The sequence below is a fragment of the Catharus ustulatus genome, chromosome 5 (genome assembly GCF_009819885.2).
Source record: "Catharus ustulatus isolate bCatUst1 chromosome 5, bCatUst1.pri.v2, whole genome shotgun sequence".
NCBI classification, from domain to species: Eukaryota; Metazoa; Chordata; class Aves; order Passeriformes; family Turdidae; genus Catharus; species Catharus ustulatus.
In genome coordinates, this window is record NC_046225.1 from 57,001,675 (window position 1) to 57,059,900 (window position 58,226).

The 58,226-nt window shown below is 37.7% G+C and overlaps 1 protein-coding gene across 2 annotated transcripts; it reads right to left on the minus strand.

The window, feature by feature from the left end:
• Positions 1-5,531: 5,531 nt before the first annotated feature.
• On the minus strand, positions 5,532-56,911 carry TBC1D19 (TBC1 domain family member 19). Of its 2 annotated transcripts, none has more exons than XM_033060360.2 (21): positions 56,756-56,911; positions 45,946-46,018; positions 45,133-45,178; positions 43,317-43,392; positions 37,641-37,715; positions 36,593-36,656; positions 35,602-35,648; positions 33,964-34,074; positions 33,061-33,133; positions 32,232-32,270; positions 28,887-28,999; positions 23,553-23,627; positions 23,107-23,169; positions 15,553-15,637; positions 13,252-13,296; positions 12,053-12,085; positions 9,559-9,668; positions 8,298-8,389; positions 7,439-7,554; positions 6,901-6,971; positions 5,532-5,914 (listed from the first exon to the last, which is right to left on the minus strand). In XM_033060360.2, exons 1-21 carry the CDS (start codon positions 56,852-56,854, stop codon positions 5,840-5,842), a joined length of 1,581 nt encoding a protein of 526 aa, XP_032916251.1. In that variant the 5' UTR covers positions 56,855-56,911; the 3' UTR covers positions 5,532-5,839. The 2 variants fall into 2 exon arrangements, with proteins under 2 accessions (XP_032916251.1, XP_032916252.1); XM_033060361.2 differs by lacking the exon at positions 56,756-56,911 and adding an exon at positions 56,453-56,536.
• Between the last annotated feature and the right edge of the window lie 1,315 nt (positions 56,912-58,226).

Genomic DNA, 58,226 nt, shown 5'->3' on the forward strand with positions numbered 1-58,226 from the left:
ACAAACTCAAAAAAATTTACCAAAAAAGCAGTATTTCTCCCTTTGTATTAGTTTTAAGGCTGATCCCTGGTTAGTATTTAGCACAGTCAATGAAAGTACCATTGTTCATGTGTTGCAGGGTTACAAAATATGGTGATGAACCCAAGAGAAACATCTTGTCCTAACCACAGACTCATTCTGTCCCCATGAAAAGCTGCTGACTTGTGCTGCACTGTCCACAGAAAAGACAAGTATCCAAGATGCTTCTCCAAAATAGAATTGGCCAGTAATGCCATAATTTGGTAGGTATTGCCTAAGTAAAAAAATACTAAGCTGAGACATTTTAACACTGTTTTAAAGCAGAGCACAACAGTCACACTGTTAGACCAAAATCATCTTCACTGCATTAGTTAGTTAGTTTTGTTAAGGTACGAAAAAGCCAAGCAGAAACCATACAGGAAAAAAAAAAATCAGTGATTTCAAATAGCAGCACACAATCTCTAGGTTGTAGGGATTTCAGTTTATTCCGTGGTTATTTGCTGCAATAAGTGGTTCAGGTCACAGATGTGCAGCCCCATACTACATATGTGACCTTGTGCTAGAAACCTGAAGCCACCAGAAGGGTACTTTTTGCCATCTGTACTGATTCCTAAACCTCTAAATAAGCAAATCCTGAATGCCAAGTGCTGGAGTTGTCCTTCAGCACTTCATCTGAAAGGACCCACAAGAATGATACCCAGTATCATTCCTGTGGCTACTGGAGGGGGAATTATTCGGAGGGGTTGCTTCTCCTGCCAGTGCTGCCCAGTCCAACAGGAAGGCTGGCCAATGGCCCTCTGCCTGCCATTGCCAGGGGCCCTCACCTCAGCCCTGGCCCTGGCCCTGCTGCTCTCCCTGCCCAGCAGCTGAGCTTCCTGGGGCTGGAGGAAACCTGCTGGAGCTGGGCAACACAAATACATGCTTCAGCTAACTGCCCTCTCTGTGGGGGCTGTGGGGATGGAAGCCACTGCACATGGCAAGGTGCCAGGAATGGACAGGAACAGCCTGGAGGAAAAGAGGGAAAAGGAAGCGCCCAGCAGCTCCCACCGCCCCAGCTGCATCCGTCCCCTCCCTCCCCACTTCCTCACATAAAATACTGGACAGAATATTTTACTGATTTGTTAAAATATGATGAAAGGCTCTTCCCCTTCCTCACTGAAGATACAGCACTTCAGTTTTGCAATGTATTTCAATATCTTTTATAAAATGCTTATTTTATTGTTAATTAACAGCTCACTGTATTGCTTTCCCTAAACGGATCTTTATATAGCAATTCGGTTTCAAGAAACCCCTTCAGTCTTGTTGGAAGCATTTTATAAAATTCATTAGAAGCTAGTAAAATAGGTACAAGCTTCAGCTATTTTGTTTTGTTTTCTGGCAACAGGTAGAAATGCATCTTAAACTGGAGACTCCTTGCATCCTTTTCCCTTTACTGGGATATCTAACTGCTTTACAGTCTTTATACTCTCATCATTTCTCATAATAAAATTTGTTACTATGACAAAAAAAATCCACTAAAAATTATAAACTGTTTTAGTTATTCAGTTGTTCCATGACCCAGACATCAAGATCTGAGCTTCAACATATTTTTGGAAGTACTGAAGGAAGATAACTTGGGTACATTTTTAGACAAGCCTATTTACTTTTGCATTTTTACAACAGTCTATTTGACATTACAAGAAGCCCTTGACAGACCATAGCCAGAATCCTAAGGTAAGCAGCAAAAAATTTGATCATTATCTGTAAATATGAAGACAACTGGTTCTTGTACTGAAATGTCTGTTTATATTGATTTCAGATAGGGAGGAACAGACCAAAACAATTTGACTAAATTGAGCTATTGGACATTAAGCTGAGCCTGTTTAAACCAATGTAACTATCAAGTTAGATATGATTCTACAATAACATCTGGCCATTACTTAAAACAGCAAAAATGAAAAAGGAGTTTTAGGAATTTGGAAGTCTACAGACTACAGATATCAAGAAGCTTGATCTCTAAAGTTAAAGAATTAAATAATTGATATGACCTATGTATACAAAAGAAATATCTAGCTGCAAGATAGAAACCAGTCATTTGAATATTAAAAAAAATAAAATAGTATTATTTTAAGCAAAGGAGATTAAAAATACAAGTATCAGCTAGCATCTGAAACAGAGTATTTTGCTGGAACTAAATGTGTAACTGAGGGGAACACGAAAACCACACCACTTCAGTATAAGCAACATTTTAAAATAGATTTTTAAAAATATATAAAAATCTAACAGTATAGTTGAAGCTTAAGGTGAGGATCTAGTTCATTTTTTAATCTCATTTTAAAGCATTTATGCTCAGTATTCTTGTATAAAGAAGGTGTATGGGGACCCTCATGAGCTCCAGAGCACAAGGTCCCCTGTCCACTCATCAGGAGAGACACTGGTGCAGGTCAGGAACAGTTTAAGTGCTCCAGTGGGGATACAAGGGAGATAAGAGATAAAAACAGACCATATTCTGTTAGTCACAGACCTGCTTGTTCAAACAAGAATCCATCAGTCTCTATCTCTGCCTACTTATAGCATTTCCAAATTTATTGAAAATTAAAAAGAAGAGAAGATACTGTTCAAAAATCCTAATCTGGAAAAGGTTATGGTACTGTTCAGATTCTGCACCATGTACTAGCACAAAGCAAAGGGAATTAGAGGGTCAGCAGGCCTGTAGGGAATCTCCCTTGCTATTTAGTAAATACAGTAATTTCACGAATACAAGCCGCACCAATTTGACTAAGATTTTGCTCCTAAACCGGAAATGCGGCTAATAATCAGGAGCGGCTAATACAACCTCAGAAGTGCCTGCCAGAGTGCTGAGCCGAGCAGCTGCAAAGTCGGCATTTTGCGATTGTTACAAATCGCTACTCTGTTGCACCGCGGGTGGAGCCTGGCTCCCTGTAGGCAGCACGGGGGGCGGGGAGAGAGGCGGGAGAGCTCTCTTTCCTCCTCTGCCACAGCCCAGGGGAGAGACGGGGGGGGGCCCGGCGCCGCCATTGCCGCGGCCCGGGGAGGAGAGGGGGGACCCGGGCCGCCCCTACCGCGGCCCGGGGAGGGGTGGGGGGGACCCGGGCCGCCCCTACCGCGGCCCGGGGAGGAGAGGGGGGACCCGGGCCGCCCCTACCGCGGCCCGGGGAGGTGGGGGGAAGCCCGCGCCGCCATTGCTGCGGCTCGGGGAGCCGACGGGAGCCCCGCGCTGCCATTGCTGCGGCTCGGGGAGGGGGGGGAAGCCCGCGCTGCCATTGCTGTGGCCCGGGGAGCCGACGGGAGCCCCGCGCAGCCATTGCTGCGGCCCGGGGAGGGGGGGGAAGCCCGCGCTGCCATTGCTGTGGCCCGGAGAGCCGATGGGAGCCCCGCGCAGCCATTGCTGCGGCCCGGGGAGCCGACGGGAGCCCCACGCAGCCATTGCCGCGGCTCGGGGAGCCGACGGGGTGCTTTGTCCCCGCCCGCCGCCGCCGCGGCAGGAGCGGGGAAACTCCGTCCCTGCCCGCCGCCGGCGCCACGGGCACGGGAAAGCTCCGTCCCCGCCCGCCGCCGCTGCCGTAGGAGCGGGGGAAGCTCCGTCCCTGCCTGCCACCGCGGGGCAGCGCCGACCCGGGGTGACCGAGCCCAGGGGCAGCGGCGGCGGGCCCCGAGCGGCAGCACCGGGCTGGGCCACCTGGCCTCGTCAGCGGCCCCTAGCGGGCCGAGCCTGCACAGCCTTAACTCAGCCAGTAAACCCCGCCCTCCCGCGGTTCTGTTACTAATTGCACGCGGGTCCTCGCTGCGAACGACAAAGCGGCTTATATTCGTGTGCGGCTTATCTATGGACAAAAACCGAAATATTTGCCAACACCCAGAGATGCGGCTTATAGTCAGTGCGGCTTGTATTCGTGAATTTACTGTACTTTTAATTCTTTAAAACACCATGGTAACCTTGTAATGACCTTATTGAGTCACAATCCTTGTGACTGCTTTGTAACATTATAATTTCTAGCCTGCTATCCAATTTATAGATTTTCAAAACGGCAAAATGCTGCATTTTTAGAGGCAGATGTATATGTGTTGTTATGAAGACGAAATAAGATCTTGTGGTTTATACACAAACTGAGTATCCAGAAATGCAAACAGAAATTCAACACAGGAGAGACTGCTCCCCTCCTTTAGGAATTTACTCTGTAATCTTTAGCAAATCACTTAATCTTTCTATGCCTTCATTTCTCATATATAAAATAGGGTAATACTTGCTGTAAAGGATAAAAGCTGTCACATGTCTTTTTAAAAACTAAATGTAACAGAAAACCTCTAGTTAAACAGTTAAAACAACTTCTTGCAAATATTAAGGAAAACATCAATTTTCTCTGTTATCCAGAGGAAAAACTTCCCCAAATATTCTCACACATCATATTTGCTAGGCAGTTTGTTTCTTTACATAGGAAGTGATACCAGAGTCCCCAACTTTGCCTTCTTTTAAATTAGCCTTATAAATTTACTAGTTCACTAAGTTTCTACTACATTATCCTGACAGAGACAGTAAGATTCACAGACATACAGCTCATAACCCTACCTTAGACTACATCTTAGATCATCTGTCAAATTTTGAGCAAAGTACAAAGGATTCACATTTCACTGATTTACATTCAGTATGGCAAATGACAACTGCATGTACATTAGCATGTACATGTTCATAAACCAGGCAAAGACAAAAGTCCTATAGCAAATGCAGTGACTATATAACCCATTATCATTTTCTGACTGAGAGCCTTTTTCAGGTGCTAAGATACAATCAATCAAATCAGATTATTGATTCCAACTTTGGTTTTAAACAAATCAAACAAATTTGTGAGGAAGACCTCACAGAAAAGTGTGACAGCTAACAGATGATACCAGCCTGACTGTAGTGACAATCCATCACACATTGACATGAGCAGGGCTCTTGCACTGAAGCCCAAGCTGTTGAATCACAGAGGCTGGAAAACTGTCAAAGGCGTAGCACTGCTCTCCCAGAGAGGGTGTGGGGCACAGCAAAAAGACTCTTGGCATCTTTCTCAGGGTAATATTTTGTCTCATGCAAAGACCAGCTCCAACAAGTTCTGAAGGAAGCTAAGCTCAGGCCTCCTCTGCAGGGAAACATATTTTATGCCTTTGATGGGACTCTGGGGAGGAGCTCAGCAGACGCTGGAGATAGCTCTGTACCTAGCCAAAGATGAATGGCAAATGCATGACTTCACCTCTGTGTGTGAAAAGAATAAACAGGAGCAATTAACATGAGAAAGAACATGCAGAAAATTTCTGTGAAAAGAATAAATAAGATAGGGATAGCAAAACTGATGTTTGATGCCATCCTTCCCTAAGAAAGCAAGAAAAAGTCTTGCAAGTAAAAGTACCTTTATTTTCTTACTTGACAGTATTGGAGATGATATCCTCTAAGCTGTGAGCCTGAAAACGTAATTTCATATTAGAAGAATAAGAGCTTTTACAAAGCTGACAGTAACATCACAAAACTCAGGTCATGAATTACATTTACTTTATTTAATTTAATATTACATGCATTTTACACAGTGATTCATATTATGTACTTGCACAAGTAGTCATCCTCAATGTACAAGTAGTAACCATTGCTTTTACAGTGAAATTCATTATCATGCACTTCACACAATCATGTGCAAAGTTATTTTTTCCAGTTAGAAAATATTCAGGTAATTATTTCTAAATTGATTTTATACATGGAGTTTAATTTTGGTTTTATGCAGACATTGCATAGTTGATGCTTAGCTTCTCCAGAAAGACTGGAATGTGGTACCAGTATTGCTGAAGCAGATCAAGTGACTGTAGCAAACAAGAAGATTTGGAGAAGAGGCATAACTTTCAGGGTTGAAAGGTCAGCAAGTACAGCCTAGGATGAAAACCAAAAATGCTTGTTAAACATGACATTTGAATCAAATTTCCTTAAATAAAGTTAAGAAGTCAGGGGAATATGCAAATACAGACTACAATACTGCCAATAATTAGATTTGGACATGGCTAGAAACAAATTATACTGGTTTATGTTAGTACTGTATTGCATAATTTTACATTCTGACATTTAAAAGAAAAAACATGTTTACCCAATGTATAGTACCCAAGTAACTTTATTTTAGCCTTTAGCCTTACTTCAAATATACACACCATCATGGGTGAATAAGGAGTCTAGCATTTCAACTTGCTTCTAAAAATAATTGGGAATTAAGAATCCTTATCCTGTGGCTTGGCTAGTACTTGTGAAGTAAGTCCAATGTAATGCCTTAAATAATAAATGTCTTCTCATGAAAGTATGTTTTAAGAAAAGCCAAAGAAATTGATCACAAACTCTCAAAGTCTGGAAAAAATCCATCACTGTATTTTTGAAAAAAATAAAAAATTAACAAGTTGCTAGATATAAACAATAATAATCTTAATGCTAGTAACTTAATTTTCTTCATTTCCTACGGCAGTACACACAGTGAAATTTCAGGTTCACGTTGGCAAAGTAATCTTGTAAAATTTTTGTAATTTGTAAAACAGAAGCATCTAAGCATTCTACCCTGAGGAAAAGAGTACAAACCTCTGCAATATTTCAAAAACAATATATCCCAGTAACACAGATTACGTATTAAAAAAAGTAACAGTACAAAATAATTTTATAACACTGCATTTTTATAGCAAATATGCTTCATTTCCATTTACTCCAGAAAAGCAGCATTATGTACTGCACGTTCACAATTTCCTTATTTTTTATCTAAGGTAAGAATTTAGACAGAAAGATTTGCACTATGCATCATGTGCCATGTGAAGTTCAAGTTACTCTTACTGGCAAAGCATCAGAAACTATTTCAATCTCCTCTAAGTGAAACTTATCCTTACTTCAGCTGCAGCCAGTGATGTCACCTCCATCAGATTGACTGCTCGGAAAGCAAACACAGCAGCTGCCAGCACTGAAAGAAAATGTCCGATATTTAAGTTTCTGACCTGATAAGTAGTGGTGAGAATTAATATTGATATAAAATACCAATTTTCACTTAGTTTATTTTGAAAATCGGGGGGACTTCAATTGCTTTAAGTATGATAGAGGTAGTTGCCATAATCTTGAATCTTGTATTTTGTGAAAGATGATGGATTCATTTACCACTACCACTGAAGAACATCCTATGTTCTGTTCAGAGAGTACTTTGCATTTTTTGAGTATTGCCATAAAAAAAAAACCTCACATATTTTTAACTAAAAATGCAGTACTCATGCAATTCCAGTTTTCTAGATGATATATGCTTTGACATGTATGTAACCTCCTGTCTGCATTCAAAGAACAACTATTTTCTTCTCATCACAAAACATATTGAGGCTAACAAGTATTTGCCTTACATTCACACAGACTTCACACATTTTGTAAATATAATTCTATTACCAGCAAGAATTTCTAGAGAATTGTATCCCAGGATTCTGTCCCACAGAAGTAAGAGCTGGTCTGTAGCTAAATAACCAGAAAATGCTCGTACCATCCATTTAAATGAAATTCGTAGCCTGCAAACAAGTGACAAACAACGGTTACTGTATTTTTGCCTCCCATAATGATCAGATTGTCTACAAATTGAAAATATTTCATTATTTTTCTGCATTTCTCTTCCTGGAAGAATAAGCATTTTCTCTTGCTGCAGTAAAAATCAATATTTTAATTTGCAACAGCCATCATAAAACTATTTAGCATTTCATTTGATAAAGTACTAATGTCATTCTTATTATCATTCTGATCAAACAATCACATTAGAGTGATCCTCATCTATTATCACCCTCAATGTTTCATCCTTTCTGCTATTATGCTATTAAGATGGATACCAATTAAGACAAAAAGGTTTTCAGGTTCTGTTGTGCATGGTGCCATGAGTTCACTATTGAAGGACTCTTGCTCTCTTGCCTCTTTCCAGTACCTTCTGCTGCAACTAACATCTCTGTGTCTTCTGTCCCCTAGGAAATACATCACTTCGTTCCATCGGTCCAACATGAATTACTGAAATTTAGCTGAATAATGCAGGATAGAGCATTTCTCTCAGAGCAATTCTACTTTCATAGAGCATACAGAAGAAATGCACAAAGCAGAGATACGCAGGTTAGACAAAGCACTCAATCTGACTCTGAAGGAAAAACGGCACACTGATGGTCATACTTTCGTGTAATTTCCCATAGGTCTTAAATTAAAATACTAAAGAACAGCATTTTCAGAACAATGAATGTGCAACATTTGCATCAAGTCAGAAAGAAGTACTTACGGTTGAGCTCCAATTTCTCGGAGGTGATAAAAGAGCTGGGGCAGATGGGTTTGTAGAAGAGTCTCAAAAAGCAAACACAATGATACAATGCCCTGAAGAAAGAAGATCATATTGTGAATACTAACACTCATCCTGTCAAATCTGAGAAAACACTATCAGCATGTAAGTGTGCATGAATTTTTAATTCAAGCAATAAAACACTATTAATGATATAATATCCAACTCAAGTGAGAAAGGCACAAGCAATTCTAATACCTTCAGTCACTAAAGTCTTGCACCTGCAATTCCTTGTATGTATTAGCAACATAATATGTTCTGATAGTCCCTTTCGAGTCTGAGTCTGAGTGTCTGTATGTCAGGGTTGAAGAACTTAATGGGTTATTATAGTATAGCCTACTTGAAATATTTCCACTTTGATGAAACAGACCTCAGTTGCACTAAAAAATAAAGGATGTGAGAAAAAGTATCTCTCTGATAGTAAGACCAAACAAGGATAACTATAAAAATAGTTAAACATAAACGCATTTTAAAAATTGTTTCAAAAATTACCATGGAAATGAACAGATTCTTGTGTGACCTCTTTCTCTGCTATTAAAGATGGAAAGCACAATACATAACCTTGAAATGGCATACCAAGGAAAGGATTTTCTCTTAACCAGGAAATTTTCAAAAAGCAAAATAACTCTTCAGCACTTTTTGAAGGAGACAAGCCAAATAGAAGACAAGCTTTTTACAACTCTTGTACATTCAAGACAGCTGATCCTGGTCACAAACAGACAATTTAAACTCATCTGGTAGTACTAAAAAGCATGTGATGTCATACCAAGATACTTCAGTTAAAGAAACAGACATGAACTTGGTATCATTGAAACAATATCTTTATACATATATTTTAGTTCCTTTACCCTAGACAATATTTCAGAGTTCATTTACATATCTTTAATGAAAGTGAATTTGTGTGACTCTTTGAACTGAGAAATCTGTTAGATTAAAAAACTCGACTCTTATAAAGGACCCCATACCCTCATAAAATGAGAACTTACTATTTTAATAAGGTACATGATAGCAAAGACTAACAATGACAGAAAACAACAATATCCAGACTGGAATTATCTAATAATTTTCCCAAGCTTGCCTGAAATATTTTATTATATTTAAAAGAATACATTTCAATCACATAGAAAACCATGCTACTGTATATATTATTATTCTGTTGCAAATAGGATATCAAGCGAGTGGATTTAATTCCTAATGAACTTACAGAGGGATGAGAAGAGATGGAATGGAGTCTGAAGAAAAAACGCACATACATCTCACGGAATATCTGATACAATTTGGAAGGTTCATGGTACAGAAAACAAAGTGGAGCAACTGAAAGGATAAAAGAATTATAATTGACTCAACACTGTAAACTGCTAAAAGAGCTCAATGATTAAGCGCATGAAGTATGAGGAAAAGCCATGTAATTTATAGTACCATAAATTACAAAAACAGTACTAAACCAATTATTGAGAAAGAACTATTCAATCACAGTCTATAATTTAACATAAAAAGTCTAAAAAGGGAGTATGATACACTCAAAATATTATTCCTATGTATTTCAAGAAGCTAAACCAATTAGAACCTGCTTACTACAGAGTTTGCTTCTGAACCGAAAGAAATATGCTGTAAGGAGAGCAGTCCTGGAGCGTAGGGCAATGCAAACAGCACAAGTTTTCAATTCAACTGTCTGCAACTGTCAGTGTGCCATGGGGGGAATGACCAGCTCCAAACTGATGCCCTATTTGTAAGATTGCTTGAAGACAGCTATTGTGAAAATGAAAACATTAAAAGAACAGCTTTTGATTGCTACAATAACATAACTAAGTATGAGAAACTCATAGAGTCCTGTTTATTTCTTACAAGATCTGTAAAGCATAGACAATTGGTACTTTACTGTTTAGAAGTCTTCTAGTACACTTGATTCAAAATAATAATTGATTACATTTGTAAAACAGTAGCTCTGAAACTTTGCTTGTTTCGTGAAATCTAGCATATGGATAAATCTGTTACATGCATGTGTTGCTCAAACATAACCATCAGTCCTTGAGACTGAAAGTCCATCCACTCAATGCATTCTCCCAGACAGCTGTCATACCTTTTTGTGAACAGCCTTTTGATCTGTCCAGTCATCATGCTGACAGCTTCATTTTACACGTGCATTCATTTTAGCTGACAGCTTGCATTTTAACACACTCATAGTTTCTATCTCTACATTCACCTTCCCCTCCATTTTATTTACACTAAGCTAGTGATATGGATATATTTATCTGCATATGTATGTATATATACACACATAGATGTATGTACATTTTTTATATATATACAGATGAATTATATGCATGTGTGAATTTATTTTCATAACTAAATATCAGAGAAGGCAGCTTAATAACAAAAATGGTATCTGTGTATGAGAGTTGGGTGCTAAGGTAGGGTGAGGTGTTCACAGAAACATGTATTTCTGTAGGAGTAAGGTAACATCCTTTGCTTTTCTAGGTTCACATTTTTAGTGCTTGAAGATGGAGGTGGAAAACTTGTCAGTGTGCACATGTACATAAAGGCCAGGAGTGTAACAGAACAACCTCTTGACAGTTGGCACCCTGACAGTGTATGCATGCAAACAGGAAAAGGGGTATAGGATTTTCATAAGGAACCAGACACTTCCTCATATAGCAGCACAGCATGGAATACAGAGGATGATCTGCTTGGTACCCATAGCCTTGAGCTACATTACCATGTTTCTGCTGCCTTGCTTTTCACCCTTGCTCCTTCTCAGAGCCAGCATACTCTGAACCTGTGCAAAGTGTTAGGACAGGAGGGAGGGAGGAAAACTCACACCCGAGTTTGGGAGACATTATTCTCAAGGGCAGAGTCAAATCCAAACATTTTGACAAGTAGTTCACACAAAACAAGTGAACGCCTCTGAGTCCCTAAGGAAGAGTTTGTAACTTAAGTGCTCATTACTCTAAAGACTTTAGATTCCCTACTCAGGTTCAAATTTGCATTTCATATTTCAATTCCATGATTTTAATGATTGTGTGTGATAATTAAATTTTATTATTAGCAAAACATAGCATTTTAATTATAATCCTACAATCTGCTTGCCCTGTGATGCTACAAACACCCTTGATAAGCCAAAAGAAAAAAAATGAAAAGCCAAAACATCTAATCTCATATCTGCAATAGCTGCAATATGTCTGTAACCCAAAGAGATTTTTCTGCTTTCTTCCTAAAAATCTTGTTGATATTTGTGCTTTCCTCTAGCTAGTAAATTAGCAATCATTATATTATGTAATGCTCTTTTAACACCTCTTGTAGGCAAATGTAGAGAGCAACAGGCCTTTCACATTATTCATGTTTTTAAGAACTTTTTTTATGGGTAACTTGGTATACCCAGAAGTGAAACACAAGGACAGAGCACATTGTTGGTAAACTTTATCCCTCTAGTCATATACATTAAGATGCATAGCTTAGCTCAGCTATTAGTTCTCAAAGAAGGAATTCTCACATGATAGTAAGCTGTAATATAAGTAAATAAAATAGTCTGAAATTCAAAAAATTCTATTCAACAAAAATTCTATTCTTGTGTATCTTCACACACAAGAAAACAAACGCACATACACAAGTTTAAAAGCTGCAGGAAAGTACACACAGCTTCAAACTACAATATGAGGAAAAGCAGTCCTGAGGTTTTAGCTTATGAGAGTCACACTTACCATACATAGAAAAGCCATGAAAAGGAATTACACCTGCAAAACAAAAATATTTCCTTTTTTTTTGTTCTCTAATAATTATGCATGCAAAAAATATTATCCCCCCCACTCAAACTGTATTCTGCCTACATCAGGAATAAAGTATTTTCTTGTTATTGCACCTGCATAGATCTCCATATGTAAGTACAGTATCACCTATGTCAGTACAATCAGTTACATGCTTAAACACAAGCTACAGTTCCTAGAAAGCCAAGTAAAGCTCAGTTTCCATGAAGTTGTTACACAGAAGGTTTGCTGATATCAGAACCTAATTTCAGATTAATGACAACCCATAAATGTCATGCAGTGACAAGAATGGAGTAGGAAATAAAGGAGGCCAAGACCTCTAGTAATTCATGTAGTACTCAGACAGAACATTCACAGTACTTGGCAGTTGTAGCATGACAGCTCACTCCTCCTTCTCAGCTGATCTTAGTTCCCATTCACTAGATTTTATGTAAGAGTGGTAAGAGCTGGCAGCCCTGGCAAAAGATCATACTAACAGAAAAAAAGTGAAACAAAAGTATGTACTGCAACTGACTCCACTGAAATACAGAAGACATAAAAGACAAGGCCAGAGACACAGACTTGTGATTGGTGATGTAAGGCCCTGAAACCAAGAAGAAAGAGCTTGAACTGGAAACACAAACGGAGGGGAAGGACTCCCTTGAATCCTTGAAAGGATTTCAATAAGGGATTGAAGTGGTCAAGGTAGGAGCTGAAAAAAACAATTTTAATAACTGTAGTTATAACAACAGCCATGATATTAAAATTACATAGATCTGTTGAGTCAACACACATTCTGAAAGGAGACTTTAGGGTGTGGTTTGTTAAGTACTTAAAAACTGGGAGGTCAGCCAGTTTCAGCACTTATCATTCAAATCCTCCAAGTGCTGATACAAGAGTGAATACAAGCTGCTGCACCACAAGTTGTTTTCCTTCTCTTTCCCACACATATAGACAAACTCTGTTTGTGATCACTAATGCCAGGCTGAATGTGGGTTTGGAGGAGTAGCTTCCATCCAGCTTACTCCTTTAAATTAAAGAATTTCATAGAGTAACAGCAAAACATAACTGGTAATAGAAAAAGAAAATATCATGTACTTGAGGAAAAAAAAATCTTTCCAAACTACCACTAGAGGAGGCAATAGTATAATTCATACCATTTGGAGGATAGAAAACAGCATATTCTTCCATTCCAAGTTTTCCTGTGAACCATCAAAACACAAAGAAAATTAAGCTGTAAAAATGCATACAGATTTAAATAATTGAAATAAAAAAGCAGATTTTAAGTTACAATTACAAAAATCATAACTAATTACATTATTGACCATCTGACATTGTCTAAAATGTGGCAAGCAATACAATGGCACAGGTACAATGTCAGATATAAAACTGAAATGCAGCACAAATAAAGAAGGATGACAAACAACAAAAAAGAGGAGGAAAATTTCCGCAATGCTGTTCCATTGAGATTCTATTTGGGTATGTCCTAGGAGCTCTAAAGGTGTTTGCTGCAGACCTTGAAGACAGTGAAGCTCTAGGAGGGAATAAGGGCAGATTGACCTAGGGACAGGAAAGGCTTTTAAACAGATACAACCACAGATAAAAAATATTCAAGGCTTCATTTAGGTCTGCAACAGAGGAAGATGGATATTCTGATATAACAAACAAATATTTGAGCAATCTGCTGGACACAAAAGACTTAATTTAAGTCAAGAAAATCACTGATCTTATAACTTTTTATTTTCCCTGCAAAACGAACACATTATACTATTAAACCATATTTTAACTATAGAAACTAATAATCTGAAATCCATTAATAAAATTTAACCATTTATTTAGAAACATAAAGGTGTTATTAAATATAATTACAACTAATTAAAACTTGCAATTATTTTTGTTCTAAAATGAGAACATTCAACTAAAAATTTAATTAATTACATAAGAATTTATAGAATATCCTGTGTACTCTATTTACTCTTCACAATAGAATTTAGCACACGGAATTTTTGTGGGAATCTGAACCTAGCTATTTTCCTATAGCATGAACAAACTAAAATAAAATAAAAATTAACCGGCAAAAATCCTGCCTACTACCCCATGAAAACAAAATCTAGTATTTTCCAATTATACAAATGAATGGTTTCATTAAACTAAAAATTATTTTCTCCTTTTCCTTCCAATAGTTTGCTTGTTGTGCAGCCAGAAATTATAATCTGGGAGGATGAGTATTTATAGCATAAAGCACATCTCTTGGAAAATCAGCTAAAAATAGGACATACAAGCCTTTTGGATTTACACTGCACAAATTTAGGTATCAGCAACATCATTCTCCATATTTGTCTAGGAATATGCAGGATGTTCTCCATAGCTGTGTTTCTGGACTGCCATTGCTCTGTGTCTGAAATGAGACCTGGGATCACACTGCTGTTCTGCTCTCAGGTGAGTCCTTTGCTTATTTCAAGCAGTAGGTAAAGAAAAACCCATAATTCAGTGGAAGACAGTAAAAAAAACCAACAAAAAAGGAATTTAAAAATTAGAAAACAAACTTATAGCAACATCAGGAGCAGCAAGACAACTGTCAGCAGAGGTCCTGCGCAAAAAAGTACTGAGGGATCATATTTGGCTAAATACACAGGCACCAGGACCAAGGAAATAAAAGGGAATGTAGAAGATGATGGTACATGGGAAAAAAAAGGCGACTGGATTACTGAATGACTCAAGAAAGAAGGCAACATTAGGAATCTCTAGGTAAAATCAAGGCAGGTGAGGTTCTAAGATGCATGGAAACATCCAGAAGAATGGCATGAGAAGCTGGCAGAGAAGGCAAGTGGACTGAATCAAGAAATCTAAAGATTGTTAAGAAAAATAAAGAAACCTCAAGTCAAAGACCATCCAAAAACAAGCTAATACTCTGGAAGATGCCATGCTTAAAAAAAAAAATAAAGAATCAGTGCTCAGTATTCTTGGTAAAGCTCTACTCTCCCATCCTTTTGAACAGAGCCCACAATTCTTTAGCAACATGTTCTGCTCCTATCTACAAATATTTGCAAAACTCACTACTTTGCAAAGAAAACATTCTATAACAACTTCCAGTTGCTAAATTTATTGGAGTTGCAGAAGACAATATTTCCTATTTAAATGTCAAATGTCGAGCTGTGATGAAGACAGACATTGTCATGATTTTACCACTTTGTCATAGTTGTGTTTCATTTCTTCTGGTAAAACATTGCAGAATTATACACAGAAAACTGAAGTAAAAGAACAACATTACAATTTGTGATCAGCTTGTAAACTGTCATGATAGAATCTGTGCAGAAGTCAGTCAGATACACTTTTATTAACACTCTTTAAAGTGTAGTCTACTAGGTGTAATGAACACAAAGCAAATTCACATACTGTATTAGTGCATCAGTCAACAAAAATCTACATTATCTTTTTTTAAAAACAACTCTTTTTACCTCGTATGTATGATTTGGGTGGGGTGGCACTACTGTAAGTAAAGTGCTCCAATACAGATGTATCTCGGGAAAAACACAGTAACACCTGCAGAAGAGAAAGTCAGCTGACTAACTGGATCAAAGCAATGTCAAACAAATTTAAGGACCTGTCTAAATTAGCACCTTAGTTTATTTTCCTGTTCAAATTTCCAGACTCACTTTGAACGTGCTATAATTTTACATTCACCTTTATTTGTAATCAATTTTATATGCACATTCTTCAACCCTCCTCCTTCCCTCTTGGCAGGTGTTTATCCCCTTCTGTCACAACATTAGTGACTCTATGTACCTGGCTGCTTTTACATTTTTAGACTGTTTTTCTACTCAGTTACTATGACCTAGGGATGTCCTAGTAAGTGAATAAGCAAATGAAACATTTACACTCTGTGTATGCAGTTCTGGAAGAACTTATATTTCCTTTCATTACTGGGATCTTTACAAAATGTTTGCATGCAATTCAACTCTGTCAAAAAACAGATTATAATGTTCACCTCGTATCCTAAAGATCAGAAATGTACATTGTATACTCTAAAGTATATTTGGGGTTTAATGCTCACATAAATTAAACAAACTGTATTAACAGCAACTGAGTATAAAATTACACAATGAAAGTATTCGTAGAAAAAAAAAAAGAATCTCATCCTATCTGGAGTTGTAAAAAATATAGTGATTATTATTGTGCTTTAAATCTTAATGCTTTCACGCACTGAAAGGCTGCACTAATGAAGAATGTACACAAGAGGGCAGACATAAGGCTGATTTCAAGTCTCAGCTGACTTTTGCACACCTGAATCCCTCTCTGTTGGGGTGTAAGCCCAGATGGAAACTAAGCATCACTCAGATGCTCACTCAACCCCTTCCCTCTCCACCCTGATGGAATGGAGAGGAGAATCGAAGTAAAACTTGTAGGCTGAGATAAGAACAGTTTAGTAAGTGAATAATGGCAAATGATAATAATAATGATAATAAAATACTAATGCCAGACCCTTCCCAAACCCAGATGGGCCACCCGATTCCAGGTAACTCCTCCCAGTTTATATACTGGCCATGACATTCTGTGCTGTGGAATACCCTTTTGATCAGTCCTGACTATGCTCTCTCCCTGTTTCTTTTGTGCACCTCCTCACTGGCAGAGCATGAGACAATGAGAAAGTCCTTAACTTAGGATAAACACAACTTAACAATACACCAAAATATCAGTGTGTTTTCAACACCACTCTCATTCCCAATCCAAAACACAGCACTGTAACAGCTACTGAGAAGAAATTAACTCTACCCTACCTGAACCCAGGACATGCTGCTCTTGAAGATTTAAGAATTTATTTTAACCATAGGCAAGGTGTAAAAGGAGGAAATGTTTCACTATTAATTCATTGTGAATAAAAATGAATGGATTTTTTTTTCCCACTCATTGGTGCAAACATCTTCCACATATAAGCATTTGCCAAAAGGAGACATGCAAAATGACACATCTGAATATTATTGCTTTAAATTTTTTTTTTATGGAAAGCAAGTAATATTTTGAAGCTTTTTTTTTTTGAATTTCAGAACTATTCCTCAAATACAAACATCTTTCAAAAACGAATAATACTTTATTTTAAACAGTCTAAGCTAAATATTATTTTTGTGCAATGCACAACCATGTTCATAGCTGCCAAAATAACACTGACAATAACAATACACAGGCAAATGTAATTCTATGTGTATGTTAACTGAGGTGAACGAAAGAGAAACTAATCTGAACAGGACATAAACTATGTTCTCTCTTAGAGGAAAGAATGTGACCTTTATTTGAGGCCCTCTTTTTTTAGGAATACAGTGTCCAGTACTGGTATCTGGAAGTCTTTAAATGAAGACTCTGCATCTTTATAAACTATAGACTCTAGTTCAAACCTAAGTTATGACTACACTCAAAAAACTCCGGGCAAGGTTCTTTGCATGTATTCATTCTGCAGGACGTAAGACCAAAGTGATCAAATTGAACTTCTGGCCCTAAATAAAGAATTTACAAATTTACTAATCCATGTGTTATTATCCTCACTAATAAAATGATAGTGCTAAAGAAACAATGGCAGAAACCCCTTTTCAACACCCAGAAATATTAACCAAATTATTGGATACTTACAATCCAACTGAAAAGAAAACCACTGAATTCAAATCACTGAGGGAAAGAAAAAACCCAAAGCCAAAGCTTTTATCAAAAAGCAATTACTTTATTAAAAGTACCTGTATTTTATTTCAATAGTTACGAAGAAGTAATAAAAATAAGTAAACTTTGGGTAAAAGAAAGCAAAGATATTAAAGGAAATAAATGACATAATTTCACAGCATTTTTCCTAAAACCAATTGTATGCTACTAAAGAGATTCCAATAATGTAACAAAATATCCTCTGCTCAATGACCTGGAAAACTTAAGAGGCAGTAACTAGTCATGTAAAAATGCCATAAACCCAGTGCAAACCCAGAAATAATGTATCAGGTTTAAACTAACATTTTCATTATCTATCTTATTTAGCCAATATTTAATTCCATTTATCATACTAAATCAATAAATAATGTCCCATATCACAGTGACTCATACCACAAAATCTTTGCAGAGGCTATAGAACAAAATAATTTGGCAGTAAAGCATTTGCAAATTAGGTTGGAAGAGGAAATTATCAGGGAAAATGGATAACCTTTTTCTAGAGCAGAGTCTGAAGAATACCATAAAATAGCAATCACAACTAAAGCAACAAATAATTAGAAGGTTGAGATATACTCTGCTTCAAAGCCTTGCAGTAAAACTAGCCACATAATTTCTCAAAGATTTTTGGTGAGTCTCCTTCAAACTATTAAAGACAGTTTAGTCTTTTTTATTATTTTCATTCTGTAGCTATAAATATCTTAAAAAAGGGAAAACATTCAACTGGGTTATATATTGAGAATGATGAACAAAATCTATTTCTGATGGTCTTAAAAGATTATATCATATATTAGTTCATACTTCTTCATAGTCTATAACCCTGTGCCTACTGTGTCAGTTAATGACTAATTAATGCCATGGTAGTCTACATAACGAATTGAAAATAAATAGGAATCAGATTTTCACATCCCAAGATGAAGATCATCTTTCACTATTAAATCAAGGAAAATGCTTGTAAAATATTTTAGTAAACAAATATTTTAGTGAACAAATATCACTATTTGAGTTGACATTATTCAGACAATTTGCAAATTTCAGAGAATCACAGAATCACTAGGTTGGAAGAGACCTTCAAGATCATCAAGTCCAAACCATACCCTAACATCTCAACTAAACCACAGCACCAAGTGCCACATCCAATCTCTTTTTAAACACATCCAGGGATGGTGACTCCACTACCTCCCCAGGCAGACAATTCCAATACTTTATCACTCTTTCCATAAAAAACTTTTTCCTGATATCCAACCTGTATTTTCCTTGGTGCAGCTTAAGACTGCGTCCTCTGGTTCTGTCAGCTGCTGCCTGGAGAAATAGACCAACCCCCACCTGCCTACAAACACCTTTCAGGGAGTTGCAGAGTGATAAGGTCACCCCTGAGTCTCCTTTTCTCCAGGCTAAACAACCCCAGCTCCCTCAGCCATTCCTCACGGTGTTTGTGTTCCAAGCACCTCACCAGCCTTGTTCCCTCCTCTGGAGGTGCTCCAGGTCCTCAACATCCTTTCTAAACTGCTGTTGACCAGCACTGCCAAGTCCCTTTCTGCCTGGGCACTGTCCAGCCACCCAATCCCCAGCATATAACATTGCAGGGGGTTACTGTGGCCAAAATGCACGACTTAGCACTTGGATTTATTAAACTTCATCCTATTGGACTCTGCCCATCCATCCAACCTTTCCAGGTCTCTCTACAGCACTCTTCTGCCTTTTTTTCAGATTGATACATGCTCCCAGCTTAGTGTCATCTGCAAAATTACTAATGAAAAACTCAATACCCTCATCCATGTCATCAATAAAAATATTGAACAGGACTGGCCCCAGCACAGACCCCTGAGGAACACCACTGGTGACTGATCCCCAGCTGGATACAGCACTGCTCACCACCACTCTCTGGGCCTGGCCATCCAGGCAATTCTTAACCTAGCAAAGAATGTTCCTGTCCAAGCCACAGGCTGCCAGTTTTTCAGGAGTGTGCTGTGGGAGGTAGTGTCAAAGGCCTTGCTGAAATCCAGGTACACAACATCCACAGCCTTTCCTGCATGCACCAGGTGGGTCATTTGGTCATAAAAGGAGATCAGGTTGGTCAGACATGGCCTGCCCCTCCTAAACCCGTGCTGGCTGGGTCTGATACCCCGGTCATCCTGTAAGGGCTGTGTGATGACATCAGTATAAACTGTTCCATTACCTAACCAGGTACTGAGGTCAGGCTAACTGGCCTATAATTACCAGGATCCTCCTTCCCACCCTTTTTATGAATGGATGTCACACTTCCAGTCATCTGGAACCTCACCAGCATCCCAGGACTGCTGGTAAATGATGGAGAGAGGTTTCACAAGCTCATCTGCCAGCTCACTCATCACCCTGGGGTAGATCTCATCTGGGTGCACAGATTTATGAACATCCAAGCAGCTCAGCAGTTCTCTGACTGCCTCCTCTCGGATAATAGGGAGACCATTCTGCACCTTGACACCATCTGCTGACCCAGGAGGACAGTTGTCCTGAGGACAAGCTGTCTTCCCACTAAAGACTGAGGCAGAGAAGGAGTTAAGCACTTCTGCCTTCTCTTCATCTGCAGTTATTAAGTTCCCTCCCAGATTCAGCAGAGAACAAAGTTTGGTCTTACCCTTCCTTTTGCCATTAATACATTTGAAAAAACCATTTTTATTATCCTTTATAAAAGTTGCCAAATTAAGTTCAAACTGAGCTTTGGCCTCTCTAATTTTTCCTCTTACATGCCCTAGCAAGCCCCTTAAATACTTCCTGAGAGACCTGACCCTCCTTCCAAAGATGATGATACATCCTCTTTTTATTCTTAAGTTCCTTCAAACCCTCATTGCCCATCCAGGCTGGACATTTGCCTCATTGATTAATCTCTGGCACACAAGAACAGTTTGTTCCCATGCCCTCAAGATCTCTGTTTTGAAGCATGCCCATCTTTCCTGCACTCCTTTGTTTTTAAGGACTGCTTCCCAAGGAACTCTCTGAGTAAGTCTCCTAAACAGGCCAAAGTCTGACCTCCAGGAGTCCAATGTAAGAATCTTACTGATGTTCCTCCTGATTTCACCAAATCAAATTCATGGTCACTGTGCCCCAAGTGGCCTCCAATCACATCTCCCACCAGCACATCTCTATTTGCAGACAAGAGATCTAACATAGTCCCTCCCCTGGTGAGCTCACTGTGACAAAAAGTCGTCCTCCACATTCCTGGACTGTCTCTTTTCTGCTGTATTGAGTTCCCAGCAGATATCTGGTAGGTTAAAGTCACCTACAAGAACAAGGATTGGTGATCCTGAAACATTCACCAGCTTATTCACAGAATAAGTTGTCTACCACTTCTTCCTGTTTAAGTGGATGACAACTCCCAGTAGGGTGTCAGCTTTGTTGGCCTTGCCCTTAATTCTTACCAATAATCATTCAACTTCATCGTCATTAGTTTCAAAATCCACGGCATCAAAAGCCTCCCTAATATAAAGTGCACTCCTCCACCTCTTCTCCCATTTCTGTCTCTTCTGAAGAGTTTGTAGCCATCCAGTGCAGCCCTCCAGCTGTGTGAGCCATCCCACCATGTTTTCATGACGGCAACTACATCCCAGCTTTGCTGTTTTACCATGGCTTCTAGCTCTTCCTGTTTATTACCCATGCTGTGTGCATTGGTGTACATGTACCTCAGCTGGGCTACTGATTTCACCCCTAACTCAGGCTTACCACCCTTGGGCCCAGCTGCATCCCCTGCCCCCTTCAATCCCAGTTTAAAGCCCTCTCAATGAGTTCTGCCAGTTCATGAGCTAAAATCCTTCTGCCCTTAACAGAGAAATGGAGCACATCAATTTCCAGCAGGCCAGGTGCTGTAAAAGTTGCCCCATGATCAATATGACCCAATATTCTGCTGATGACACCATCCCTTGAGCCACTTGTTGATGGTGTGAGCTCTCCTATTCCTTTAGTCGTTTTTCTGTGCCACCAAAGGGACTGAGCAGAACACTGCCTGTGCTCCTGTCCTATCAACCACTCTAAAGTCCCTTTTAATTGCCCTGACACTCCTCTTTTCAATCTCATCAGTGCCAGCCTGGAGTATCAGCAGTGGGTAATCATCAGAGGGCTGAATCAGCCCAGGGAGTCTCTTGATGATATCCCATACCCTAGCCCCAGGGAGGCAGACCTATGGGGCTTCTGTTCCCCTCAGAAGGGAGTCACCCACTATGACTACCCTTCTTTTCTTTTTGATTCTAGTGTTGGTGATCTGTCTGACAGGTAAAGCATAATTGGGAGGTTCACTGGGCAGAACATTTCCTTCTACGTCATTTGGTTGGCGCTCTGGATCCAGGGCCTCATACCTATTCTGAATGACACCTGGGTAGGTGATGGGGGTTGTGAGGAAATTTTAATTCTGAAACAAATTCAGATACAGATCTTAATATTGTGCCTATTTTTAAATAAAAAAGGTCATAATTTCATGAGGTTGTAGTTTTAACTGCTAATGTTTAAATGCAGAATTATATGCAGACATGCTTGAATAGTATGCTTAAACAGTACTGCATATTTTTACATCTATATGGACTAAGCAGCATTAAGGACAGTTTCTTGCCTAGTTAAATTACTGGCAGTTTTACATATTCCCATCAAAAAAGAAATTATTTAGTTTCACATAGCTCTAAACAAAAAAATTAAGCAAGTCTAAAATAACACATATGACTAATGAAATCAAAAGTGTTGTGGAAATGTTAAGTTTGCAGCATGACAGTTATGTTGACACTGCAATCAACTACATATTAGGAAATTCATAGATGTAATCTCCTTCTAATTATGGGCATTTGATAGGCACAAAGACAATTCTTTATTAAGTAGCTGGATTCCTGATTGCTAGAAACAGCTTTATGATGGGAGCAATCCTACAAGTAACCATATCTGTCACTGCCTTATTCAGAATCAATGTATTTAATGCTTATTGTAACAGGTCACTGTAAAGCAAGGGGGGTTTAAAATGGAACCCTGAATATACTTCTCAAGTCTTAATTTCTCTGTACACAGCAGATTTTAATTCTTGACGTTTACTGCAAAGCTGGAAAGGAGAAAAAATATGGCTGACTTCATATTTTCTAGCTTAGTGCACTGGAAAGACATTGTGTATGGTCCTTCATAGCAGGAGTTTTAGAAGCTTGCCCTGCTTAATCTGTTTAAGTGTCGAAGTTTGCTATTCAGAAGGGAAAGTATATGTGGCAAACAGATGTATCTGTCCCACTGTGCTCTGTCTTATAAAGGCAGTTTTCCTTCCAAAGATGATACAATCCCATAGAAGTATACCTTCTAGGTTTTCTAATATAAAAATAGTTACATACCTGATATAAATAATCCTCAAATACAAAATAGTAGTCATCGTTGCTTGCTGTCAGCTTTACATCCTATAATAAAAAATACAAGAGTTTGAAGCCAAAAGACATTTCTTCAGACTCCCATAGAGGCTAAACTTAACATGGTGATAGAAGACACTTTCATTCAAAGAACTACAGTTAAGCTGGGGTTATGACTATAGTCATAGTCTGCTGGGGTTCTTTCTCATAAACCCAGTTACTCCTTCAAATGAAGATACCATTCCTTCATGACTTTACAGTTCAACTCAAATGTCCTACATGAGAGACAACACAGGCACAATAATAAGTACACACTAATTATTTTTACACTTCTCAAAACCAAACCATCTAGTATTTTCTTTATTAAAAAAACCAACAAGATACCAGTGTCACGAGTACATAAATCACTCACTCACGGTTAGTGAATTACTTACTTTGTAAATCAGGCTGTCCACTAAAAGGTCGTGTTGAATCACATTTGACTTAAGCTGTTCATAGTACAGGATGTCCTAAAATTAAGAATATTACCATCATCTGTCTGAGACATGACCTGAATTTATATTTAAAGTAAAGAAATTAATTTTCAGCAATTGAAGAAAAAAAAAAAAAGGCATGTATTCAACTGAAAAAGCACTGCATATTTATGAAGTATCTCTCATGGTTCTTTATAGTTTAAGCCCTAAGAAATGAGATTTGAGACATTATAAAATGAGAATGAAGGGACTACTTCAAACCAAAGACCCATATCTTCCAACCTTTGGTTCTCTCTACACCTAAAATCTTTTCAATGCTCAAAATCATTGTATTTTATTTCTTTGTTACCCTCTGTTTTCATGCATTTCTCCACTAATAGGTTCTGTCTTATCTTTAAGCATTAATGAGTTACTGCAAATATTTGACATTAAACTAATATGAACCTGAGGATAGTTTAAATCTGTACAAAGATGAAATGATAAATACATATAAAAAATTGTTGAAGAGTACAAAAAACTAGGACCTGTTTTTAAACTCCAATTATTTCCTGAATGTCTATAGACCATACACACAGGTGAAACAATAGGGAAGAATCAGAACAAACTTCTCAGCTTTTATTTATTCTATCCTTTCCTTCTTAGGGAGAGCTTGCAAAGGAAAAATAGAATTAAATATCACACTCTCATCCTGTAACTCCCAAATCCCTAAATATCTCTCTGCCATTACACCTACAACTGAATAACAATTTCTGATTGATCTGAATTAATTGATAAATTAAGTAAGCCATCCCACTTCACAAAACTGTTTTGATTTCAAGGTATCTATATGGACACCACACAAATATTTGTATATTCCAAACTTCACAGATTTACTGTTGATCTCTTTGAAAAATAAAAGCCCAGGGTAAGGATTTGAAGAACAAGTGAGAAATAAGATGAAATCTTGAAAGAGAGAGAATGGGGAATAGTACACACTTAGAAACTATTAGAATTAACATATTACTAAACTGCTAAGTTGAAATTAGGACAAAAGCTGAATTTGCTAAGCACTGATGCCTCCCACAGGGAAAATATTAAAATTTTCCTTCTGAGAAATAAAAAAGGGGTGGTATAAATATTATACTATTTCTGTAGGAAGGATCAGACATAAATATTTACTCAATGCAAAGTATCTCCAGTATGAACATAGCATTTTTTTCTTCAAAGCTACAAAGAACTACTCAAATACTCAACTCATCATTTTAAAGCATCAATACTGTAGTTCTAATCAAATGTAACACTGCCAAATGAGTAACATTGTTTTTGCCATCTCCAATGACTGTCTATATTAAAACACAAGAAGCTGATATTAAATAAAAACCCAACCAAAACCAAAGAAACCACAAACCAAAACCATGGTCATGGGGTTGGAACGCAGATGATCTTTAAGGTCCCTTCCAAGGCAAACCATTCTATTATTCTAAGAAGACCAGAAGGATAAGCTGTTCACTTGAAACAGAACTCATGCAGAAAAAAGTTTAGGAAACAAACCAGAAATTATTAAAAAAAGACTTGCAAAGCTAACACAATTATAACCATTGTAGGAATAAAGGTTTTAACTCCTTACTTGCCATTCATTTTTTCGGAAATTGTGATTGCTTTGATGCAAAATGAAGCTGGGCTTGGGAATCATGCCAGATTTTCAGCTACAACTTGTCTACAAGAGATCTTGCCCCTGCCTCTTAGTAAGACAAGAGGCTTGTGACCAATGCTGTATTAATAAATTTATTCCTCAGATCTGAATCAATAACAAGATTTACTTTTAAGACACAAGACTCTGGTGATCAGTCTCTCACTTTGACAGTGAGTAATATTTTAAAAGCTTCACTCAGCCTTTAAAAAATATTCAAGTTCTTCTTTTACTATTTATTGGCTGCATTTCTTTCTCCAGATGAGAAATTCCACTACTGACAAGTTTCAGGAGTGTCTAAAAAAGTGTTACATTTCTTATGTTATTTAAAATGTTTTCAGTTACAAAATAAAAATCTTACCATTTTCATCTGATTCAATATTTCTTCATCTGCCAAATCTTCATGTAACATTGATTTGTAAACATTTTCCCTTTTAAAAATATGTTGCATTTTTATATAGACTGCAGCTTTTCTGAAAATTATATACCCACACCTCCAATATACTCATCTTTCCAAATTGAATAAAGCACACTTCAGGACTGCAGTGGACCAACCTTCTCGACCTTACAGAGTCAAAATTTCACCCAAAACATTCATATTATATCCACTTGAGAGCATAAAGCTCTGAAAGGAGCTCATGGGCAAGAGAGCAGTATCTTACAGCAGAATTCAGCAAAGCTACTTTAAGCAGAATCTAGATATTCACCTTCTCTGAAATAAAGGTTTGGATTACTCAGCAGCCTCTGTGCTGGCACCTTCAGTCTACCTGAAATCCCTGTCACTAGAGCTACAGTCACGAAATCCCCAGAGCTACACTTTCACTAATGGCAGGTCATGACCCATTTTTAGTTACCCTTCCCATGTGATTTGCCTCTTGCATTTGCCTCTTAAATCTAACAAGGACAAAACAAAAACCTAATCAGATTACACAAAGAGAAATCAGACAAATGGGTTAAAGGAAGACCCTCATGGTAAATACTTGAAGAGAGTCCAAAGCTTATTCTCCTTTTAACAGAGATCTGTGAAATCTACTTGTAAAGTAGATCCTTCTCCAGCCAAAGATGATGACAGTCTGTTACTGTAACTGGATTTTCCACTGTTTGAATGGTACAGTGAATGGGAACCTTTGGCTACTGATCCTAATCTAAAAAACTGTTCTGATAAGACAGATATACATAATGCCCATTATGAACTTCCCACCTCACCTATTCATCACCTTTTGAAACCTTGGAAACTACATTCAGTAAAACCTATAGCAAAGTAAAGCATTACTGATTTCTGCATGCTGGAATTCTCAGAATTAAGATTTTTCACCTAACTCAAAAAAATTAGAGGGGAAGAAAAAGCCTAGCAGATAATGAACAAATGTCTTTCCTAAGCACTGTTTCAGTAGCATGCAGGGAATAAACAATTGTGTAACACTATGAACAGAACAAAAAATTCTCAGTAAGTGTGTGCCATCCATTTAGTGCAATGAGACAGACATCCCACAGGAAATAACTGTGATTCTGTGATTCAAGATCATATGATTGAAATATATATACAGCAAATTGGACTGTTTACACAGACAACATAAACTGTGACACTGTTCACCTTCAGATGTTTGTCTTTGCAACCTTTAAAGGCTCTTTTAACACAGTTCCTCTAAAGTGTACCATTACAAATAAAAACTGAGAAACAATTTATTGCCAGGTAATGTGTTCATACATTTCTAAATAATCCTGCATACCAAGCTCACAGTTTATCATTTTTATGATTACAATGCTAGATTGTTAGTATCACCCTTGCTTGGTTGTATATTAGCTGTATACAGAGGCTGAGCTCTACCAAATAAAATTTTCCAAACAACAATATTGGATGCTAGCACACACAATGCTGCCCATACAAAACCCTCATAATGTTTCACATTAAAGAAAGGAAATTCACAGTTCATGTGATTTAGAGATTCATACAGCTATAAATGTAATAGAGGCTAAATTGCAAATCAGAAATATTACAGCAAGGAATGTCTGCAAGCAGACAACTCAACCCCAGCAGAGAAACTGTTTTCAAGAGGTAGCAAAGTGTTAGATAAATCCATAAAATCTATGTGAAATTCAGCAGATCATAAAACAGCTACATGTATATGGAAAACGGCCTTGCTATACCTTACAAAAAAATAAAGCCATGTATTCAGTCTATGCAGGAAGAACATCTCAGGGTGTGTTAGCATTTTGGCAGTAGTCACAGCTTACTTCTGTGTAAGAAACATTAGTAAATGTAGTGCTTAAGCTGAACCATGGCTATTCAGTTTGTAACCCACATGCTATTCTACCTGATCCATGGGCAGTCTGCTAGTCTCACTCAGAAAATGGATCTTTTAAATGCATGTACTCAAAGTCCATACAACAACTTTAACTTAGAAGCCAGGATAAAAACTGCTATGCAAAAATAGTCTTGGAAAAGAAAGCAGAAGATTATGACAGCTGTTACATTAGAAGAACAGTTTCAGTTTTGTATGACAGAAAAACATTTACATGGACTTACCTCACAGCTTAAATAATTTTCTCCAACATAGTGTATCTTGTCCCAACTTGATAATATCTGTTTTTATGGGTACTGAGGGTGCATTTTGTATTTCACTGTTTTTCAATCCTTTATTTCAACAATCATAAAGTAGTAGACTGATTTCCCAGTCTACATCACTTTATCTGCCTTTACCACTTTGTCTCAGTGTTATCAATTCCATTTTCTAACCACTTTCCTTCATTTTTTCTAGAGTTCTTTCAGCATCATTACAAAGTATCGCCCCACCACTAATTCTCTGCACACAATCTACTCAGTTCAGTCTTAAGGCTCTGGATCCAGAATGCCTCCTAAAGAAAAACTTCACTCCACTTAGTCTCAGAATAATGTATGTGTACATAGCTTCTTTTTCATCTATAGCTGACAAATATAATTTGCTAAGTGTGTAAAAAGTTACCACAAGGTAAATTATTATGTACATATAAAAGCCTCACATCAAAGTTTCCCCAATTTTACAAAGACCTTAAAGAAGGATTTAACTTTTTAAGGTGTATTAAATTGAACAGCTATGGTATGGCTTTAGATGTTGCAAGAAGTTTCATCGTTGAGGACTTGCATCAAATATAAGGTAAAATGAAAAACTGTGGCTGTACAAGGAAAAATGGAAACAACCCACATCTTACTAGCTCCCCTCTAAGTCTTTTTGCTTATACATATGTAGATTATATGCTAAAATACATAAAGCAATTTATAAGATATGCAAATGCATAACACATCTTTTTATAAAACTTAGTAAATATATGAGACGTTCAGTCTTCTTCCCAGATCTTTTTTCTTGCCCCCATTTAAAAAAGTCAATATCATACAGGAAAAACTCAGGACACAGTCAGATCAACTGAATAATTTGTTCTACAGTATTTTTCTCACATATCTATTAAAAATTAGGAAGAGTGGAAAAAACTTCACAGTACAGAGCTTTTTAAATCATAAAATGTTTATCAGTTTCTGTGACAACTCAGAAGAGCATTTCTATTTTTGAAAAAATATTACTAGAAGACATGTGGTAGAACTTTTGTGCTCTCACCTAGTCTTCACATTTTACTCTCTCTTTGCTACTTACCTCTGGCTGATTAGAAATGTTAAGAATAAGGGCCCACAGATCAGCTCGGAGTGCTGTTGGACATCCCTGGCGAACATACTGCTGAGCTGCAGCACTATCTTGCTCTGCTAAAACTGTAAGAAACAAAGCAGGTAAAGAGTTGATGTGGTGTAAGACTTCTATCAAATATCTTTATTTTTAACTTTAAAAATTGGTTTACCGTGCTGTAAGCATTAGCTAATAGGAAAATACTGAAAAGATCTGGCTTCCACAGTGCAATTTTTAAGTACAGTAATTTCATGAATACAAGCCGCACTGAGTATAAGCCGCATCTCTGGGTGTTGGCAAATATTTCGTTCTTTGTCCATAAATAAGCCGCACCCGAGTATAAGCCGCTCTATCGTTTGCAGCGAGGACCCGCGTGCAACAAAGTTGCCAAATAGTAACAGAACGGCGGCAGGGCGGGGTTTACTGGCTCGGCTCGGGCTGTGCAGGCTCGGCCCGCTAGGGACTGCCGACGGGGCCAGGTAGCCCAGCCCGGTGCTGCTGCTCGGCGGGGCCTCTCGGGGCCAGCTGCCACTGCCACTGGGCTTGGTCACCACGGCCCGGCGCTGCCCCATGGTGGCAGGCAGGGACGGAGCCCCTGCCGCACCCGCAGCGGCGGGCGGGGACGGAGCACCCCACCACCTCCCTGAGCCGTGGCAATGGCGGCGCGGGGCCCCCGCCGCCTCCCCAAGCTGCAACAATGGCGACACGGGGCCCCCGCCTTCCCCCGCGGCCGCGGCAATGGCGACATGGGGCCCCCCTGTCTCTCCCCCGGGTTGTGGCAGAGGAGGGAAGGAGGGAACTCTTCCGCCTCTCTCCCTGCCCCCTGTGCTGCCTGCAGGGAGCCAGGCTCCACCCGCAGTGCAACAGAGTAACAATTTGTAACAATCACAAAATGCGGGCTTTGCAGCTACTTGGCTCGGCACTCTGGCTGGCCACTTCTGAGGTTGTAAATGTCAGAAAATTATTCACATATTAGCCGCTCCTGAGTATTAGCTGCATTTCCGGTTTGGGAGCAAAATCTTAGTCAAAATGGTGCGGCTTGTATTCGTGAAATTACTGTAATTCCTTGGGAAACAAGGCAATTGGTATCAATCAGCAAGGCTGTACTACATTCTGTCGCAGCTCTTAGTGACTATATCACACACTACAGCACACGTGACTATATCAAGGCTAGTTGCAGCTACTAAGCTGGCATCATGCAGAACAAGTAGCCATTTATAGCCACAAAATACTCCTGGCTTAACCATGAGAGGTATCTCAGTTCAAAAAGGAGAATGCCACTCATTCTGGCTTTTCTTGTGCCTCCCTTCTTTTCATATTAGCTATATGAGTATCTTATATAACTGATAACTGTGATAACTGTGGGGCCAGAATTTTCCATTCCAGAGTGTACTGTCATGTTCTCTCATTATTGGTATACTTACTCTAGAGGATAAAGATCTTGAAAGGTGATGGTTTACCTTCATATTGACAAAACAAATACTCTACTGCTGACAGGTTTGCTTATTTGGGTCACTGTTGTGAAGCTTTAGGCTAGTCTGTCACAATGGCCTCATGCTGAATACAGTGAATACAGTACTATATATACCATAAAACAAATAATCTCATTCCCTACTTAAATCTATAAACTTGGAAGACATACATCTTTAGCTATCATAATCTGGTAAAAGTGTTCCTCATCAAGGGTGTGTGACTAACTGTACCCTCATACCCAAAATGTCTTTCACAACAGAGAGAGAGAGTTGGGAGACATTTCTGTGTTATTATCTTGATATTACATTGGTGTTTGACTGCTACTTGGAAGTTTCCAAATCCATATCCTCTAATTTTTCTGAAGTGCATATAAACCAGTTTGCTTTTCTATATCTCACTGAATTTGATATTCACAATACCTGCTCTGGTAAGACTTAGAAGGATGAAGTTTGAAATTAAATACCTATCTAACTGAGTTTTCTTTCCCTCCCTTCCCTTTTTGCTTAAATACTGAATAAACCAGCTTGCCAATTTTTGTTTAACTTGCAGAGCTCTAACACAGACATTTCTATGATCCTTTGTTCCTGCATGAAGAGGGCAAAAACCCCCATTCCTACACTCTCCACAGAACTACAGAAAAACTGATGTATAAAATATTAAAAAGTAGTTTTGGTATATATACAAGATGGGTTTTACTAAACACAACAAAATAAAATCCTCAGACTTGGCAATACACCACATATAAAAGCAAAATCAATATCTCAATGGCAAACAAAGTCATAGCTAACACCTATTAGAGCATGCAGCAGGATTCCCACTGAATGAAAAGGATTTCAGTTTACGGTCAAGGCACATATTTATAAAATTTTTAGTCTTTGAATATAGGAAAACCTAAGGCATTCTCTAGAATAGATCTGCTTGGTATAGGCAAGAGATGATGAATATGAACGACAACGCGGAGTTGAAAGAATGGCTCAAGAAGTCCAGAAAATAGTTTATTGGGAAGAATGGGAAAAGAACAGAGAGGTGGACAGTACCTAATAAGCTGCTCTTGGATTAGAGAACTGACAGTGTGGAACAGAAAGATGACAACAAAAGAAGCAAGCAAGAACGAAATCATTGATCATTGTTTTGTTACAGCAACAAAAAAATTAGGATGGAGCACTTTTGGGACAGTATCTTGCTTATTTTTCCCTTGGATGCTAATGTTCAGCAGGAATCAGAAGACACAGTAATAAGTAAATATTGGTGAAGTTCAACCATTCCTTGTACATTTCTTCTATAAGCAAATTTAAACTATTAAATTATTATTTCTTTTAATTTCCCCTTCCTTTTGTAGGTTATTTCTTAACCTACAAAACAATCCTGGAACTTTTCAGAAAAAGCAGTACAGAGAGACAAGTAAGTGAATATTCCATAGTGGCTAAGTACTGCAATATTCTGCAATTGCAGCTGATTTTTAAAAAGACTATTCTAACACAAAGGCATAGATCCCCTTACAGCAATGAGAACTTTGTGTGCAGAGAAGAGACTCCACAGAATTTTGATTTTAAACTGAAATTCAGTAGTGGAATAAGTTAACTTGTCACCAAAAAAGATGTCTATGTGCTTTCTATTTTGTTTTAATTGAAATGTCTGTGGAGCTTTTTATCTGGTAGCTACTGGTAGACTGCAAACGTTTGCTTAACAGTATTAGTGATTGTCTATCTAAATTACAATGGTGTTACTGATAACGCTTTGTGCTAATTTAAATTTTTAAAATTCTAAGAGGTACATGCAAATACAAATTTACTAAATGCATTCTTAACTACTCATAGTTTATTACAGATAAAAACAGATCCATACCTTTCTGCCCAATATGTACATGTTCATTTTCAAAGAACTCTAGAAAATAAAGAAACAGAAAAGGATGGCAAAAAGGAAATTAAAAAGACACTCCAGCTGATGTATTTTGTATTTTTACCACACATCATTACATTCAGTTGCTATTTACTTCAAACATCACAAAAAGTTAACCTGTATCAAAGCTCTTTTCCAAAAACTAATTTTGTATTTTAAAACCATAAATATCAAAGCAGTACTATACTATATGATTTTCAATTAGGCAAGTTTCCATTCAAAAGTAAAAATCTTGTGATACCACAGTGATTTCCATTTTTATGTTCACAGACCATTTTAAAACCTCTTCCTACAGCAATAGATGCACACATGGAAAACCAGTAGAGATTATACACTATTTAAGTTACTGAATATTAATATATGGATATGTCCTGTAATATTTTCTTGACAACAGTTATTTTAAATATGTTTGTATGTATATTTGTATATATATATATAAATATGCCTATGTGTTAGTTGGATTAACATTTACTGACAATTTCCGTATTTCAGGAAACAGACAATGTAGTTCTCTAGATCCTGAAGTGTTGAATATGTTGAATTAATGTATTCTCTCCTTAATGTGATGACATGAAATCTTCTCCCAATCTGACTCTTCATATATGCAATGTTTTTTATTCTTAGCTATATTTTACTACAAAAATCACTACAATCATAATTACAGAAAAAATATTTATGGTTTACTATGGGAAAAATACACAATTACTTTTTATAAATTTGAAGGATTCTACTCTTAGTGTTCTCTTTGAATGACTGGAGCATGGCAATAGCTTACCAGGAGGCACTTGTGCTGAATCATCAATACCTAGCTGTCCTATATTTAAGCCCAGCTCACTGAAGTATTCTTTCTGAAAAGGAACAGAACCATAACAAAGTAATTAAAATGTTTAATTCTCTAAATCACTTGAGATTTCTTCTGAAAGGCTTAATGTGAATATTTTCTGAACCAAATTGGGTTCTTCTAAATGCATACATTTGAAATAGAAACTCACATCAATTCTTACTCTAGTTTTAGTTATAAGCCCCAGTTTGCATGTCAAGCATGAGCTACACCTGGATGTAGCGAAGTGGTGATTGAATGATCAGGTTAAGGATCTCTAATTCCCATTTATTTTCCAACACAAATTTCCCATTTCTTTTCTTCTATTAGTATAAAATCTCCAAGAGCTTCATCAGTGAAGCATTTAGAAAAACTTTCCTACATAATAACTAGTACTCAAACATTTTTTTTATTTACAACCTGACAATAAAGGCATTTAAAATTATATTGAGAAGAAAGTTGGCAGCTAACTCATTGTCAGGCTACTAATCTTGTACAGTATTCGCAGAATTGAGATGTGCAACAAATTTGAAATTTCTCATACAGAAGAAAAATGATTAAGTTAATAACATGTACAGAAGTGCATTCTTTGTACAAATTAAATCTGTGTTGCATAAAATGCAAACTGTCCTACTTGCAGAAAATTTACTGTTTGTTTTATTTTTCATTAAAAATGTTGTTTTTCCCACAGAATTTCTTTATGTTTTGTATTTTAACTACATATTTAGATTTATTTTCACTTTCAAAAGGATAAATTTATGATGATACTAGTATTCTTTTTTAGTCCTTAGAATCACTTTCATTAGCAAGAAAAAACAACTCTTACAGAAACCTCTTATAAGAAAAAGATATACTTACCAATTCTGGAATATCTTTAACTTTTAAGGGAACCTGAATTAGTCCCAGATGATTTTTGAAACTAGGCTGCTCTCCATTTTCATAATTTGGGTTTCGAAGATTCATCAGTACCTTAAAAATTGTAGCTCTGTCATTTCTTGGTTACATTCAGAACTCTTCTCAACATCATCAGCATTACAAACAGTACATTAAGCAAAAAATTGTTTCCCACAACTTATATATATAGATGCAAATTATCAAATTACATCCTCAACATTTTCAAAATCAAAAAGTATTGAAATTTTTAAGGAAGCCAACACAGTATACTTTGAGAAGTCAGCTCAATAAAAAAGCAGAAATAATTTTTAATATATGCAATTAAGTGGATACACAGTAATGTCTTGACTAAAATTTACTTCCTCATTTAATTTAACAATATATTTCTGATGGCTACAGTATCCAGGATATTCTTCAGTATTATTTTTCTCTGAAAGAATTTTTATCTATCTTTTTACACTTCAATCTTAGAGAGCTTCTAATAAAAGTGCTACATAATTTGCTACTAAAATAATTCCTTACTAAATAATATATCAAAATATCTTCTTTCATATAAGAAAAAGAAACTACAGTCTTGAAAACTTAGAGCAAATAGAATTTAAAGGACAAGAATTATGTCAAGGTAAGTAAGTGTGATCTATAAAGGAATTTACAGTCTCTTACATAGTTATTCCAAGGTATAGATTTTCGATATGATGATTCATGATTTCTAACATGAATTTCCAGCTCTTATGAAATTCTTTCATAACACTGTACCTCTACAATTTTCACTCTTGTAAATATTCTAATACCATTTAATCTCACTGTCAGACTTGTTAATTTAAAGAAACTGCAAACTCTGGAAAGTAAACAGTATAAAAGAAAAAAAGAGGGTCACTGAATAAAGCTAAAAAAAAGACGGATTTATTTACAGATCCAAGATTAAAAACACAGCATGGCTGTTAGTACAATGATGGAATACAAAATAAATAAAACATTTTCAACATCATTTTGATTAACTGAAAAAAAGGAGTAATACATAATAAGCAGTTTTACAACGATGTTCTGTGCATGAGTCATAGAAAATGATGAATAACACTGACATTTAAGACTTTAAGGAGTCCAATGTCACCAATTTTTCAATGGTTTAGTTTGATCAAACACAAAAGCCTTGAAATTCCACACAGTCCTGTTTCATGTTTGATTTTTCACAACCTTCCTAGATTATCTACAATTTCAACTGCACACAAGTCTGCAATCTATATCAAACAGTCTATTAGCTTCATATATTGTTATTGATGAGCTTAATATACTTGAATTTAGAATGTACAATGTTTTAAAAAATCAGTTGAGAATCTCTTTCCAAGGGAAAAAAGTTGGGCCCTGACTATGCTTTACAGAAGTTTATCACAGTCCAATTTGAAACTGCAAATTAAAAAAAAAAAAGGGACAACAGTGTTTTGTTTTCTAAACCAAACATGGATTCATAAAAACCATGCCAAATTTCACTTGCTATAAAAGCCAACTAGCATTAAATACACTTAGCAATTATTTTTCCCACTTCATATAAAGGACTATAATGGATACAAGTCAATGGCTGATTATTGTTTCATAGAGGCTTACCTCAAGAAAATCTTTAGGTGCATAAACAGGCCGGAAAAGACTTAGATCTGAAGTAAGATTTCAATGACACTATGTTAAAACCAAATGATAAAAAAAAATGGGCCATACCTATAACACAATCTAGTAATTTAAACACCAGATTAGAACAAAGACCAAAATAATATCATCACAAATTTCATGGCAACAACCACCACACACTCTGTCTTGATTATGCTACTGATAATTGCCATACTTTTGTAAACCCCAGAAAAATGAAGAGGAGGGTGTTCTTCAAGGTCCCTTCCAGACCAAGGCATTCTAAGATTCCAATAAGTGAACAGCAGTCACAAGAAGCTTTTACTTAATCTTCCTAAGTGCTTAGACTGAATAATTCTTAGATTTAGGAAAGATATGATTTTCAAAAGCAGTGTATTTTTTAACAGCTAAGATTTCTGAAATACACATACTGCTGTCAAATGAAAACTGGGGAGCAGTACTAAAAAATCCATGAAAAGTGTTTGCCATCAGAGAGGTGGTAGTGTGATACAAACCAGCACCTCTGCAAAATTCTTTTTAAGGAACTTGGCTATGAACTAGCAGAAGACTTAGCCTTGCTCTCCCAAAGTATAATATCACTGATTATTCTGTGCAAGAGTTTTCTTTTGTCAAGAAAACATCTGAGCCTAATTATCCATAGTTCTGAACATTTTCTGTTAGCCTGGGTTTACAATAAGAGGAGCTGTGTCCTAGTTGAATAAATCTCTAAAGCATTGGAATATGGAGTATTATACAATAATCTCTCAGTAATGATTCAATGTTAGTACAACAACTTGAAACAAAATTAACAATTAAATAAATATTTATTAATGCATAATGACACATTACCAAGGAAAGAAAGATCAAAATCAATTTGCTTTGAAGAGATTAGATTAACCTTTGACTGGTAAGTAAGATGTGCATGCTGCCTTTCTATGTACAAAAATTTAATGCATGTAAATTTAGTTGACCTTACCTGGCTCATCAGTTCCCATTTCATTCCATTTATTAAGCAGTTCTTTTTGTTCATTTGCAGGCCTCTGAAAGGCACAAAAAAGTATATCTTCTTTTTTTAACATAATCATTAAAAACATGCCTATTTCAAATATGTATTCATTTCAACTATACATTAATGCAATGTTTTACAAAATAGCAATACAAACTTACTTGCTTACAAATTATCCCTGGCCTGAAAGTACATTACACTGTAGAAAGCCCAAGTTCCAGTTCCCAGGAAAGATGCTCATTAAATAGTTTCAGGTGTTTGGTAAGGAATCTAGGATATTTAGTACTCAATTTTGTGTAACTGAAGATTTACTGTCTGTACCATAGGACTGTTGGCCTCTATCAAATTCCTGTCCCTGGCAGTTATGAAAACCAAACACATCCTTTAACTCATGATGGACCACATAAGTTCTGCCACCTATCACAGAGGTATAACAGGAGAATGAACAAAACATTCTAATGTTACTCCCTAATTCCATGATCTTTAAATGAAAGTCTCTCTATTAATTAAAAAAACAAAACAAAACAAAACAAAAATCCCAAAACAAAAACCCAAACAAACAAAAGTCTAACAAAACCAAAACCAAACCAGACCAGAATGAATGACAAACAGAATCAGCAATGTACCAGCATCTCTCCTCATGCATCACTTCAACCACAAAGCACATCTGTATTGCACACAGGCTGCACAAGTTATATAGCTGAGTCTGCACACAAAATGCTCTGCTAACAGCAATGAACACAGTAATTAGCTTTCCAACATGCTGCTCCCACAAGAGGATAGTTACTGCAACAGCAAAGAGGAAAATCTACCTAGAGTCACCATCTTCTCCCAAGCTGAGCTGATGCATTCACTGCCACCAACTCTGAAAATTAATCTGCATTAAAATTATTTAGAAACTGAACCTGCAGCTCTTGATAACCATGTCTAAAATGAAGATTATATTACAAGTATGCAAGACGAGGCCTGATTTCAGAGAAAATGTCATTTTGAAAACAGAAAATTAACAATACATTACCTTCTGTGCTAGTGGGATATTGAGTTCTGTGCACATGCTGTTCAGACTTTTCAGAATTCGCTTCTCCCAGCTTCCCTAAAATACACACAAAAGATAAATTATAAGGAATTTCTTTTTCCTGAAAATTGAATTTGTTGTGTAATAACAAGCATTTTTTGAGGTCAGATATATATGAAAGGTTAGCAAGGATCACTGACTGATATCTGCAAACATATGAAGCGAATATTTACATGATTCTTTACATGGAAACAATAGATCAAACAGATTTCATTCTTTACAACAAAAAAAAGAACCAGAAAATTTATTGTTCATATTTCAGATCTTTTTAAAAGCATGTATTTCACAATTACTGATTTTTATACATGCTTAATGATCAGGCTTCTTTATAGATCAAAATTCAACAATTCTTTCAAAAAATTATAAGAGGTCAATCAACTGTGCATAGCAAATACCTTCTCCACTTTGGGGCCTGAAGACACTGGCAGTCTTTCTCCACAAAAAGTATCTTAGATGTTGTAAGAAATTAAGGAAAGTTAGAAATCTGGTATTCTGTAATGCTTAAAAAAATAGCTCTAACACAATGCTCAGGAAATAGTTGTCTAATCAGAGAAAATGAGAAGTAGACAATACCTCAGTGGCCAGTGGACAGCTTAAAAAGCGATCAGATTCTTCTGACAATTGCATTAGGCTTCAGGAGTGCTTACTCCATGGCTAACTCCTCTGAAGTTAATGTCAATTAGTATTGACTTCCTTGTCAATAGACTTAGTAGTTTGCTTCCGTGATTACAGCACCACTGGTGGGTTTTATACTTAATTTAGTTTTCAGTGGATGACAAGCCAGACCTCGATCACATGAATGCAAAGACTCCTCTTAATTTCATTTAGTTGTATTTATTATTTGTAATTTGCTCTAAACACAAATTTTACAATAGTTAGTTACTGTTCAACTGCACTCCTCAATGTTCTGTCCAAAAAGAGGCTGCAGTTTATTAGAAAGGAAGCAAATACAAGGAAGGGCAGATGTTAAATTTTTCTGTTAAAAAAAATCAAAAATCTTGTCTATAATTGTTTCATTTTAGCTTTCATTTACAAGATCATTTACAAGATCCTCTCCTACCTTTTTCCATCAAAAAACAGCTATCTTTCACTAGAAATTTTTCCTCACAACCAAGTCATCCTTTCACCTTCTTTGGCATAAACAAGACAGATCTGAGTTTTGACTGTAAGGAATGTTTTCCAGATTGCATACTTTTTATCACACTATAAAATATTTTTATGTAACTGCATTATGCCATTTAAATTCCTTTCAAATGCTGCAGTTACACAACATCATGCCACAAACTGGTTCATCTCTGACAAAGCGGTAGTATCAAGCATTTACTATTTTGCTAAGAAGTTAAGTTTTGTTGCTAGAGAATTAAGAAATGAGTGCATGAAGATTGCTAGGCCATATAGGATAAGTGGTAATGCAGAATACACAGGTAGCAACAGCAAAAATAAAGTTAAAGGTACAGTCTTTTTTGGTAAAAGAGTGGTCTAGATCAGATGGCCCAGCCTCCTGTCCAGCCAAATCCTGAGTGTCCAATGTTGTCTCCCTAAGGAGATTACTCCAATGGCTGATTGTTCCCTATGTGAAAGGTTTTCCTCTTCTGTCCAATCAGAATCTCCCCTGAAGTAACTTGTACCTATTACCTCTCATCTTTTCCATGTGACTCTTGTAAAAAGCAGTGCCCATTTTCTCTGTAGCCACCCTTTAAGTACTGGAACAAGGTCTCCCCTAAGGTTCCATTTCTCAAGACTGAACAAACCCAGCTCCCTCAGCCTTTCCTCACATGTCAGGTTTCCCAGTTCTTTGCACATCTCTGTGGTCCTTCTCTGGACCCTCTCCAGCCTGTCCACATTCTTTATTTTACAGATGGGGACCAAAACTGAACACAGTACTCCAGATGTGAACTGAAAAGCATTAAGTAGAGTGGGATAATGAATCCTTTATCTCTGCTGGTGATGCCCACATTGATGCAGCCCAGCATCCTGTTGCCTTTCCTTGATGCTGCAGCACACTGTCCACTCGTATGAAGCTTGCTGTCCACCAGGTCCTTCAGGTTAATTTCCTTCAGGCTGCTCCACAGCCAGGTAGATTCAAGCCTGTGCTGCACTCCTGGATTATGTCTTCCCACATGCCAGACCTTACATTTGTGCTTGTACATCATAAAGCTCTTGTTAGCCCACTCTTCCAGCATATCCAAGTTTTTCTGCACAGTGACTCTTCCTTCTGAAGCAGCCACTTCTCCCCTTGGTTTGGCACCATCACTTCACAATACCATCAAAATGAAGAGAGGATAGGTGGGAGGGGCATAGGGACTCAAATAGCAAAGATATGCTTAAAGATATGAAAACTACAAAAGAGACAGATGGCAAGAGCAAGAACCATCTCATTCCAAAGAGCAGTGGAGGTCAACACACTTGGTATGACTTACAACTACCACACCAGACATTAATCCACTTACTACATTGGGGATGCAACATGTTGGTAATAAACCACTTATACACAGTCATAAACTGTGATATAATTCAGCTTTCAAGACCCAGCAAAATATACTCAAATACATGCAAAAAAGACAAAACCAAAGTAAGGGTTACACAGCCTTTCCAAGCAAGATACCGTGCCCTATCTCCAGGACAGCAGTGAAGTGAGCAGAAACAGAATGCACTGTTCTTTACTAAAATAAAAGGCAGAAGCACAGCTCATAAAGTCATTTTATTGATGGCAACGATACATTTAACAAGATAATTCCTCTAGTCTTATGAAGAAATTCAACACTAAGAAAACACACTATTAGGATTGCTATGGTTACAATTGTTCAGCAAAATAACTGAAAATGAGGAAGGTAGTACTGCAATTTGGAAACAATTTCATAGCATGACAGAATGGTTTCCAACACCTGAAGAGAGGGAGAAAGATCATTAACATGGACATGCAGTGATAAGACAAGGGGGAATGGATTTAAACTGAAAAAGTAGGTTTAGATGAGATACGAGCAAGAAATTCTTTACTGTGAGGATGGTGAGACATTGAACAAGTTGCCCAGAGCAGCTGTGGATGCCCCATGGCTGAAAGTATTCAAGGACACGTTGGATGGGGCTCTGAGAAACCTGATCTAGTGGGAGATATCTTTGCAAGGGAAGGTTGAACCTGGATCTTTAAGGTCCCCTCCAACCCCAACCATTCTATCATCCTATGACTTACAGCATTACTACTCATTGCCGTTAATGCTCTATCCTTCACTAGAAACCTGGTTATCTTCTGAGGTAGAAAAACAAAGCAATATAAAAACTTCAGTCTGCCATCTATGAAAACAGAACCAATGTGAGGAGAAAATGGTTAATTATGAACATTTTAATACCTACTCTAGAAAAAAAAATTAATATCATTTTAATTTCTGATTCAAAGTCATTCCAATAACTATCAGAGATGGTTTTCTGGGAGTAGTACCATTATTTTCAGAATTCTGAAGTAGAGCAAAATTAAATAAGTTAGAAAAAGATAAAGAAATTGTCAACAAACTTATAACACTGGGAACAGCATCTTAAACAGTGACTGTATCTAATAAAAATAAAATATGACAAATATGACTTATATGGGCAACATTTTTTATGGACTTTTATCTCTCTCCCAAAAGGTATTAGCACCCTATACAATTGTATTTTAGCTATTTCCAAATATTTTAAACAAACAAAATAATTAAAACACTGATTTTGTAAGCTTTCTACATTGTTTATTCATCTTTAATCAAAAAGAGTAACAAAACAAAACCTAGTTGTAATTCAATTGCTCTGATGACACTTGCTTTCTTACAGGCCCATAATCTACAGTGATAGATGTGTGTCATCTTAAAAATCAAACATTCACATATATCTCAGTGGTTTTAGAAAAGATAATGTTAGTTCTCTAACTGTGCATTTATTACTATTTCACAGCTACCACAACTTACCAGTATTTCTCTATGGAAATGATTCACAAGTCTTAATCAAAGAGCAGTATTTCAAGAAAGGGTTTGAAAGAGTATCTATTGGTTTGACTGGGTTAGAGAAAACTTTCTTCATAGTAGTTAGTACGTTGCATTCCTTTGGATTTGTGACCAAAAGAGTGTTGATAACACACCAATGTTTTAGCTATTGCTGAGAAGTGCACACATAGCTTCAAGGTCTTCTCTAATGCTTCCCCAATGGCAAGGAGGCTGGGAGTGCACAAGAAATTGGGATGAGACAGAGCTAGGACAGCTGACCTCTAGTGAGCAATGGGATATTCCAGATCATAAAACATCATGTTCCAAATAAAAAAGCTGGGATAAAAGTAGCCTGATGATGGAAAGTAATGAATGTGTTCCTATTCTGCTTTGTTGATGTGTAGCTTTTGCTTTGCCAATTAAACTGTCTTTGTAACATAATTTCTCACTTCTGCCCTTGTGATTCTCTGCTGATTTGCTGGGGGAAAGTGAGCGAGTGTCTGAAATGCCTACCAGGCTTAACCCACCCAGAGGACATGGATGACTAATACTCTTCGAAATGGGGAATCAAATTTTGAAGCTAGCGAAGACAGGACTTCTCCTGCTCATTTTTTAACTACTGGAATAACAGGCCTTTCAACATACAGCTAAAACCACTGCAAGTATTACATACACTTTTGTAAAATATTAACCCATGAAACTGGTTCATACAAACATGCACATAGATATATCTCTGTGGTTTTTGCATTAATAAACTAATAAGAGTGATTCTTTTCAGACAGCAAATTGTGGCATTACATTTCACACCACACAAGAAAAAAATATTAAAGCAATCTTTAGCCCCAAATCCTAAAGACTGAAAGCCAGGACAGAGAGATAAGACTTAGGGGAATAAGCAACAATATGACTGTAAAAGTAACACAATTTGTTAAGTATTTTGTAAAAGAATACTGTAATGTATTTCCAGGCACAGCAGAGTTTTTATCCCTACCTCAGACATTTTGGTTAGATCATGTTCTTGAGGCTTGTTATTATTTCAAACATTTTTATGTGGATTTTTTATCTATTTCAAATGGCATATATTGGCAAAAAATAAACAAACAAAGCAGAAATATTTTTTCCTGACACCAAAAATCCTCATTTAATCTTCACAGTCCAGTTTCTCTTATTCTCCTTCAATATGCCTTAAGCTCCTTAGCTCCATATTTTTCATCTTCCTTTCACATTTCTAAGCACTAAATACATGTCTTGTTTCTGAAGACCTCAATATCTCTGCAGCCAACTGTTATCTTTCATCATGAAACTACCTGCCTGTGTCCCTTCAAAAAAACGTTTTTGTAACCCTAACTGAAATTACCTATACCTACCCCTTTTTTTCTTCTCAGTGAAACCAAATTCTCTTCTTTAACATATTAACTCATCTCTATTCTAAATTTTTCACCTACCTGCCATTATATACTACTTCTTTCATGGCTGGAGAATTACTTGATCATTTTCTCTATTTATGTAAAATGTCATATATACAGTATTACTATTACCTCTGATGTAATTACAAATCTGTGCTTTTCCTAAGGTATAAAACCTAGAAATACAACAACATTCTACAGAGTAAATCTCAAATAGTCTGATTAAAGATCTGACATGAATGGTAAAATTAATAACCACCAACCTGTGCTTTCCTCATATAAGCTAAGGGTTCTTTAATATGTTCAGGAGGTGCTGCAGGATGACAGGGCATCGGAAACCTTAAGAAGAAAATATAGTAAACTGTAAATATTCTGATGTTTTAGTTTGCTTAATTAATCCTGTATTTGTAAACCTAAATATAACTTCTTTCATGAGACTACTAGCAAAAAACAGTGTATGCTGATCAAAACTGAGTATTATTTTTAGAAGTACTTTTTCCTCATCCATTCTATGGATACAAATAAGATAACAATATGCAAGAATTAATAACATTTCAACATGAGTTTTTCTTGTACGAAAAATAATGTTCCCTTATAATTCCATATATTAATAAAATAAAATAATTACATAAACAAATCAGGTATTTAAAAAGTGTATTCTCTTCACATCATGTCATCTTTATGATTCCCTGGAACCTTCCCTCACCAAGTCATCACAGTTTTTTCAAGAGACAATTTTTTTAAGGGTCTCCTTTTAAAAATCAAGTGAACAGGTACACGTCCAAAGTAATTATAAGTTTGAGGTGTTGACTTAAGCAAAGTTGAATATCTACTCATAAACTGGATTATGACAAAATATAAAAGCTGGAGCAAAAACTAAAAACCAAACCAAAACACTAACTTATGTTTCAGTAGTGCAGGTTATTTTCAGTGAGTTTTTACCAAACATTTCATCAAGCTTAATTTTAAATGTCTCACATGTTTTTCAGGAAACAAAATTTACACATAGCTTCCCTAATAGTTAGCCTGAATTTTCATTTGTTTGAGTGTATTCAGTCAGTTACTATCATATGTTTTTGGGAAACCCTCCCCAAATTTCTTCCCATTTTTAACTGATAAGGTCATTCCTGTACTTGCTGCAAATTTGTTATGGACTATTCTGTCCCAGTGTGTAAAACAGAATCAATACCAACAGATTTCAGAAATGCTGTTTCTTGGCTTTTTCACAACACTTATGAAATCATGGTGCTCAGAGTTAATTTCAATTTTCAAGGGCTAATTTCATTGCTTTGTTGCTTATTTCCGTGCATTAGCCTAGAGACAGGTAAATATTTTTCCCTGGAAGATATGATGAAGATGAGTCCTTACTAACAGATAGAAGCATTTTGCTGAATTAAGTGCCTCATACTACTAAATATACATTGTGCTAAACTGGTAACTCTAACAAGTTTATTTAAATTAGCACATATATATTTACATTTACATTTCTTGGTTTATAGTTGCATTTATGGCTATATGTGTTATGAAATCCATCTTTCCACTGTGCCAGAATGTAAAGAAAAATTATGCTTCCCAGAGCATCCAAAGTTTGCTGAACAATAATAAGAAGAAAACTTGACCAATTTTACTGTGTTTATAACCATCCCAAGCACAATGAGCACTGACCTGGGAAGCCTGGAGATCAAATATCTTAAAGATTTTTAAAAATAATTAATACAACAAATATGTGCAATGCTGTAATAATACCTCAGTTAAAACTCATTTGCAGCAACTACCGCATTTACATAAGAATTATATGGTGACCCTTGGTACCTTCGGAAGTAAAGCAAAAAGGAAAATACTAAACTACAAAATGTGGTGACATTTATTTCATTTATTCATTGAAATGAACTTGAGTCCAGTATTTTCATTAGGATGAAAAAGAAATGATGGGACTTTAAAAACAGAAGCTAAGCAGGTACCCTTGCTATGACAGATATCGCAGATTATAGTAACAAACAACACACCTCTATAAACAAATGGATCAAAAGTAAATCATGTGAGTAGAACTCATTAAGTGAAAATACTAAATAAACTCACACATTGAGTTCACTATAAACAGCATTCTGAAGCTTCTTTTCCCAACCTGTTAAAATAAAAAAAGAACAACCAGAAGACAACTTTAGGAATTAATACTAATAGAACATCAATCAGAGGTTGCTTTGAAGTCACTGGAGTTTCATGTTTGGTCTCAGTTCATGTCTACCTACCAGAGAGACAGGAAGAGACAAGGAAACCTTAATGTAATTAAGATAGGAAAACTGCAAGTTGAAACCTCTATAAAGACCAAATATCCTTTATTTCCATCTGCTGTTCAAATAACTAAAATAGAGTTTTGGTTAAAAAATTTACATTCTATTTTTTCAAAGCCATCATTTTATTAAACCAACAATTAATATTAATAGACATGGTGTTCCTGATGATTATAAATCTTAGTTCATTTATCATGAAATCCTCACATTATAGCAACATAGCTTACAACTTTCAATGCAAATTGGAAATTTAACTGAAGGTAAAATTTTCAAGAGTATCTGCATGGAAGCTAATTTCCATTTTCAGAAGTGACTGAACTCTCGCTTCACTCAGAACTTTCCAAAAAATCACTAGCATCTTATAAAATGATAAAAGCACTTTGCACAGTATATTTTTCAAAATGCAGATAGAATCCAACAACACTTTCCCTTTCAAATTTTCTCTATCTGATTTAATAATCTGGAATCAATGATGGCTTTCTTCTGGCTACTGTCAGTGACAAGACACCAAACTCCACAAACTACTGTTTTCATCACTTATATCACATGTTCTTACATATATCTATTGTATTCACAAATGTATCAATGAAGTATTACAAACCTGATGTCTTCAGAAATTCCTTAATATCCTCTTTTAGTGATTCCAGCTTAATTTCTGGTTTATGCAGGCTAACCTAATATTAAAAATAAATAAATGAGCATCAAAAACTAAAGAGAAATTACAGTAATTTCACGACCATAAGGTGCACCAAACTATAAGGTGCACCCCCCGGGAGTCGGCAAAATTCGCAACTTTGTAGATCATATAAGGCGCACCGGACTACAAGGCGCACTTTTTTTTTGCAGAGAGGCTCCGCCTCCAGCTCCTCCCATGCAGTTGTTGGCCGAGACCCCACCTCAACCCAGCAGCCATGGGCCCCCGGGTCCGCCTTCACCCGGCAGCCATGGGCCCCCGGACCCGCCCGGACCCGACAGGGGCGGTGCCGCGGGCCCCCTGGTCCACCTTCACCCGGCAGCCATGGGCCCCCAGGCCCGCCTCCACCTGGCAGGGGCAGTGCCGCGGGCCCCCGGGGCCCGCCTCCACCCAGCTGCCATGGCACTGCTGGCTCCCCCCACGGCTCACAGCTCACACTTCCAGGGTGGCAAATGTCGCAACTTTGTACATCATATAAGGCGCACCGGACTATAAGGCGCACTTCCAGGTTCGGGGGGAAAATTGTAGCCAAAAGGGTGCGCCTTATAGTTGTGAAATTACTGTACATTATTCAAGTTACAAATTAAGTAACGACTATGCTTAAGGTTACACACAAAGCAAACTCCTTCCTTGAGCAGTAGCTATAGCAGTCAAAAATATCAGTTAACTTTTTTCTCACTCAATGTCTTTGCTTTTTTCATCAATGCTAAAAGGTCTATGTGGGGAAGGAGAGAAAAGAAGGGAGTAGAATATGCAATGAATGCATGCACGTTTAATAATCTGAGCAAATACCCCACATACTTAGCCCAAATGCTAGACTATACACATTAAGCAACTGGTCATATAAGGTACACATGGAAAAAACTAGAAGCCAGTCACTGTATTTCACCTGAAAGAATAAAACTGAAAACATTCCATAATTTTTCACTTAACGTCCCACAGTTCACCTTTTTCAGGTAAGAAATGCCCTTTCCAAACCAAAGAAACCAACTGTGCACCAAACATTGCCCACTGCAGGTGTGACTACAGGGTGTACACAACCTCTTGCAGTGAAATGCACACAACACACTAACCAGCACTAACCAGCTGTACAACCATACCATGACACAGCCACACAGATGGTGCTGCACATCTTTCAGCAACAGCAGGACCAGCTGCTACAGCACCTCCTTCTACAGCTAGACCAAGATGAGAAAATGAATGCATCACAAAGGTCCAAAAGGACAACAAGCAGAAACTAAGAAGTTTCTGTGAAGTGCCTTCTAATACATATTCTCCCAAGCATGGTACATGGCAATAGGTGATTAACACCAGATAATAAAGGTAAAGGTTTAGAACAAAAATAGCAACACTGCATGCTAACTTGAAAATAACACCAGATCTGTGTGTCCAACAGCCATGAGAGCTCCAGGCATATGTCAGAAGTACATGGCCATATCATCTACATAGAAATGAGACACCTCTTACCAAAAGCTACTCAACAATATGCTGTAGGTGTATCAGCTACTGATTCTATTGCAACAAGCTTTCCTGCTGCAATAGAAATTTAATTATTATTTAATTTAAAATAATCTTTCATCAACTTGTGCAGTTTTCCAGCCCTAACAGCACTGCTGTCAGTATGGCATGCTTTAACTCCATGACAACCAATTAAAACTCAAAAATCCTGTAATTGGATTATATATAGTAAAGGGTGTTTCTGCACTGGAAAAGTTGGTCCAGGTGAATTCACAATTTTAAGGAATTTTAAGGAAACCTTTCCATTTGCCCCAGATGAAAAGAAGAATGGACAATAATGGAGGGAATGATAGCATCAGCATTTCTGCTCTTATTTTGAGTCCCTTTGCCATTACAGGTAAGGAAGGCATTTGTATTTGGTTTGGCAATAGCAAAGAGACTGTAAGCATGCTTCTGAGAAAGAAAGGTCATCATAAGCACAGACCAGAAGATGTGGTGAGTTGCATAATTCTCATGTCAAATGACAAACATGTATTTCATTTAGCACAATGGCAAAAGCTGGCAAAGGATCATTGCTGATGTCTGGGAAATAAAGATTTTTATGTGAGTTCTTGGGCAGCTCACAAAATATCCTTTTAAGCAAAAACCTCAAGGAGTATTGTACGGAGAATTCCTTCTGAAGCTACTTTGATGGAAAGTCCTATGTTCTTTTTGGACATTTGTCACGCAAGGGTTTTTTCTGCTGCAAGGCACTGCTTTTGTGCATCTCCTGTAGAAATTTTAAATAAAGCAACACACATCAAGCAGGGCAGATTTTGTCATACTTTTCCTCAGATGTTTTTGTGCACCCTTTTGTAAATGTTCAGTTTTGTCTTTGAGTTAAATATGGCTAATTCTAATCTCAAGGTCCATGGGGTGCTTACCTGTCAGGCCTGGCACACTTTTTAAACATGCAAAAAAATCCCCTCACATATACAACTCATTGACAGATGATAAATCACACACACAAAAAAACTCCCATACAATCTGCTATAAAATAGGTTAGTTATTTTGACTCTGAAAATATTAGAAGAAATCATGGAAGTGCAATCAGAACAGTATTTTAATTCTCTGATATTCACACACCCATGAATTCTTGGCTGATTAAGGAATATCTGACACTCCTATTGACAACAACAGGGGATTTTTTTGAGATTCCTCGAAATTCTAGAAATTGATACAGCATATCACATTAAAAGGTATTAAGGACTTCAGCCCACAGACTACTTCCCATTTTCCCTGTCAGGCCAAAAGAACAACAGAGGCCTTTCTTTTAAACAACTGTTCCCAACAGAGCTGTTCCCCAGCTGCAGAACATGAAATCCAGTGACTCTCCAGTATGCAAAAGAAAGGCAGTCAAAAAGAAACAGGACAGCATGTTGGGGAACATTTTCTCCAAGGATTACATTAGTGCATCAACCTGCACTGGTTACCTTCACCTCTTCATGCCCATGTATTCAGATATTATTTCAACATTCCTAGCCCTGCTGAAGCTAATATTCTTAGGTTAATCTTTAATTTATCAAAACATCTATCTTTAGCACCTTTTCTGTGTCCTTTTTCTTCTCTTCACTGAAAAAAGCTCTACTGAGACAAATTTTCACATAAGAAATGTGAAAATTCTCCCCCAAATTATGATGGGACTTTTGTCTTCACTTTCACCAATTCAGGGTTCAGTTGCAAAAGGCTTCTCTCATTTACACTCTCCCTTTTGTCTACTTGTGTACTACAGTCACATTCCTAAGTGCTAAGCAGAACAAGAGAGCCACAGAAATGGTGTGGGACTCTTTTCTCACTTCTGCATACTGGATTGCTGATCAATTTTCAAATCAGAAATTAGATACTTGAGAATGTGGCAAATAGTTCAGCTGGCAGCTGCAGCCAGCTCTAACACAGACCATACTCTAGCTCTGTATAATACTACAAGGGAAAATACTCATTTTGGTAAGTGAAAGCAACTCTCTTCAGAACTGTTTTGCTGTAACTTAACAGTATGCTACCTCTTTGGAATTTCTATGGCTGTTTATAGGAATTAAATTGAAGAATCAAGGGGACTTAGCAGAGCTTATGTTCCAAAATTACTAGTCCAGGTCTCCCACATAATCTTGTTTTTCCATTGGATTAACTGATCTAACTTACTTCTGTGTTGTACCATGTTGGAAAACACATCTATGTATTTATATTTTAGGTAGGGTTGGTTTGTTTTAAACTGTTTGGTATAACATACTAAGTCTCATTTGCATTTTTAACTCCTGTGATTTTTTGGTAGAATGAAAAATATGTTGACAAAATTTTATTTCTATAAAAAAGCATTACTACAACATTACACAGATAAAAATGCCTGCCTAAGATTTATTGGGGAAAAAACCCCACATTGATGACATTTGTACTCATGAACTGTGCATAATCTTACGGATAGGGCACTGAGGTCCAGGTGTGGGATATCTATGGTCATCTACAGTCTTGGTCAGCTTCTTGTGAATCAAGACACATAAGTCCCTTCCACATTCCTTCATAAAACAAGCTATTATAACAGCTTTTATTGGCACCCCCCATTCTTCAGCTGTACAGAATAGTAGGGCAGTTTGAGGACCTTTAAAATTTTGCCAAATTTGCTGGTGCCTAAGGTACCACTAGCAAATTTGTGTGTACATCTTTGATTTTGGCAAGATATCCTGCTGAGATCTGGGCAGTCACCATCATAAGTGATACTCTAAATGTACCCCCTCTCTGTACCTGGATGCCAAGATGGAAGAAAATCCAGACACTCAATGGTGATATGGCTGAAGGCAAGCAAAAGGATATCACAACAGTAAAATAATAAAGTTGGTGGAAATATTAAATTGATTTACAGAGGAATTGAACAGAGATCAACCTATTTGCAAATTAGCATCAAAATTTGAAAGCGGCATTCAATCATCATGACCAGAGCAGCACTGATCATGCAAGACATAATCCATCAACTACAGCACTCAAAGTACAGGAAAATAACTAGAGGACCGGCAACATACTACTAAGAGGAGTCTTGACGGAACAAAGTGTTCCAGCATAACTCCTGTGTTAAACTATTTCTTTTCTCAACAAGAATAAATACTGCAGAGAAGTGATCCAACTATACTGAAATGTGGAATCATGTCAGGTGAACACATATTTTTATCCTGTTCCAAACAACTCTGCAAATAACTTTACACAATCCTATTATTTTTACAGGCTATCCACCATAATTTCTCTTTAAAGCCTTTTTTGTTTAGATAAACATGTGCCCTCTCAAAGCATTTATTACTGTTCAGGATGGTTTTGCAAAAGTGCACAATGTTTCTTGGTTTTATTGCTATTATTTCCCAAATTACAATAAAACACAATCCCCAAATACACAGTAATTTCACTAATACAAGCCGCACCGTTTTGACCAAAATTTTGCTCCCACACCAGAAATGCGGCTTATACTCAGGAGCGGCCAATATGTGAATAATTTTCTGACATTTTCAACCCCGGGAGTGCAAACCAAGTCAGTGCAAACTGCAAAGTCGAGCTCCTGCCAGTAAAACCCTGCATTTACGCGGTTGTTACAAATTGGTTACTCTGTTGCACGGCGGGTGGAGCTGCTCCGTGCAGGCAGCACAGGGGGTGGGGAAGGCGGGGCAGCTCTCTCCTGCTTAGCCCTGCAGCTTGGGGGAAGCAGGGGCTCTCTCCTGCTGGCCCTGCGGCTCGGGAGGAGGCAGGGGGCTCCGTGCTGCTGGCCCCGCGGCTCAGGGGGCTCCCATCCCCGCGTGCTGCTGCCGCAGGAGCAGGTAGGCTACATCCCTGCCTCCCACCGCCGCCGCGGGTGCAGGCGGGCTCTGTGCCTGCCCTGCCATCGCGGGGTCAGGGCGAGCGAGCCCAGTGGTGGCGGCAGCTGGCCCTGAGCATCCCCGCCGAGCGGCAGCGGAGAAAGCTGGGCCACCCAGCCCTGTCGGCAGCCCCGAGCCCTCATGGCCCGAGCCGAGCCAGTAAACCCCACCCTGCCGCGGTTCTGTCACTATTTGGCAACTTTGTTGCACGCGGGTCCTCACTGCGAACGACAGAGCGGCTTATACTTGGGTGCAGCTTATTTATGGACAAAGAACGAAATGTTTGCCATCACCCGGCGATGCGGCTTATACTCAGTGCGGCTTGTATTCGTGAATTTACTGTAATCCATCATCAAAAGAAGTAAATTCAATGACGCTAGTAAGTATTCACCTTTCTTTACGTACTTCATTCTACCATAACTGGACTCTATCAGGACCAAGTGGACTTGGTAAAAACCACTTCAAGCACAACGACAACAATTTCAGCATAAACACTCACTAAAAACTTAAAACCCTGCAATTTTAAGGGAGAGATTTTAGTTTTGGTTATACATTTCTGTAACAGAAAGATTTTGAGCTTAACTAAAAAAATTTCAATAAGTGTGAAACCCTGATTACACTGACAATTTTCCAACCCTTCTACATTTCTACATAAATTACACTAAGGGAAAAAGTATAGTGAACTTTCTTATACAAGTAATAATAACCCAGCAGATACAGAGAGCTTCAATCAGCCTCATATGGGAGTAAACAGCTTCAAATGTTATGCTGTGCCACAAGATATGAGGATATATTTTAATGGTGTAATTTTAATGTTTAACAAATTTTCTAACTTTTGAATATAAAATTAGTGCTGAAAATAAAATACACACACAAGGCAAAAAACAGAATCCACATTACTAAAAAAGTACTACTCTGCCAATCAAGCTTGCATTGCTTCTGAACTCCATTATCTGATCAACACATACTCAACTGCATTCAATTTAAAATTCACTGTAATACAAATATTGCTGCTGAACCACTTAAAATAAAGGTACAAACTCTATCAGCAGGCATAGTAAATACTATGCCAAACCCAATGCATGAAAATGAACCATTAATTATCCATGATGACTCATGAGCCTACATTTGTTTGGTAATTTTTATTAAATAAATGCTACATTACACAGAAACATTCTCCTTCTTAATCTTTTATTTAAGTTGAGATTGGTATAATTTTCTTTTTTATTATTATTTTTAACTGGCAGAAAATGTCATGAAAACAATATGCTGAGACGTTGCAAACCATTCGCTCCACATAAATTATTTGAAGCTTATTTACCTACACTTTCTTTAGAAGTACAGTCAGGCACTGCTCCAGTTCCAATGTTCCTAGTGCTCCCAAAGCAAGTCCTCTCCTCCTTTGCCCCATCTGAAGTCTTGTAAAGACCCTTACCTCTGCCTTTGATCAATATTGTCTTTATACCCTTCTGGTTCTAGCACAGGTCTGCTGAAACAATGACAACAGATTCCCCTCCTCTGAACTGTGTTTCAGACCATGACATCTCCCCTCCACCCTCCTTCATACCTTCAGCTGCCTCCACCAATGTATTCTCCCAAACTTAATTGCTACAGTGGGGTGTGATGGGGCATCAGACCTGATTTTTACACTCACAGTACCCCTTTTAGCCTACTATAACAGCCCTTACCATGCTTTTTTCAAGTTCCCTATAAGAAACATCTGAGAACATTTATGCAGGCAATGCCAGGAGGACTCCTTGCACTGTGAATCTTTCTTGTTTCATTTAAAACATAATTTAGAAACTTTAATTTAGAACCTTCATTTTATTGTCATCTCCTGTTTATAGAAAAGTTCTTTAGGAATACTGAAGCTTTTGTTTGTTGGTTGGTTTTGTTGAGTTTTTTTTAAACTTTGTTATTTGCCCCTGGTCACTAGAGGTTCTGGGCAACTCTGAGTTAGCCTGACTTCTATTAGAGCTTTGCATGGGACAAAAATTAAGATTGATTAATCTTAACTGATTAATAAAGCCCAACTTCCTTCAAAGATTATGAAAAATGAAGTTTCTGAATTGGCTGCAAATAAAAATGTGCTAGAAAGGTAGCACTTTTTTCATGTCTCTGAATGGTTTCATTTTGACTGTCAGTTCACTGACACAAATTTTCCCTAAAGCAGAATTTTAGCAAGATTTCACAAAATACTTTGTTTTAAAACTGTATTTTGTCCTTGAGATGTCCATGTCTTAGTTTTTCTGAGCACCTCTAATCTCTATCTTAAAAACACTGACAATTCAGAAAGAGAAAAGAAAAATTAAGATAAGAACAAACAAATTTGATCACAAACACGCACAGTGAAGCTGTGCCCAGAAAATGAGGTCTCTCCTCTGGCACCCCACTAATGTCAGCAGTAATTCTACCTGTTGAAAAGTTACTACCTAATATTTTGGCTCTTTGTCACTGTTACTGTTTCCTTTCAAACACACTACAAAATATGTTCAGAAGAAATTCCAAAGCAAATCATAGGCACATTATAACTCTTACACACATTAATTCTCTTATTAACTGCAGTAATATACCAATATAACAAAAATCAACCTAACATTTATTTATTTATTTATTCATTCATCACTTACAAGCACATGACACTACCTCTACTTCAATCCTTGGGATAAAAATGTGATTATCTTGGTATCCCCAGAGGTCAAGCTATGACAGCAGATCATTTGATGCCCATGCCAAAGTTATTTCAAAGAGATTGTGTATCACAGCCCTTGACACTAGCTCAGGCTCCCAGTGACAGCCAAGCAAAGCACTGGTTTGATCCATTCATAACCACAGGGCTACTCTATCATCTCTCACAAATAATGTTAGGATACTGTGTTTTCCCCACAATTCTATTAACTCATCAATGAAACTTCATTCTGAGCTCTCCTTCCTAGAAAATAAAAGAAGAGATGAATTTACAAAACACAGCTTTTCTAATAGCTAAAATACTGTTTGTGAGACTACATGTTCTCTCAAAATTGCAGGCAGCATCATAATGGACCTTACTTTGACTGTAATGTTTTCAGTGTCAGTAAATATTTTTGAGGGACAAATATCAACAACATCATTTTCTACACTAAGAGATGAAGAATATTTGTGAAGCATAACTGCAATATAAATGTCCAAAACAAGTTTCACTCTGATGCACTGATTCCAAAGACTTCTCAAAATACAGTGTGCATCTCCCAAAACAGTTTAAAATCCCCTACAAAGGGACCACGCTTCAAAATCACAACTGGTGCAGACCAAGCACTGTTAACCAGCGGACAAATAACTCCATTACATCCTACTGATAAACTGGAGTTCAGGTGTGATGCACAGCAACAGCTAAGATTTCATATTTGACAGTGCAACTCCAACAATACCCCATGCAATGGGAGGAATATTAAACATTAACTTCATACAGAGTGAAGCAAAATTCAGAAACCTTCAGAATTCTGTACAGTTGCTAAGGGATGGCCACTAATATGACTATCCAAACTTTATAAACAAAACAAGTCTTCCGCACATGAAAGAGCATAAATGAGTGCAAGGTCAATTAAAAACCCTCTCTATCAAGAACACACAGATTCCTGACAAACATAGTGTACATTTGGCCCTACCAATTTAAACTACAATCTCAAAGAGATAATTCATTTGATTGAGAAATCCCATTGCTGATGTATCTATAAACTTTCAGATCACTACACTAAATTATAGTTCTGATTTAACCTTCTATTAAACACCCTTCAAACACAACTCTAAGAATCAACTTGAATATTTGTTGCCCTGTTTCTTTCCTTTCCCTTTAGCACTTCACATGACTAGAATGACCATGACCTATATAAACACTATTTCTTTCTTCTCCAAGAAATCTGTAAAACAGTACTCTGCAAAGCCATCACAGCAGATACATTCTCGTGTCCAGCAGGGATTTAGGCACCTCGCTGCCCTTTCAGACTCCAAACATCCCCTTGGGAGGGCACTGCTCATGTTCTCAGTGTCCACCTGCACAAAATGGCTCTATGAAACAGTCACCCACCAGCTTCTAAACATCCAGCCAAGTCCTGAGAATACCAAGCTTCCTCCTTGTCTCAAAAAACCCATGCAAAGAACCAAATGACTGTGGAATCAGGTCCTGCCAGAGACAGGGATAAAATAATGCACGTGGAAGGGAGCAGTGCATTCAGGTTTGTCAGAAACAGGAGTAGAGCTGTTAGAAGGGAGCCCTGTTCACTGCCTGTTTTGAGGACAAGGTCTGACTCCCCACTCCTCATGTCAGGCTATTCAGGATACCCAATTTCCCAGCATTTAGCAGAATCCAGCCTCTAAAATCTTTCATAATTCCAGCCCCCTTCAAGTGATGCACATTGGCTTATGCAAATAATCAGAAAGTCCCGTCAACAGAAGCAAGGCAGACACACATTTATAAAAGCATTTAGAGACCAAATCAGCAAATTTAAATACAAAACAAGCAAAAGACAGGCAGTGATGTCACTTGCTATAGAAAGCTTCACAGACATTCAAAGAGGAAAATCATGTTTCATTTTAAATGCAACAAAACTAACAGACAGATAATGGACACAGTACCCTAAAAAACGAAACGAAACGAAACCAAACCAAAACCAACCAACCAACCAATCAAACAAAACAAAAAAAACAAACCCTGTATAATTTCAAGCAATGTTTGGGGAAAAAAAAAAAAAAACGAAACCAAAACGATAAGATTTTGTAAAACCCAACCCGAAATATTTCAGTAATGCATAATATTTGTTACAGCATTAGGTTGTTATGATCATGAAAATTGACGCAGTTTTAATCTGAAACATCCTAAATTAAATTCAGCTGAAATACGAAAATCTGGCTCCAAGTGCAGATAAGTTATTAAATATAAAAAAAAGCAATTGTTTTCCCAGCTACTAAAATTTACTTCCATACGTGTTTCTTTCATTTATTTTCCTTTCACCAAATCCTCATTTTCTCAGGGACACTAGGGGAGCGGGGGAGGGTGGGTGGAATTTAAAGCTCTCCAAATTAAAGATTAAAAAAGCAATTCGTTTCAGGACCTATATTTCAGGCCGTGATATTTCAGACGCATAGTCTTCATATTCACTGCGAAATCCTTGGGTCCCAAGGGGAAACACAATAAACACTAGAAACCAAACACAGCGCTCTCTGGCCCCGCCGAGGAGGGAGAGAAGCGGGACAAGGAGCAAAAGAGGGAGGGGACGAGCGGCGCCGGGAGGCCCCGGCCCCTGTGCCCAGGAGGAGGCCACACGGGCCAGGGGAGACGGCCGGGAACAAAGCGCCGGGGAGGGGCAGCGCGGAAGGGAGGCGTGCGTGGGGCACAGCGGCAGGTCAGGGCTCACCCGGGCCTGTCGCTCCAGCTGTGAGTGGAGGCTGGAGCCCTGCAGCCGCTGCACGACCCTCGCGATGGTGAGGGACAGCCCGCGGTCCGGGTCCAGCATCGCGGCCCCTGTGCGGCCGGGCCGGGCCGCCTTCGCCGTTGCACCGCCGCGTTACCCGGCAACGGTGGCAGCGGCGCCGTCCCGCGGCTGCGGCCGGGCGGGAACCGGCGCCGCGCTGAAAGGTTCCCCCCGCCGCCGCCCGGCCCTGAAGGGAAAAAAGCCCCCAAGGTGCTCCTGATCGGAAGGAACGACAAAAATCAGAGGGTCCGCAATCAGTCAGAAAGTTTTATTAGAAAACTACTGGAGATTGTTATACCCTGACCTCCTGTATAAGCCCAGAAGGAAAGAAAGGAAGAGAAAGAGGAGACGAGTCCTGGTTCCAGCGCAGCGATTCAGCTGCTGGGTTGCTCAGGGTCCTGGGCGGATTCCTTCTCATGGATAGGCTCCTCCACCCCGAAGACATATTTCCTGTATTGATGCGAAGTTTTTTTGCACTTTTGGATGATTTATCTTGTCTGCTCGACATGGTTGAGGCGCTAGTCCAGGCTCAGTGCCGGGAGCCCACACAGCCTCATTTAATCCAGGCAGGTGTGTGGCACTATGTGTACATCCCTGCTGATGTACGGCAAGGAACTGTCGTCTGTTTAGCATCTCTGGGAAAATCATTCCTATGTGCATCAGCTACAGAACCCTATAATCAAACTTTTACTTAATAAGTTCATTTACTAAGTCCAAATAAGCCATTTTTAGAGTCCCAGAAGGATTAATAAATAAACTAAGATAGGAAAGAACATGGAAAAGCTGATCATTGACCTCTAAAGCATTAGGATCCATTTTCAGCTCTGAGGATGACCCCTGTAAAGCACAGAATGTTTCAAGATTCTGAAACATCAGGAGTTACTTTTTCACTGTTGGGAGTGAGATATGAGGAAATGATAGCTGTCGTCAGTCATATCAATAGAAAATACAACTGCATGTAATACGTATAAAAATGCACCTGAACTCATTTGTCTGCCCTCAGTTTTGATTTATCTGTGAGCATTTCTGGATAAAATGGAGTTTAAAGAAGAACAGTAGTAGAAGGTCAGAGATGAAGTTCTTTAATGAACTGTAGAGAAACCTGAAAAAGTCACTTGTTCTAATCGAAATACTGAGGAGAGGTTGCTTGTCAGTTCATGGAGAGCATGGGGAAGTCAAGCGCCAAGTTGTCTACCAGTGCCTGGAATGTCTATTCTGATTTACATCAGATTTTCCATCAGTTCTTTTCTTACATGCATGTATGATGTTAGGGGCAACAGTCAGCATTCTTTTCCCCTGTCTATTGAGAGAGTTAATGAAATTTTTGACTACATTCCCAACTGAACAAGTATACAAAGTGCAATAGCTTTCTGTGCTAGTTCATAAAAACAATCTGCAAAATGTTCCCATACAG

Excerpts from the sequence above, each read along its gene's own strand:
- TBC1D19 (XM_033060360.2), bottom strand. The coding sequence starts at position 56,854 with ATGCTGGACCCGGACCGCGGGCTGTCCCTCACCATCGCGAGGGTCGTG. Across the intron at positions 33,134-33,963 it reads TTAAAGATATTCCAGAATTG|AAAGAATACTTCAGTGAGCT; the intron begins GTAAGTATATCT and ends GTTCCTTTTCAG. Across the intron at positions 8,390-9,558 it reads CCATCTCTTCTCATCCCTCT|GGCATTGTATCATTGTGTTT; the intron begins GTAAGTTCATTA and ends TTCTTTCTTCAG.